The sequence below is a fragment of the Helianthus annuus genome, chromosome 1 (assembly GCF_002127325.2).
Source record: "Helianthus annuus cultivar XRQ/B chromosome 1, HanXRQr2.0-SUNRISE, whole genome shotgun sequence".
NCBI classification, from domain to species: Eukaryota; Viridiplantae; Streptophyta; class Magnoliopsida; order Asterales; family Asteraceae; genus Helianthus; species Helianthus annuus.
In genome coordinates, this window is record NC_035433.2 from 30,090,068 (window position 1) to 30,162,156 (window position 72,089).

The window sequence follows — 72,089 nt, forward strand, 5'->3', positions numbered from 1 at the left end:
TAGACAGGGAGTCGTAGACCACAACCGTCGTGTTATCTTATTGGACAACAGGTTTAGCCCGCAGGCACTTCATCACTAACGGATGTTTATAATATGATCATCTTATAGGATGACTTAAGCCATGATTTCTAATTACTAGGCCAGACAAGAGAATTGGAGGAGTCCAATATAAGGATGACTGTTGTGACTTTTCGAATCACATTTGTCAAGAGTGTTAACACGTTCTTAGGTGTTAACAAGGATCTGAATCCCTGAGTAGGTTTCACCATCTTGGCCGTGTAGGCTAGGTCTTACCTTTAAGATCCTTTTTAAACTGCATACTGGCAGAGAAGGAAAGATATTTATTTTATTCAGGATTTTTTTTCATAAATCCTAATTTATAAGTTAATAATAGCACAAATGGCCTAGTCGCGTAGACAAGTTTAATTTATAAGCCATGATCGTCTGGGATCGAGGCATTTAGTAATAGCACAAAAGGCTTAGTCACGTGGACAAGTTTAATTTATAAGCCGTGATCGTCTAGGATCGAGGCATTTAGGTGTGAATCAAAGTTCATTACCTTTTCTTGACAGGGAGTCATAGACCACCACTGCCTTTTGTCTTATATGACAATTAGTATGGCCCGTAGGCGCTACATCACTATTGGATGTTTAATAAGTTTGGCCCGTAGGCACTACATCACTAATGGATGGCTATTTTACTTGCAGAGAATTTTAAATAAATCCCAATTTTCAAATTTATTACCCGTAGGCACTTCATCCTTAATGGATGGCTATTTTACTTGCAGGGAATTTTAAATAAATCCCAATTTTCAAATTTATTACCCGTAGGCACTTCATCCTTAATGGATGGCTATTTTACTTGCAGGGAATTTTAAATAAATCCCAATTTTCAAATTTATTACCCGTAGGCATCAAGTCATTATCAGACTTGTATACAGATATAATCTGTAGATAATTTATAAAAAGAGTGGCTTGTGTGATTTTACAGGTCACGCTTAGCCAGGAGTGTTAACATGTTTACAGATGTTAACAGAGATTTGAATCTTTTCAACCAGGTTTTACCATATTGGCCAGGCCTTTTATTAAGACATTCAAGCTAGGTTTTACCTTACTAAGATTCTTGTTAAATGGCAAATCAAATAAAAATTGATATTTTCCATTTATTTAATATCTCTTATTTAGAATGAAAGTCCAAACGTAATCATTCCATTATATAAAAGTAAAGGTATAAAGTTTCCCTAAGCGGGACTTGAAAGGAATAATGTTGTCCTCGTAGGGACTGAAAGATAAATATGTCCTTATAAGGACTAATAAGGAAACGATCTTCAGTAAAAGGAGTTTCCTCTTCATCTTATTTATGAATGCCTTCTCCTTGGATGTTCGTTTCATTTTGGCCGCAGTACGAAGCTCAGCATCTCGGGCTCCGGTGTGGAAAACTCCTATTACGGCCTCTTCGCTTGGCGACGTATCCAATATAAAAATATTTGGAAGCAGTAAATTCCGGATTAGAATCGGGAGTATTCCTATGTTAAGTCTAGACTCAAGTATGTGCAATTGTGTCACTGAGATTAAACACATTAGGATAGTGTTTAATTCACTCAGCGTTGGCTCTGATACCAACCTGTCACACCCCGATCTCCACGTGTCACCGGTGGGCCCGGTGTGGGGTACAGTGACGTGGTTGGCATCGTCATAGACAAACAACACAAAATAATAATGCACAGGGAAGCAGAATAGATACATTTCAACTTTAATTAAAATGACATAATAAACATCATAAGTAGTTGAAACGGATCCACAGGCGGATCAAATAAAAGTAAGAATAAATTGTTCAACAGTTATTTGTCGTCCGAGCTTGCGAGACTATAGTGGACGCTCTTAGGAAACAGCCAGCCTATTTCGTATAGTACCTGCACTTAACCTTTTGGGAAAAATACGTCAGTTTACACTGGTAAATACAAATCGACTGACTCATTTTGAAAATGATTGAAAATTGATTTAAATGCACAAGGCATAAATATTTTTATTAACTTGGGATATTTATGCAATATAAACTTGTGAACGATTTACATGTACCCGTACTTATGGTGGCCCGGGATCTGCTGTCCGGGCTAAAGGTTAAATGACACACCACATTAAAGAGTTATACACGCCGAGTGTACGCCTACACCCCGTGCTCTGGTCGTGGCCATCTCGTAAGATAATGCCAAGGATATCCGGGACACGGTCAATAACCCCCCAAAGCCTAAAGTAAGACAAGACTGTTTAAACGAGTCGCACAAGCTATTCAAGACTGTACACCCATAAGGTGCAGGACTTGTGCGCCCGATCAAGCGGTATTTTAAATACCGTACCCCAAGCCCGTATAGGGAAAATAAGTCAAAATGTATTTACCAGAGCTAAATATAAATTCAATCCCCAGCCGTATACCATCAAGCAAGTACAGATATCTTTTACTGGTTCTCCTATTCTGGAACAGAGGTTTATAATAACCTATTAGATTCCTAACGGGTCTTTTAATTAAGCCTAAGCTTTGACCGGTTAGTTTTAAGGACGATACGGTACAAGCGCACGATTAAGCGAAAGACCGGATAGAATGTGATTTGGACCCGACAAGTTTGAATACTTGTATAATATGGGTATACCAAATACATTCTGGATTTTGAGATAAAAATGATAACGTTTGACCCGTTTCGGTCAATTTACGCAAACTAGTTACGTAAACCGAACCGAACGCTAAAAGGGCGTTACGGGTAGCCAAAAGAGTCAAATGCAAGTTTCCTGAGATAATACGCTTTAAATATGATATAATATCAGTAAGTTATGTTCTATATTGCCCGGAATAATTTTAAACTCAATTTATGCCTTAGAAGGGCATTTTGGTCATTTAAAAGATTATAAAAGAGTCATATTAGAAATCTGAGTTTCGGGTCTGGTTTATACAGTAAATATACTTCATTTAACATATTACAACAGTAGGGTATGACCCATATACCAAACTTAACATTTAAAAATCAAACTTTGCACCGTAGGGGTATTTTAGTAATTTCACAAGGGCTAAAACTGCCAAAACTGGAAATCTGAGTTATAACATTTATACTTACTGTTATTATATGAAAATATACTAAATACATCAGTAGGTATGAGTCTTATATGTTTAAAATGAGTATAACGCTTACTATGCGTTAAAAACGCTTAAAATACGATTTAGAGCCGTTTCCGGGTTTTAATAAGAAAGCTGAGATTTTTACATTTCCAGAAGGCTCAAAATAATTTATTTAACATACAAAATCAGTAGAAAAAGGTTTCGGGTCAAAAGAATGTATAAAACTCATTTTATGGCTTAAACGGTCAAAACCGGCATTAACCGAATCGACTAAGCGATCTAAGATACGTCCAGCCAAAAATCAAATAAAAATCATCAAAAATCCCAAAATATTATATAACATCAGTGGGTAAAAAGTTTTGTATCAAAACGTGTCCTGAAATAGGTTATACGCGAAATGCGCCGTTTATGTAACTTTAAGATATAGTTTTACGATATCGGCCATAACTCAAAATCTAGACCACTAACTGATCTCAAATTTTCGGTGCAAGTTTATATATTAGAAATAAAGATTTCTACTCTTTTACTTTTCCAAAAATCACGTTTTATATCAAAAAGGGCAAAATAGTCAACTTTAAGCATAAATCGGAAACATGCAAATGAATCGGCTAAACATAGACTCAACCAATAAAAATTCCAGAAAGTTTAACCAAAATAAAAATGGTCAAAAATACTCTCTAATACAGATCTCAAACATGCATGTACGAATCCGAATCGATAGTCTACGAAAAAGTCGTTTTACAAGACTTTCGGTTCCGATTCGTATTTATACTAAAGATTGTCGAGTTGATGATGATAAAACACATTCTTATATCCATTATAAGTTATTTATGATGATCAAACTGATTGCATGTCATCTACATTACCATTTAAGCTTATTTTTGCAAAAACAACTTCTGTTGACTTTTTAAGAGCAACTTTGACTCGACAATTAGCATGCATAAAGTGGGAATCAGATAATACCCTTTTGAGGGTTTGTTTCCCACATAAATACCAACATATTTGTGGTTTCAATTTGAGAAATGACTGAGTAAAACTCGTTTAATCGAAAAGTCAAAGTATAAGAACAACAGTTTGACTTTTAGCAATTAATCTATGCTAGAACGAATTAGAGGTTGATATAACGGATTACCAAGGTCCTAATGAAGCTTAGCTAACGCTTGGAGGTGGCCTTGTCGTTCAGATTTGCTCCAGAAAGTCTTGAGAGTGTTCTTGAGAGTTGAGAGCTTCTTGATCACAATGCAAATGCCCAAGAAATGATCTTTGATCTGATTTAAAGAGGAAATCAGAGGTTGAGGATAGGTTACTGTTGCCATAGGCATGCAAGGATGTTTATTGGAGCTTTTGGAGGTGCCATGAGCTGTTATGCACTTCAAATTCGGACCCAAAATGCAATTTTCGCGAATTCTGGACCTGGGCAGGCCTCGCGTCACGCCTAGGGTCCTAGGTGTGACACCTAGCCCCATCTGATCCTCAAATCTCTTTAATATTGAAGTTTTGGTCCTTGGTCTTCGTATACGAGGTTTCGGCTAGTTATTTTGACTCGTAAACCCCCAAACTTGGTTTTTAAGAACCTTGGGACATTTACCAACATGGTAATGTCCTCGGATAACTTTGCGCTCAACCGAAAAGCCATGAAATTCGACGTTGACGCTTTTAGTCCTTCAAGTACGGTTTTGGCCATAACTTTCTCATACGTTAACGAAACTTCACGAAATTTTTACCACACATTCTAATGAGTATATTTTAGCATTAAAAAGCTTCGGGTCTGCCAAAAGTTCACTCAGAGGTATAAATTCAACATGTTGACACTTTTGGCCCCTATAGTTTGTAATTCCTCACTTTTGTGCAATTTCCGCGTCGTATGATCCATGAACCATCCGTTTATGGTTATAAACATTATGTAGGGTTATTATAGAGTCTATTTATCCATTGTTGACACTTTGGACCCTTACGTTCCATAGTTTTCACTGTTTGTCACTTTTAGTCCCTCTAAAGTATACTTTCACATACCGGAACCTTATGACACGTGTCAAGACATTATTGGACGAAATTTTTCGAGGTGTTACACTTTTCAACCTCAATAGTCTTTTCAACTTCAACAAGTTTCTCGATTTCAACAATTTTTTCTATTTCGACAATCTTCTCCACTTCGACAACTTTTTCAACTTCAACTATTTTCTCTACCACTTTCTCCACTTCAACAATTTTTTCTATTGCATTCTTAGTCACCGCTTCAACTTTTGTTTCTCCAGCTTCTGTCTTTGCCTTTTCATCAGCGAGTAACTTTGCTGCTTCTAACTCTCTCTTCAATCTGTCAATCTTCTTTTGATTCAGCATCTCAACTTTATCTGCATAGAAAAAATTAAAACTGTCAGGATCAATGCTTTTTCTACATTTGTTAAGATAATCTTCCTCATCATCAGTATCAACATCACTTCCTAGATCTGGAAAAATTGGGATTCGTTTCTGATTAGCCTCATCTTCATTCAGAATTTTAGCAACAAGAGCTGAACCAGGTATGTATTTGTCCCAACTAAAACCCTCGGCAACTTTTTCATCATCTTGATGAATAATCAAAGCTTTCTTCTTTCCATCGTCCATGGCACGAGATGATGATGGTTGTTGCTCAATCTGATGAAAAATTGATTTCTGATAATAATTGTTCTTATCTTGATTCCCAGTTGCTTCTTGGTTTTTACACTCTCGTTTAAAGTGTCCTTTTCCTTTGCAACGGAAACAGATAACTTTAGACTTGTCAAAACCTAATGGAGAAGTAGCCAGTCCCCGAAACTCATCTATGCCTGTGATTTGCTGGAATTTTTCAGCTCTTCTAACAGCATTGGCCATGCACCATTTCACATCCATCAATTCAAGTTCTTTTGCATCAACCTGATCATAATCTTCTTTTGTAAGCATCGGATTACCAATTCTTCCTGCGACTAGGCTTTCATACGACTCTAACATGGCGACAAGAGATGCCATGTGTTGCTTAGCCATTTCAGGAGACAGATTTTGACCATTCTGAATATTCAAAGTCACATTGCATTGAAGATTTGTAGAATTCTGCTGTTGAGGACTTGATGTTGTGTTGTTTTAATCAAAGCTTGAAAATGATGAAGAATATCCACCACTATGAGTTGTAGTGCTAACATTAGGACTAGATGATCCATCAACACTAAAACCAGTTTGGATTTTTGGACTGGGACTGGGGGTAGCCTCAAACTTGTTCCCTCGGTAATACAAACTGGCATCCTGTTTAGCATTTGGATTTGTCATGATCGCTGTTTTCTGAATATCCAATTCCTGCTCTTCAATTTTCTGAATGAATTGTGCCAAATTCATACTTTCGGACTTCCTCATGAGTTTCACAATCATCAAATAAGTTCCCCACTTATGCTGTGGTAAGGCCTCAGCTAGTTTATCGACCCACTCATCATCCTCTTTCTTAATGTCCAATCTTCCCATTTCCAATACCAGATGACAATACCTATCAATGGTCTGCTTTGTTGTTTCATGATCAAAAGCTGAAAACATATCAAACGATTTCTTTAATAAAGCCTTTTTGTTTTTTATCATATCTGCACTTCCTCTGAATTTCTGAATCAGTGCCTCCCAAATTAATCTAGCTGTACCATTATGTTGAAGCAAAACAAAGATATCTTCTTTTATCGCTTGTTGAAGAATACTGATCATCATTTTTTCACTTGTAAATTTTAATTTTTCACTCTCTGAATAGTCAACAATAGCTTTTTCAATCCCGTGTTCGTTCGTTGGTCTTTCGTAATCTTTCAACAATGAACACCATGCATCAAATTTGTAAGCTTGCACCCAGTTCTCGAGACGATTTTTCCAACCTTGAAAATCTTCAATATACATGAGCTTTGGCGGTTTTTGATAAGTTCCTGTCTCATTCTCATTGTACACAATTTTAGCAGCAGTAACCGGAGCAACCGGTGTCGCGAACGCATTGTAGAATTCCTCAGCCATGTTTTCGGTAACACGTTTTTCAATAACAGACAGTCTCAAGCGGAATAACAAGTTCAAATTCAAGTGGAATCTCCAGAAATAATGTTTTCAAGCGGAATCCCAACTAATTGTTTCAAGCGGAATAGGTCAATTATCAGTTTGGAGCGGAATCAGTTGAATTTGGAGCGGAATCAGTTGAATTTGGAGCGGAATCACTAATTTGGAGCGGAGTCACTGCAAATATTGAAGCGGAATCACAGTTTTTGAGCGGAATCACAGTTTTTGAGCGGAATCACTTGCAATTTGAAGCGGAATCACAAGATACTCGTTCAAGCGGAATAAGAACTAAGGTCCATTTTTACCATTTTTAAACCGTATTTTGCTGTGAAACTCTCAAGGATTTGTTAATATGCAGTTTTACACAATATATGTGAAATTGAGCCGATTTTAACCGTAAAAACTTGTTCAAATTCAAAAAGAAGGTGTAGAAGACAGAAAATAAGGTTGTTTTGGCAAGAACTCTTCTTCCTGAGCTCTAATACCACTTGTAGGATCGGTTCGAGACCCAAACGAGTCAATCAGAAGAGCTCTTTATCTGTTTCAGAGGCGGAAACTAAGAAACAGATGTAGAAACAGCTTGAATTCACTATAAAATGCCTTGTATATTGATTTCACACTGATTATAATCAAACGGCACTTCGGCAGCACTTAGGTACCGGAAAATCGGAATCCTACAAATGATTTCGCTTGGGGCATATGTATAGGCGGCTGATTCCGCTTGAAAGTAACATATGACAGTTCAAGCGGAAGCACTTATGTTCTGATTTCGCTTGAAAGTGTCACATGTCACTTTCAAGCGGAATCACATGCTCAAGCGGAATCAGATCAAATTCACCCTAAATCAATCTATTTTCTCGTACAAAGCGCCCTGATCTAACAATTCTAATACTAGACTCGATACAAGACGAAGTCGACAAACGTATGCACCAACAAACATAACAACCACGTTTGAAAGCAAATTCAGAAGATGAGAGGCCATCACGCCATTGTTTAGATACTGACTTGAAACGATGTATTGATTTCGTATCGATCTTGATTAAAATGTGGAAAAGTATCAAGTGAAAAGGAAGCTCAACCATTGTATCAATAATACCTAAAACATTATAATGAATGATTTGTAAGAAGGATGATGATGTTATATATAACAATCAAGATATTTAATTTTAAAATGGATCATGTGTATAATGTTTTACATTATAATGAGATTTAAAAAATGTTATTAACTTAATATCATAATATGTATACTTTTTTAAATATTATGTAGGTATAAAATAATGTAAAACAATAAAGTTTTCAAAATATATAATTTATTGTTTCAGAATTTTTCGTCCATTATTTGGAGATTTAAAAAAATAAATTAATAAAAACAACATTCAGTTGTGATATGAGTTTAATATAGTATGTTATTTAAATTAAATCATTTTATGAAATTTAAATATAGTATTTTCGGTTCACATATAGTTTTTTTATTAATATTTTGTAAATTGTTATTTTTAGAAGATTTAGTAAGGTCAAACATCATTTATTACATAAAAATGGAAACAATTACATAAAATGAATCTACACTAACATTTAAAATAGAATTACAATATTTGAATTTGAATTCGGTTTTTTTGGTTTGCTCGATTAGGCACAAGTTGATATTATTAATATAATTAGATCATTTTTTGAAAAGGTCCCCGATTTTTTTTGTTAAAAAATATAAGTTTTCGGTTATAAAACTTTAAAAACGAAAGATAATCATACCAATTTAAGTGTTTACTAAATCTTAAAAGAGTTTAGGGGTTTTCAAAAAAACAAAATTATATTTTATAAATTAATGGGGATTCAAAAAAATATACTTTTAAAATCTATATAAATATTTTAGAAATTAAATTAAATTAAATTAGAGAATTAGAATATTGAAGTCTTTATTTGCAAGTTAAATATTAGAAAAAAACATTAAGAGTTTAAAAATTTGTAATTACAAAAAAAATAAACAAATGTTTTAGGAAACATTTTATAGATGCAAAATAATAAAACAAAGATAAAGATAAAGGTTAAAAGAGTATAGGTAATACAAAATATTCCAAACCAACAATTAAAACCAACAAACCATATGTTTCAAATAAAAAAAACAACCAGCCATATATTTAAAAAAAAACCATCCAACCATCACAAATCAATACAAACCAATCAAACACACAAACCAAACCAAAACAGCAATATTCGAAAAAAGATAAATTGTTTTTGTTAAAAATACTTCAACCATGAATCACTTTGGTTCCTCAGCACCGTCTTCAGATTCCTCAATGACAAATGTTGTCTCCACCTTCCGATTGCACTCATCACAACCAAAGTAGTACCAATCATCTTTATCATCCACACTCATGATCATACCATGAACTATGAGCTGACATGGCTGAAATTAAATGTAAGAAAATAGATTTATAAATATAAATATTATAAACAATTTTGTTTAATGTATTTATTTCTACTTATAAAAAGTAGACACACACCTTATCCAACGGCGTAATATCAAGGAAATTGTAAAAAGGATGCTTGAATAAAAAGTCATCCGCAAGACTGATGTTTTCAGATGAACCAATAGATTTCTGACCATTAGACGATGTTTTACATATCTTCTCAACATACCTGGTTAAAATAATATAAGCAAAAAAATGTTATAAAACATCAATAAGTAGTTCCTATTTATTTTATAAACTGTTTACTTTGTTCTAAATGACCGAATCTCCTTGATGTCAGCATTGATAAGCAGCCTGGTTATTTGGAAAGCATTAGATAGCATTATCTTCGCTGTGTAAAAAAATTCAGATAAGAAATTAACATATTCAATTTAGTAAATCTTATAAATATTTATATAAAATACACAACGTTTATAAACAATAAATACCTTTATACTTGTTGAAACTACCAACCTGCACAAGCAGAACAACATCAACTTCTTCTTTATGGCTCTGAATGTAACCAAACATCTGATCGCAATACTCATCCCATAAAGTGCACTTTAACTTGATTCCCCTACATAAATATAAATTAAACACATATAAGGATATCATGTAAAAAACATATATCATACTAAAATTGTAATGAAATTAAATTAGCATTTAATAAACAGACTCTTCATCCAGCAATTACATGTTCATGTATTTGCTATCTTTTCCCATCTTCATTTTGGTCACTTCTGGTTCAGACCACTCATCTACATACCCAATAAAATCTGGAAAAAAAAATTAATTAAAAACAAATGTAATCAGCACAAAAAAACATAAATTAAAACATATGTAATCTATATTTATATATTTTTTAATTTATGATGTAGTTGTTATATATTATGAAGTACAAACCAAGTCGATACTTGACATCGACATCACTAGCTTTTATGGACTCAAACGATGCTAGCCGAATACCATATACACTTCCATAAAAATTCTCACACTTTTTAACCGATGTATCGAAGTTTAAGCTAATAGCATGTTCCTTCTCAAAGTGTTTCAAATTTGACTTAATGGCAGAAAGTTGAGATTTATATATGTAATAACACTCATGTTCATTAAGCAAAATTTCATGTTTTTTTATAAACTTGCTCCAAACAGTAGTCTGCATCCGGGTCCCCTAATCAAAAACACAAATTAAAAGTAGTTACTATAAACAACAATATAAAAATTAACCTACATTTTAGAATAGCAAATGAGATTCAAACATACCTGCTCATCCATGACCACCATCTCAATACCAAGGGTTTCTCCTTCTTTCTTTGGATTCACACGAATCCAAAGTCTTAACACATTGACCTTGATGGTAAACAGCTTGGACCTCCAATCAAGATTGGATTAAGAAAGTAACATTGTTTTCATCCATTGTTTAAGAGATGAATAAAGTTAGAAAATAATTTGTAAGTGAATAAAATGAATAAATTAACAGCTCAGTTGGGAGTTGGGCCGGTTTGTTTGCATGGAGACTCCGGTTCGACTCCCGGGTGTAGCAAAGGTGTGGGGACCAGGCAATGATGGCAAGTGCTTGTTAGCCAATGTTGCGCAAGTACGAGCCTGAGCTGCCCCGGTTTTAATCCGGCCGTTACTCCAGCGAGGTGTCTCGTGTAGAGGCGGTACGGTTTCCGGGCGAACGCCGTAGCCAAGTCTGACCACTCCCAGCGCGGACCCGGTTAAGACAACGTAGACTTGGTTAGGGTCCCCGTCTTAGGGATGTAAATATCTTAAGAAAGTTACCGTTCAAAAAAATATACACAAATTTCGTTTAGTTATTTTTGTCAAGTAGAAAAATCAGATGAGTAATATAAAAAATTGTTACCGAATTAACAACTTAGTATTTTTAGAAATGGATTGACATTTCTAAAACATGCCATATGATTTAGGAAACGGTTGTTTGGTGTTTTTGGTAATAGGTTGTAGTTAATTTCGATTTTTTTAATTAAATTTAATTGACTAATTAAATATGGCATGATTGTAATGGTTTTAAAATCTGTTTTTACTTTCCAAATTTAAATAAAACAACCTTAAGAATGTTTTATTAAAATATAAAAAACGGCCAGAAATATTTTAAAATTTTAAAACTGAAACATTAAAATTAAAAAATCAGTTTGATATACATCATTATTTATACTGTATATTAAAAAACATTTCGATTATATTCTGTTTAAACTTTAATTTAGTTATACTTTCTAATTTATGCAATCAAAAAGTCAATTTATATACATTATATAATACATTCCTAAATAACTGATTTAAGTTACTTATAAATACTAATAAAACAATTTGGTGCAAATTTCAAACATACGTTTAATAAAATTGAATTTTTAATTTCTAAAATTTTTATTTCACTAAACAAACTTTTATTTGTATTCGATAGTAGAGCATTTTGAAACAAACATTTTGTTATCCAGATATTCAATAAAGGTAACAAAAACTTTAAATTGATTTAAATGGAAGGTTTTTCTTAAAAAATTATATATTATCGATTATAGAATTTAAAAAAGGAAAAAAATAATATTAACTTTTATTTTTACATAAATTTTAAAAAAAGTGACGGTTTATTATAAAATTTGATGAAATAATACAGCTGGCACTAACCAAACAAATTACTTAAATGGTGTTTAATATGATGAATACTTTACTTGATTCTTAAACTAAGATACATACAATTTCGAACCACTAATTATTTCACAAAAACATAAAATATTAAGCACAAGCAGGTAGCAAAAACAGTAACATCAATTCTAGTAATCTGTCATCAAATATGTTCAAAAACTAAGTGCTTCGGCCACACATATAAACGGCCCAAAAAAAGGATTAGCAACATCTACCATCACATATGTTCAATGTAACAACCACGCCAAAAAACATACCTTTAAATGTATTCTACCGACCACACCAAAAAAAAAATACTACCAAAACATACCATGTACCTTCACCAAGTCAGTTATAAAGCAACATACCTTTACTTTTAACAAATACCATCTGAAACGAAGAACCATATGCCAACCGTTTGTCTCTAACAAACTCTCTCATACCGGTAACATTGAATCGCGGACAGCCTCGCGAGAACTCCTTACCAATAGCTACATCCCAAGTTTGACCAGCGCTGTCCTTGATGGTCAAATCCATCTTTCGATCCAAGCCATGAGTTTGTGCCCACTTCTTCTTAAGACGCTACAAATCAGAATATGAATGTTAATAATACTTCCAATTAAAACTCGTTTTCCTACAACTAATGATTTCAACTGGATTCACTAAACATACATTAATGGTATGAAGAATTAAATAATAAAAACTTACATAATGATTGTCAACAACAAAAGTAACCGGTACTTCGTCATCAACACTCTATTCAACTCCAGCTGCAGCAACCGCATTAGGCATCTCATCATCAGACACTTCAAACACCTCATCACTTGGTTCCTTTTTGATAACACAAAGTTCAGGCGGGTAAGTTAGAAGGGCAGGCTTACAACTAAAAACACTCAAATCAAACGTATGCTTATCAAGGATTTCAAAAACCAACAAATGATCATCCGTTATCGACATCTCCTCCTTGATTCGACTCCAACCTTTGGTAATATAAATCTCATGGTCTATAATTTCCATCCGAACAACCCATTTACGATTTCCAGCAGAACGAACCAAAACCGGATCTGAAGGACAGATATTCAGCATCGAGTGATGAACAAACAACCTGTTCACATAATAAACAAAGAAGCAAACAATATCAGGATAGATGGTATACACGAAATACAAAAAAATGTATGAATGCAAGGATAAAAAAATTCAAAAATGTATATGTTCAAGTACCATGCAGTCGTCTCGGTCTTTAAAATCATTTTTAGGTTTGTAGTAGAAGTAGTTAGAGCGCTAGAGAAATGTCTTGATAAAAGTGGAATAGCCGGAACAAAGATAAAGCTTCTTCATACTGACAAACAACCCATGAATCGTCAGGTAATTTCAATGACGTGACGACATCAAACCAGCCATTGTAAAAGAAATAGTCGCCTGCAAGGTTGAACACTTTCACTTGAAAGGTCCTCCCATCGAGGGTCCTGATGATTGCATTCTTCTCTGGATAACCAAACTTCTTAATCCATTCACCATAACCAGCAGGAAGTTTCTGTAAAATGATAATGCAAACTCGTTAATGGCAATTATAATATGGGTTAATCTATAAATGCTTTTAATGACTATACTAACCAACGATTTTTGTCGCTCTTCCACACACGGGCAGCAAATCCGTACACCATCTCGCCTACAAAAGATGTATGGTAATTGATAAAATAAAATTTGAGATAACAATCCATATGAATATACTTTTCAAATAAGATTCCAACTGTAAACAAAAAACAACATAATTCGAGGTTTAATTGTCAACAATAACTTCAAACAGGGGCTGTGTTAATCAAAAGTTGTATCAAAAAACATTAAATCAAACCAAACGATTTTTTTGTGAAAAAAAACAATGCCAAACAAACAACATAAATTGAATATTTAACTAAAATTTAATCATTAAATTAATATTTAACCCTAATATCGTCAATTAACAACATAGCCATGCGTCACAAAACATTTAAAAATTACTAGCTCAAATATGATCAATGATATAGAATGTGTAGTATAATAATCAAATCACAAATTTAGCAATCCGATATGAAAAGAAATAATGTACATACATTGATCAATATACATTCATCAGTTATGAAGTGCTGGAATCATATAAGAAATTCAACATCAAATTGAACATGAATAGAGCTGATGGTAACCAACCAATTACAGTAGATGAAAACAGTAATTGTAACCCTAATACACAAAAAGATTCAAACATAGAATAACATAATCACTAAAATAACAGTATATCACAGTTTTTCAAGAACATAATCACTAAAGTAATACATCAAACTGCATCGAATAAATTTTAAAACATACAAAACGGTTACTTATTAACAGATTTTATAATCTTGGTAATATGAGGATCAGATCTCAAAATTCAACATATACAACTGGAAATCCTTAATACACAAAAGATACATACACGAACTTCAAAAATGTCAATTATAAACCCTAATAAACAAACGGTAAAGCAAATCAAATATCAATATCAATAGGCTACCATAATCCAACCAACAGAGATTAAAACAAAACATACATCAAACTGCATCGAATAAAACTTCAAACATACAAAACAGTTACTTATTAACAGCTTATAATCTCTTGTAAATCTCAAGATCCCTAATATACAAACCTTATATACACGAGTTTCAAAAAACGCCAATTATAAACCCTAACAAAGAAACGGTAAACAAAAACAACATCAAATAGGCAACAATAATCCAACAAACAGAGATTAAAACAAAACAACGAAATCCGAAACAATAAATCAAACAAAAAGGAAAACGCATGTAAAGGAAGAACAATCGATCAATAGAATGATTAAAAAACTGTATATGATTAACTGAATATAGTTCGAAAATTACCGTCGATGATGAATTTTGTGTATTGAAGAATGATTGTACCTCTTGCTAAATGATCGATTCAAACAGTGAGGAAAGGAATCACCGGATCTTGCTAAGATTGAAAATCGCCGTTTAGGGTTTTTCCCAAATCGCTATACGGTTATTTTGTGAGAATGGAGAGAGAGAGAGATGAGAGTGCGTATGATTGAAGCCAAGTGAATTCCCATTCGAGAGATATGCCACTTGTCAATTTTTTTGAGTTTTGCCACATCATTGCTTATGTGGATGCTTAGGTGGCTTGCACCATTGGGTGACATGTGTCCCCCAATGGTTTGCTTTATTAGAGATATAGATATGTAATTCAATAGCTTCGGGTTAATTACCCGATTATACATTGGTTGATACATGTTATATTTTGCTACAAACATCAATAAAATCTATAACTAGAGAGGTCCCACTGTTTGAGCCATTGGTTTACCATTTTCTCACAATTTAACTTTGTATCATTTAAAAATAAGAGTAAATTACAAGTTTTTTCCTTTATTTATATACCAAATTTCAGGCGGCGTCCTTTGGCATTAAAATTGACGAGTTTTGTACTTAATGTTTGAAAATCTTTCACGTTACGTCTTTTGGTCTTAACCTAGTTAATTTTTTTGGTTAAATCTTATCAAGGGTATTTTAGTCTTTTTACCTATTTATTTATTACTTTTTTAAAAACAAAACAAAATATCATTAAAAATTAAAAAGCAAAACAAAATATCATTAAAATTTTAAAAACAAAACAAAATATCATTAAAAATGTTATAATTATTTTTTAAACTTCCAAGATCCCACCACCACCTCAGCCACCCGCCCACGCACCTGCACCACCGCCCCTAACACCACCTCCATCGCCACCCCTAACACCACAACCACCCACCCAGCTTCAATCTAATCCACCACCAATCCCGTCACCATGTCGCCACCAACAACCACTTACAGAGAGGGAAGGTAACTTCTGATCACAAGAAATCTGTTTTGGCTCCCTCTAAAAAGTTCATAATAATAAGAAAATTCAAATTTCATTAAAGCAACAATAACTATATTCTAATGTGAACATGTAACTATCACAATATTAAGAAAAACGAACAGTATTGGCGTGGAATACTAAAATTAAGTTTAGTGGAAGATCCTTTGGAAAATCCTTGAAAACTAAAATTAATGAATCTAAACGTACATATATATAAAGTTTTTATTTCAAATAAGAGAATAGTGAAACAGTGCTGGTGGAGTTATTGTGAGATAATTTGTGGGTTGACCTTAGTTACCTGGATAACGAACACCAGGAAAGACGTAACTCGAAGTCCAACGACCTAAGAAAATGGAATCATGAAAGGTTTGTTGTAGGTTTCTTTTAACTTGTGACCTCTCCTTCAATCTCCACCACCAACCCCGTCACCATCTCACTACCTACAACCACCATCAACCATCCACCATCTTCTTCTACCACCCACTTCCACCGTCGCCCCTAACACACCACCCACCTACCTTCAATCTAATCCATCATCAATCCCGTCACCATCCCACCAGAAACAACCACAACCCTCCCCCATCTCCTGCAACCACCCATCAACTACCAAAAACCATCACCAACCATAGATCTGCAACCACCGTCACTGATTAGAGAGAGAAGAGATAGGGGTGGGGAGTTTAGAGAGAGAGATGGATAAAGCATAGTTTCTTTTCAAGAGTAAACTGCCATTTTGGTCCTCGTGGTTTGGGCAGTTTTGCCATTTTAGTCTAAATCTCAAACTTTTTAAATCTGGGTCCCTGTGGTTTGCATTTTGTTACCATTTTAGTCTAAAACTCAAAAAGTCTCATTTTTTACTGTTCTAGCATGGCTTTTTTGTCTTTTTGTGCAGCGGTAGTTTTGTCCATTTAATTTTCATTAAAACAATTTCTTAATTAAAAAACAAAATAAATACCCTCCCTATTAATTGTGGGTTCCCCATTTACATCATCTTTAACCTTATCTCCGATCATCTCCCCCCCCCTCCAAAAATCATCGTCGACGATCTGCAATCTTGCCAAGACGCTTCCGATGGACGACGATGGGGATGATTTAGCTGTTGTGTTCGAAAACAAGGCGTCAATTTTAATCCAGAAGTAAAATACGGTACGTATTTTTCGTTGATAAGCTGGATTTGAAAACCCTTTTTCTGATTGAAACTTTTTTTCTTATTTCACAGCAAATCATCCCGAATTATTCACCTTGAAAGTGCACCATGGTTGTGAGTTCACTGACGAGGATGATTTTGAATACGGCGGGGGTAAGGTAGACTATGATGATAATGTGAATTCTGATATGTTTTCATTGATAGTGATGAATGATATGTTGTTAGCATTTGGTTATTTAGAAGAGGATGTTGTTGTTTACCATTTTAGGGTTCCAGTGGAAGCTTTATGTTTGGTTTAAGGCCTCTAGGCACTGATAGTGATGTATTGAGAATGATAAGCTATGTTGAAAAAAACAAGGTGCTAGATGTGTATATTCAACATGTTAGCAGGTTTTCAAAAAAGGATATTGAAAAGGAACCTGAATATGTAGACCTTAGTGACATGTAAGGGAGGCTCCGTGACATGTAAAATCTGAAAGGGTGTGGGGCATAACAAGAGAACTTGTGGCAAGTCTAGAAGGAATTGGGGAACAAGCACAGGCAGGGGCACAAGGTCAGGGGGGCCATAGGCTTAGGTTGAATGTTCAAGCACAGGCTTAGGTTGACAACAATTGACATTTTTGCAGTTTGTGTCAAACTGTGATGTTTACAGTCTGTGTCAAACTGTTTTGGTACATTTGTTCATGTCAAACTGCTTAACTTTTAGTGTTAATGGTTGTTTGGTACTTATATTTTGGTAGGATGAAAGTGTTTATGTATGTTTGGTATTGATGGTCATTTGTAATGTTAAAGACTGCACTTTGCAGATCTGTTTTGGTATGTTAAATGCTGCATATTTGGTATTTGGCTGCACATTTCTTATGTTAAATTGTTATTTGATATTTGGCTGCATATTTGGTACACATTTGGTGCACATTTGGCTGCACATTTGGCTCATATATGTTAAACTGCATATTTGGTATTTGGCTGCATATTTGGTACAAATTTGGTGCACATTTGGCTGCACATTTGGTATATCAAACTGTTAGTGTCATAAGACATTAGATGCACAACACATTATATAACTTTTAGCATCTTCTTCTCCTGTGCCAATTTTTTAGCTTCTTCTTCAAGCTTCATGTTCCGAGCAAACATCTGTCTTGCATTCTCTTCATGCCGCTTGATGGTGTCCAACAGTGCAGGAATCATCACAGTCGGGTTCTCAATCTTCGGTGGCTCAGCCCAAGCAACGAATCCACAGCTTGATGATTTGTTGCACCGGTGAAAACGACGACCTGGGTTTTGTGTTGTCCATGAGGTTCTCAGTGAGGTTGATGCTCCACATGTGCAAACCACCATTTGTCACACCCCGAAATTATCAGAGCTGGCGTGACTGGACTGGTATCTTCATTGCACAGCGGAAGCAAATAAGCTAAGACCTTTAGAAAATGAACGCCACTAAGTACTCGTCTCCACATGGTTCTCCTATTCCAATCGTGCCATAATTTTTGATATGCAACCTGAGAAAGAAACATGCGAAAAAATCAACATAATGTTGAGCGAGTTCATAGTTTGTTTGTAAAAGATTTGAAATAAATCTTTTGAATAGCCGGTTTGTGAAATAATATTGAGAAAACGAATTTAGAAATCATTTTCTTACCAAGTTATATGGAAACTTTGTATTTGTAACGCATTATGTTCGTAAAACCATGTATTTATAAACTCTCGTATTTGTAATGTTCGTATAACCGTCAAGCCCACCCTGACTTTGACTCCACGCCCGCATAAATCCTATGCTTTGAATTTGTATAAAAACATGGTATTTAATTTGTATAAATCAAGTATTTCTGTAAATATGTATGTCCCTGGTAAGTAGCAATAAGGAAAATAAAGAGATCACCAATGGTTTGCAAGGTCATTGATATGTGTGAAGTGATGTAGGAAGACTTAAACCTAGCAAATTTATACCGGGCCTCGGCTGTAAGACACAGTCACCACTATGGGCCGCCCCGGCCTCATGGGTGTGGGCCCGCTACACTCAAATAGATCTATCACTCATGTCCCTCGGTCCTACGATGAGGATTAATGGCCTTTAGTAGCCGCCTACCCACTCACATGATCTAACGGAGTATGAAAGTCCCTCCTTAAGCTAACCATACCATGTATAAAAATGTCTGTAAAGTTGTAACATGTATTTTACCCCAACCTCTAAGGCTGAACCTCCCCAGCCTCTAAGGCTGAACCTCCCCAGCCTCTAAGGCTAACTCCCCAGTCTCTCTATATTATCACCAGACGATCCAACTCCAGTCATGAAAATCATTCACATTTCGATAATACGCATTTGTTTTGTAAAAACCGGTATATTTAGTATAATCCATTCGTAAACCATTTGAGTTCCTCGAAATCCACTCGTAATATGGTTTAGAAATGAGTTTTCGTTTATCGAGAAATTGTTTACTTTTGCAAAACTTGCATGTCTTTCCACCCCAAAAACATTTATAAAAATGTAAAACCATAAAAAGGTGGGGTTATGAACTCACATGAATTGCCTTGTGCAAAGCTAGCTAATTATAACTTCGTGATGTCGTTTCCAAGATGAGACTCGCTAGCGTGCATTCTACAATATTCCTAACACGGAATATCTTATAAGTTTCTAAATAAGCGCAGTAACTAAACTACGTGTCATCGAGCTTTACCGAATCGTTAATCGAACGATTCAACGGTAAGTAGTTAACTTATCGGAAATGATTAAGTCATATTTGATAAGTATCATTTATTGTCGATAATAACCAATAAGCCTTGAAAAGACTCGATCCTTGAGAGATTTAAAATAAATAAATATTTATATAAAAATATATAAATATATCGTTAAGATCGCTTGTCATCCCGAGAAGTCGTACGTGTATAAAAGAATATTTATATGAAAATAATATATGACAAACTCTTATATCGTGTTTCGTATGATCTGTGTCAAAATATTCGTATATGCCGTTTAGGCGTATAAAATAAATATGAAAAGTTATATTTGTTTTATAAAAGAATCGTCGTTGGAAGTTTGAAATAAATATATAAACTATATTTATTTTATAAATGAATACGAGTCGTTTGATGTTTGCAATAAATATAAAAGTTATATTTGTTTTGCAAAAGAATCGTGGTGAAACAAATACGTAACTGTATTTATTTTTATAAAAGTATTCGTATTGTTTAATACTTGAAATAAATATACAAACTATATTTATTTTGTAAAAATGAATTCATGTTGTTCGACATTTGAAATAAATATATAAAACTATATTTTTTTTATAAAGCGAAGATGTGTTCGGCGTTTAAAACAATATAATTAATTATATTGATTTCATAAAAGACTTGTCGGATTTTTGGAGTTTAAAATAAATATAATAACTATATTTATTTGTCGTAAATAATTTTCGAACCGTTGTTTTCATGCGTTGTAAAGTGTCGTAGAAGTAACTATGTATTTTTAGGAAAAATAACATTCCGATTTGTTTTGTGTTATAATAAAACGTAATTATTTTACGGATTTTCTCGAAAAACGGGCAGAGTTTCCCCTGTTTTGGACCACCCCGACAACACAAGTTGTCGTTATTTTAACAAGATTCAATCAAGATTCAATAATCAGCATAAATAAGTTTGTAAAAGCGACAACATATAAATTAAACACTAATATGTTCAGTTTAAGCTCGATATCGCGTATTCAATTAAAAACTATATAAAAAGAACATATTCATCGTTAAAACTTTACCATCTTCTCGTGTCGAACGCTAACGAAGTTGACCGAGTCAACTCACTTGTTGACCTGAGTTGGACCGGGTTGAACTGAGTTGACTCGGTTTGACCGAGTCAACCCGAAGCACGAATCGCGAAACACCCGAAATAAAACCCGAACCGTCCCGTGACTGAGCCGTGACCCAAACCGCCACGACGCTGCTGATTTTGACTATCTTTGACCAGCTTTGACCGAACCAAATCTGAAGTATCTTGAGCCGAGACTCGAACCCGCTAGCCCGAACAGAGCCGTTGACCCGAGCTGTTGACCGACTGGCCTGTTAACCCGAACCTGCAACTCGAACCTGCAACTCGAACCTGTAACACCCCGTGTTACCGAAAGTCAAAGTCAAAGGCAAGATTGACTCCTTTGACCGTAGTTAGTCTATTTTATGTTTTTACGTTAGTTGTATTATGTGGAGTAATTAATTACAATAGAATTAATCGAAGTTTATTTATCGACGCGAACCGCTTTACGACTGTGAATGATAGGAAGTAACAATGCGATAAAGTCAATTAATCAATAATCGAGCTAATCTAATCATCATCGAACTCGAGGCTCGAATTATGCAAATTTTGGTGTTAATATACGTGTGTGTACCTTATGTGTTACTTGTGCATGTTTATTTATGTTATATGTGGTGATCAATCGAATCGAAACTTGAAGCTCAATCGAGCTCAATCGAAATCGAATCATGAATTGGTAGAAAAGAGATAGCGCGAGAGATAGATGATTGTATGTTAGATATGGTGGTTGGGATTAAAAGTAATTTGAATAGGAAACTCTATCGTATTCTCATCGATCGCAATCGAGATCGAAATATCAAAAATCGTCGCACCGAACACTCGAATCAGGCAGCTGAACGATCAGGCTCTCAGCCGATCTAACAGCCCAGCCGATCGGACTGCTGTCCGATCGGGATGCCTGGCCGATCGGCCAGACCTTTCCTCTTTTGGAAGCCTATAAATACCTCTGTCATTGTCATACTTACCACTTTTGGAAAGCTCTGACCAACCAACTCGTGCTCTCATCCTTTTCTTAGATTTCTCTCGATTCCGGTAAGATTTCATCCTAAATCTTGTACTTCCTTGATCTATACACACTCCTACACCTTTCTATCTTTCAAATCTTGATTTCTAACTGTGAAATCATCAAGATTCAAGTGTTCTAGGATGATGTCATCATGGTGTTCTTGAAGAACTTCATGCTTTGGCTTCAATCCATCAAGAATAACTTGGATCTAGCTGATTTCCACATAAACAAACAAGGATCTTTCATAGATCTAAACATTTACACGGTGAAAAATGATTGAAAGATGGTTTTACAACTTTCTTTCAAATCTTTTACACTCAATGCCTTCAAAACTGATAGAAACAGGACTTGTGCCGACTTGCAAATCATTCCGGTGGTTGCATGACTCAAGATCCGGATTCTATCCATGAGGTTCACCGATCTCGGGTTAAACGTTAAACTCTGTTCTGAACAGTTCACCGGCCGGATTTGGGTGATTCCTGTCCGATCGGGAGGAACAAGTAAGAACGAGGGTTCTATTGTTCAACTTGTGGTCAAAACACCTCGATATAACGACAAGCAATCAGAACTGCCAAGTGTTAGACGAACAGGCTGATCATGTCAGGATGCTGACCGATCGGACTGCTGTCCGAACGGACAAGCCAGCCGATCGGACAGTCAGCCGATCGACCAGGCCAGCCGATCGGCTAGCACGTGGTCCCTCACTTGGACAATTTCATGAAGTCTAGTATTGAACGAACTGCTGATTCGATCGGTCAAGCCGTCCGATTTGAATTACTCTTCGGATCATGAGATACTATGCTTCAACACTTAGTCGATTTTCAACGTGTTCAATGCACTAGGAGTGCCACTAGATCGAACAGCCGTCCGATCAGGTGACACCCTGCTAAGAACTTGTCTGCTGAAGTACCTAACCGATCGGTTAGCCGGCCAATCGAACAACCGTCCGATCGACAGACCTGAAAGGTAAAGATACTTCAATGTTTTCAAATGCTACAACGAAAACTTCAAAAGTCAAAATCATCATACGCAAACACATCCTTCTCAAAGGAAGGAACAACCCACTCGAACAGCCATCCGATCTGTTAGTGCACTACGTCTATTGACTTCGTCTTGTATCATGTAATAGATTAGGATATGATAGAATATTCTGTGCACGAGGTTCGAGAAACGAAATGTGGTGAATTAGCATTGAGGTCCGCTTATATGGACAGTGTACATATAAGCGAACCACATCATTCACACAGGTTCGCTTTTAGGACAGTCCACATAAGCGAATCTTCACCACTATATATAGTGCATGTGTTAGTTCATTTGGCACGGACCTGATTGTGTAACGAAGTGCTGCCAAATTGCTTCTAGGTTGTAAACATTATCAAGATCAATAAAGTGAAGCATTATATTTAGTTTGAGCGTCTGATTCACTGATTCCGCCTTTGAATTAGATAAACGACTCTTCTGATCGACTCATTCAGGGTCAACAACGATCCAACAAGTGGTATCAAAGCTCAGGAGGAAGAGTTCAGCTCAAATTTGATCTGTTTTCTGTCTTCTACACCTTCTTTTTCTATTCGGACAAGTTTCCACGGTTAAAATCAGACAAATTTTTCACAGATTGTGTATTAGTGGACAATAACAAACCCTTGAAAATTTCAGACTAAAATTCGAACTAAAAATGGACAAAGCAGTCTTCGGATGTAGGTTCGTTTTTCCAGACAGTAGATAGGTTCGCTCTAGTGTACATAAGTTGACAGGTCCGCTTGTAATTCATTGATAGGTTCGCTCGAAATACAACTGGTTCGCTCGAAATAACCTGTCAGGTTCGCTTATTGGGCCACATTCTAGCTAGGTTCGCTCAAAAATACATTGCTGGTCCGCTTTTAAGAACTGTTTCTGGTCCGCTTGAACAAACAACTTTAGGTTCGCTCGAAAGAACAAACCAGGTCCGCTCATTTAGACATACCTGGTTGGCTTATTTGGTCCAACAAGGGTTCGCTTATTGGTAACTGGTTTGGTCCGTTCATTTGTCAAATAGTTGGTTCGCTCATTCAGTCAAGTTGATGGTCCGCTTATCTGTCCAGTAGGAGTTCCGCTTATTAGTCAAATAGGGGATTCGCTTATTTGTCAAGTCTGAGTTTCGTTCATTCGTTCAATCTGATTTCGTCTAAGTGTCAAGATCATTTCACGACAATCGAGTGTTAGTGTATTTCAAATTACTTGATATTGTTTAAACTGATTAAGTTTGTTTGTGTGATCCAGGTTATTCAAGAATTTCACATTATGGCTTGTGATCATGATAAATGGTGGAGAAATGACTACGCAAGATGGGAAATCGAAAAATTCATGGAACCTTTCAAAGAAGCCCAGAGAGCCAAACGTTGGAATGAAGAATTGGAATGTTACATGGATCCACAGGGTAATCCAGTTGTTGACCCATCAAAAGTGGATTTTGAAGCTGTAACAAATTTGCTTCCAAGACAGGCTACTTTCAACACACAAAGGTTATCAGATAAAGAGTATTTGCCGAATTTGGAGAAAAAGATAAGAGAAGTCTGTTTAGCAAGTCTACCGAAGGTGGTAGAATTCAAAAAGAGAATAGAAGAAATGGTGAAAAAGATGGTTGAAGATATAAAAAAGGAAGCTTTTGGAGAAGTCAAAGCTGATGCAGATAAAACTGAAAAGAGTTTGGAAGTTAAATTTGAAAAAGATGAAAAAGTTTCAGAAGATGTTTCAGAAAGAGCTCCAGTTTTCGATCATTCATGCTCATCGGATGAAGAGTGTGATGATGGTAGCAAAAAGACTGATAATGAACAGATTCTGGAGTTACGCCTGAGTTGTGATAAGCTGAAATCTGAAAATGATAAACTGTTAAATGATTTGAACAGTTTATCATCAGAAAACAAAATTTTGAAAGAAAAAGAAAAAGATTTTGAAAGCAAAAAGAAATCTTCAGAAAGTGAAGATTTCTGGATAAAAATGGAAAACAAGAATTTGAAAGAAAATGAAACAAAATTTCATGAACTGATAAAATTGTTGGAAAATGAGAAGTCTGTTCTTGAAAATGTTAAAATTGAAAATGAAAAAGCAATCAAGTCACATCTTGAGAGAATATCTCGGCTTGAAAACGAAGCTGAGAATTCAAGAATCAAGATTGATGAACTTGAAAAGAAGTTGAAAGGTTTTGTGACTTCATCAGATAGGTTGAATTTTCCCTGTCCAAAACCAATCAACTCTGTTCCAATAAGTGACAAGGTCACAAACTTTGACAATGTCAAAGTTGAAGATTGTGATGACAAATCTGATGATGAAAAAGAAAAGGAAGAAAAAAGAAAAACATTTTTGAAATTGAATGAAATGTTTAAAAATACTGTTTTACACTCTACTGAGAAAGGTGAATGCTCAACGCAAAAACCTGTAAAGAAGAGTGTGGAACAGAAACAAAAAGAAAATAATAATTTGAAAAATTCTAAAAAAGAAAATAAAAGCTCATCAGATAAGTCATCCAATCATTTTCAAAAATCAAAAAAATTTAAAAATGAAAACTCACAAAATGTTGGTAATAAGTGGTGCAGGTTTGACCACAGTGCTTCAAAGCCAAATCCAGCTTTTCGGAGGAGTGATGACTACCACAAAGCCAGACAATGTTATGATCTGAGCGTTTGGTGTGATGGTGGTACATGGTATGATAACAGGGTGTGTTACAACTGTGGTTATCAAGGACACATCGCTGTTAACTGCCAAAGATGGAATTATGAGATGAGAAGATGCTTTAACTGTCAAATCAGAGGCCACATTGCTAGAGATTGCCCAAGGAGATCGATGGGAAGATCGAGGGTTGAATCTCGGAGAATGGTGAAGAAATCAGTCAACGTCAAGCCCAAAGAACAGAAGGTTCAACAACCTAAAGTTCAGGAAACAAAAGTAAAACTTTCTCAGGGGCAAAAAGACAGACTGAGGAAAAAGAGAAAGAAAGCACGAGAGTATTTGGAAAGAATTTTGTCCTCGGGTTCTTTGGTTGGTAAGAATAAGAGTTATGATGAATCGACTTCCTTGATTGCAAAGTCAAGCAAGACGGTTTCATTAGATACAAATTTGAGGACAAAAGAGAAAAAGGAGAAAAAGAAAAGTGTTGGCGATGAATCTAACAGATCAAAGTCAGACAAGCCACACTCGGGCAATGAATCTGATTCCACAAAATCAGAAGAGCCACAACTTGAGGTAAAAAAGGAAGAAACAATTCCTTTAATGAATGATAAGGATTTTCCACCATTACAAGCCGCGAACCGAAAACCCAAAGGTGTGGATACTGGAAAAATGTTTAATAGCAATGTTAAACATATTTTTAGTAAGATGGCTGATGGTAAGGAAAAAGGAGTAAAAGAATTTTGTGAAGAAAAGAGAAAAGATCAAAATACGCCTAAGACTGGTCAGGCTTGGGTGTCAAAATTGGTTGGTTGAATTTTTGACTTGCCGGAGCTTCCAGGTTGGTAAGTGTGAAGCAGGTATCGGCATCATTTTTCTTGAGAAATTCACAGGATGGTAACTGTGATATTTCGATTTACTAGTGGCTAATCAAGGACATTAAATTGTACTTGATTTCCTACAAGTGTTTGTGGAAATTGATCTTATATTGTTAAAATTACTAGATGATGATGTGAACCCCTAACCTTCAAATGGTTGGAAAGCAAACTATTTTTCCAGAAAAACCATTTTGATTAAAACAAACTTAAGTGTTTTGAAATCATAATGGGGAAATAGTTTGTTGTAAGGGGGTGTGTTGATGGACTACGCCGAAACCCTCACGGCTGAACAAGCATGATTACTGTTAAAGATTGAGAAACGGTTTTCTAACTGTCAAAATCAATGGGTTTAAATCATGGGGGTACGTTATATTTTCTGCTTAAAGTGTTATATTTTCTGCAAAACAGAGCATGAGATGCAGAAAATGGATGGCGAGACAAAGCTATCAGTATCGGTTTGTCAAATTTCTTTAATGATTTTGCATTTTAGGGGGAGAAAAATTGTTAGAAAATAAAAAAACATTAGAAAATTTGAAAAATACAAAAACATGATAAAATTCAAAAATTTTGAGTTTTGCGTAAAAAGAGGAAATGATAGTACATCAGTAGACAGTTACAGTATGCTAAAGAATTGTAATGATTAAATAGCGTTAAACAGTCTCACTGATGATATGTCGATAGGTTTTTATACACTTAGTAAACTTTTTCGGGATATAAACCTAAAGCCAAACACTTGCTTATTTCGTGGGGAACACTACTTGGATATATAGGTAACCCCTGAAATCTCGTTTGAAAGGTCCCATATTCTGAGATACTAGGTCTTTATACTCAGTGATATATGGGGTATTATTCCGGGACTTCTGCTGTATGGAAGTACTGACCTAGTCCCCGAATAATACTTTCTGCAAAATGCTTGAAACACAGCATCGCCCTCAGCAAGCTGATGAAACAATAAAATTGATAGTCGCTGCTGTTGTAATTAAAAGATCCTCTAAAGGGGATACACCAAAAGTCGAGCCGTCATCTCTCTGCTGAACGGAAGTTCTGACCTGAGCTCTCACGGTTTCGCATCTAACCCCTTACAGATATCATCTGTGGTATACTCACCTGTAAGACTGAATATCTGGGATTTGGATACGGGAGTATATTCAAGAGGTGGGACACATGAATAAGTGTAAGTTCATAAGACATCTAAATCGTATCCTGAATCAGTTGAAATTTGTATGAAAATTTAAGTGGATCAGTATATCGACAATCTAAGTGAATTGTTTAATTCTTAATGTGTAACTAAGCTCAACGGTACTTGTGACTTGTCAAAAACTGATATGATCCTCTGACGCATACTCAAACAAAAAATATTATTTGTAAATATGTTTGTACATATTTCTTTACTGCTTTATATTTTCAGAAAATACAAAAAGATTTTGATTTCTGCTTTATTTTCGACAACCGATATCTGAGTTGCTGAGTTTTAAAATCTAAGTAAGCTGATTGTGTTTCTGAAAATAAAACAAGTTCATTAATTTGAAACTTGAAATTTCTAGAAAAACTTCAAAAACAGTTTGTGAATATCTTCAAGGTCATTAATTTGAACTTGAATGATTAACTGAGAGGGATTTGGATGTGTAGATTGTTAAAATCTTTGTAATAGAGATAGTTTACGATCCGGTTTGTTAATATTGTCAAAACTATGAAGTTTGTTGACAGGGGGAGTGTATTAGAGAACATGTTTAATGATTTCGAAAATATTGTTACTTATGAATGTTTGAGGATTACAGGAAAGATCCAGACTACGATCCTAAGAGCTGAGTCTAAGGGGGAGTCTGAAGACAAGCTGAAAGTGAGGAAGAGCTTGTAGCCGGGAAGCTAGGTGTCGATCCCTAAAAGCACGGAAGCTTGACGAGAGGGGGAGCCAGCTGACTATGAAGATCAAAGAGAAAAATTGAAGGATACTTACATTGTTACAATCTGAACAAGATGGCAAGATGATCAAGACTGAAGAGGTGGCATAACAGAGAATGGTCACTAAAGACTTCGTCAATATCCGAGGGGGAGTCTGTTAGTGCACTACGTCTATTGACTTTGTCTTGTATCATGTAATAGATTAGGATAGGATAGAATATTCTGTGCACGAGGTTCGAGAAACAAAATGTGGTGAATTAGCATTGAGGTCCGCTTATATGGACAGTGTACATATAAGCGAACCACATCATTCACATAGGTTCGCTTTTAGGACAGTCCACATAAGCGAATCTTCACCACTATATATAGTGCATGTGTTAGTTCATTTGGCACGGACCTGATTGTGTAACGAAGTGCTGCCAAATTGCTTCTAGGTTGTAAACATTATCAAGATCAATAAAGTGAAGCATTATATTTAGTTTGAGCGTCTGATTCACTGATTCCGCCTTTGAATTAGATAAACGACTCTTCTGATCGACTCATTCAGGGTCAACGACGATCCAACACGATCGGCCTACCGACCGACCGGACAGGCTGTCCGAACGGAATGCCAATCCGAACGGTCAAGCCGTTCGATCGAACAACCGTCTGATCGACCAGCTATCCGACCCTCTAACACTTGTTTTCCGTTTTTACGCGTTGCTTATCGTTATGTTATCGAACTATTCAGGCTAACCCTACTCTCAAGTGCTCCCTTCAATCCATCAATCACTGTGAGTATACTCGAACCCTTTTTGCTTTAGCACTTTTGGGTGTTACATACGTTACTTATTCTAAATCACAATCAAACACACTACTCAATTACTTTAGACGCTAACCGTTACCGCATGTATTACGTGACTAAATGAATGCTTGTTGTTATGTTTACACGTGGAATGTTGTCTACCTGCCTTAACGACGATAGTACTATAGTTTGGACTCAGCACCCGTTCACACGGAGGTTGTTAAGGACAATTACTTGCATGGATTACGGTGGTAATCATGTATTGCGAACTGCCTCGGGCAGTCAACCCGCAGTCATTGGTATCGATAGATCCATGTCGATAATTAACATGCTTCGTTTTCCTCTGTGTACGTGCTGGTTATGCGTAAACTATTTCGAACTCTATTATGCTATTATCAAACTTGTATGCTCACCTTTACATTTTATGTAATGACTTTATTTTAACGTATGTGACAGGTGTTTAAGATGCTTATCTGCTAGGAAGGCGAAACTAGAATAAGAGTTTAGAGCATAGTTGTCTGTAGATCTTGCAGATCGAGTCTCTAGACATAGATAAACAATTTTTATATTTAAATCTGAGTTGTCGGAACAGAATATTTGACTAGATGTTATCTGTAATAATTTGTTTGCTCTATCAGGTATGGTATGGGACGTATTATATAAATTGAATGGTAATGATAGTTGTTATGGAAACTTCTGGACAATCTGTTTCGCTCAGTGACATGCCCCGATGATTCCGCCATCGGTTGGGGTGTGACAGAACCGAACCAAAATTTTAAACCAACACACGAACCGGCTGAGCCAAATCCCAAACCCGTTAACATGAGCCCGAAACTGAAATGAGACCGAGTCACTTACCGGAGGTTGAAACCCGTCGCCAGGACTCATCTGCCGCTGCCGGAGCCTTCACCGACTCACCAGCATCATCATCACACCATCGCCCTCATCGTCTCATCATCTCCACCGCCGCCGCCGCCGTTGTGAGCGGCGGTGCCGCTCCTATCTCCGGCTTTCTCTATCTCATCTCTCTCTCTCTCTTCCCGAGTCTCTCTCTCTCCTCCCTGATTGTAGCCACTGCACCACCACCGGACAGTGGTGGTGGTGCTCCGATTGTGAATCGAAGAAGAAAAGGGGTGTGGGGTGTTGTCGGAACCAGAAAGATCGAAGAGAGGGGGTGCCGCTGAACCGTCATGAGAAATCAACTTCGACGCCGCTTACGGCGGCGCCGTCACCGGAGCTCACTCGTCGGAGTGAAATTGAGAGGGAGAAAAATGAGGGCTCTGTGTTGTTGTTTGTGATTGAGTTTTGAAGTAGAATTTCTATTTTCATTTCTGTGTATTGTGGGTTTAGGTGATGAGGGGAGGTGTTTGTTTGAGTCTGATGTACAGACCGAGAGAGAGAGAGAGAGAGAGAGAGAGAGAGAGAGAGAGAGAGAGAGAGAGAGGAAAGTCATTTCCTTTTATGTGTGTATATAGTTGTGAGTTGTATTGAGTGAGGAGAGTGAAAGTGTTGTTGGGTTTTATAGAGATGTTGTAAGATTTTGCCAATCTTGTAAGGATTTTCTAAATCTAGTATAGATTTTAGTAGATTTTGTAAAGATTTCTCAGAGATTGCATAGGATTTGTAGAGATTTTAAAGGTCTAATATATTATTAATATATTATGTGCAGGCTTAGGCTTGTGGGTTTTGGGCTTGGACCTAGGGCCCACAAGCCCATCTCGTGTGTAAGTGGCCCGTAATTCCTACGAGACCCGTTGTCAAGACCCGGACTTCGTAGCCTAGTAAAATAATATTACAGAGTTAAAATGTGTAAAAACTAAGGTCGGTATCCGTCGTAGTCGCGTTCGTGCGTTGATAACGGTAATAATCGCGAAAAGAAAATTGTATCGTTGTCGTCTTTAATCCGTTTTTCGATCCGGTTTCAACTGCAGTCACTAAAATTTAATTACGAAGCTAAAATATATCGTAAAAATTTAATATTTGTCGGCGTTGTCGGTATTTTGTACGGCATCAGTTCGTTGTAGCTTAATATTCACCGGATCTTTCCGTAAATCACCATACGCGCACTGTACAGCCGAATAAACGTTCCTAGGCACTCCAAGGGCCTAACTGAATTAATCTACGTCTTAAACAATATTTATTATCACGTTAATCGCCTGTTAATCACGTAATTAAGAGCCGTAAATCACCGGTTGTCACACCATTATCGTTGCTTCGATCTCCTGTGGGTTAGGGTTTTAGTTGAGGAAGATGATGTGCCGATCTACTGTGGGTTAGGGTTTTTTTTTTGGGTTGATCTCTGGTTAGGGTTTTATTTGGGAGGTTGAAGATGATGTAAATGGGGAATGAGAACTGATAAGGAGGGTATTTATTTGGGTTTTTTAATTAAGAAATTGTTTTAATGAAAAGTAAATGGACAAAACTACCCTTGCACAAAAAGACAAAAAAGGCATGTTGGAACAGTAAAAAATGAGACTTTTTGAGTTTTGGACTAAAATGGCAACAAAATGCAAACCACAGGGACCCAGATTTAAAAAGTTTGAGATTTGGACTAAAATGGCAAAACTGCCCAAAACACAGGGACCAAAATGGCAGTTTACTCTCTTTTTTATTATAAACCCTTTTATTTTTTACCCAATAGTCCCTTAGTATAAGTTATTTTAGATAATAGTCCTTGGGGAGGTGAAATGAAAAGAATTCCGTCATGTGCAAGACACATGACCATACTTAACCAAAAAATTAACTAGGTTAGGCCCAAAGGACATACCGTACAAGATTTTGAGAATAAAGTACAGAACTGGTCAACTTTTACGTAAAAGGACACCACCTGAAAAATAATATATAGATAAAGAACAAAACTTGTAATTTACTCTAAAAATAATAGAAGTATGTATATAAAATGTGATTAATATGAGCTAGAGATAAATAATGAAGGTAAAAAGGAAAGTCAGACCTCTAAAAAGTAGTGGTAATTAGAGGTGCACGAATTAGGTTCTGAGCCCAAACTAGTTCAGGTTTCGAGCCGACTGGTTTCTAAACCCATTACAAACTGATTCCTAAAGACTATATTTTATCTAGTTTCTACCTTGTGATTTGGTTAAGGTCCAAATCGCTTTCTAAAGCGGTTTCCTGTTTGGGTAAAAAACCGATTCCGGTTTCCAAGTACTGGTTATAGACCTTTAGGATGGTAACCATTTATTAAAAGACTTTTTACCAAGTACCGGTTAACTCGGAAAAAATTGAAAAGTATGAAAGTAACAGGTTAATTAACCACATATAATAGGTTATTAATGGAATCAGTTAAAATGAATAACCAAACCAGTTAAAATAATAACCAGTTAAAGCAAAAAAAAAAAATAAGAATAACCAGTTAAAACAAAATTTTAAAAATAACCGTCTAACCGGTTAATCAAACCAATTAGGAAAATTTACCGATTTATACACCTCTAGTTTATATATGGATGTAGTGGTTACTTATCTCTTTTCTTAAAAGAGCAAAGAATTAGCCCAAAACGTAGCAAGGGCCCAAACGTTTCACCAAACAAAAGCAATCCAACAAGCATAAGGTCATAAACGTAATTACACATTCCCTTGTTGAGACATAAAACGAGTTCCAGACGAAACCCAAGTTCTCGGATCAAAACGACGAAGACGATGGCAACGACGTCGTTTCGCCCATACGCCGTCGTTTCGCTTCTCATCATCTTCTTCATCCAACCGTCGATCTCAATCTACTGCGACGAAGATGATTGCTACGATCTACTAGGGTTAGCAACATTTTAATCACCTCTGCTTTCAAATCACCACAATTTTATTCTAACTTTTTAACTCAATTTCTCTCGATTTACATCTCTAGGGTTTCGCAAAATGCGAATTCATCTGAAATCAAGCGAGCGTACTACAAGCTCTCGTTAAAGCAGTAAGTTTCTTGTTGATTAATTAATGTTACATACAGTGAGATTTGTTTGTTGTTTGATTTGAATTGAAAGATATTTGTTTGTTTTTGTAGTCATCCTGATAAAAATCCAGATCCTGAATCGAAAAAATTGTTTGTTAAGATTGCGAATGCTTATGAGGTATCCGATTTTGTTCATTTTTTCTTTTTTTATTATGCATAATACTAGAAATGTAATAGTTTTTTGTTTTATATCGAAACATTTTTTAGTAGACAACTGTTAGAAACTTGTGTATATATTACATTTGCCTCTGAATGGTTAAGCATCATACCTACTGAGTCTAAATGGTTTTGACCTCTAATCTGAATTGGTAAGACATTTTGATGCGGGAGCATCTTGAGTCATTTATAATCTTTTATTATTTGAATGTTAATGTTTTTATTTAGTTTCCTGTTTTGTGGGGATTTGAACTTCCTAGTTTATCTATTTTATTCATTATAAATTAGGAGCTAGGGTTTATTGTTTAGTTAGTTTATGTTGATTATTGAGTAAAAAGAACAATGTTCTTGAACCTTTGTGCTTCTTTTTATCGTCATTGATTACTAATCGTTCTTGAGCCATTTGATTGCACGCGAAACTGCATCACATTTGCCTCTGAACGGTTAAGCATAACTGTTAAGCATTATACTGGCTCTTAATGGTTCAAACCTCTTACTGGTTCAGCACTTAATGATTCAGACCTCTTACTTACTGGTTCAACACTTAACCATTCAAAGTTGTCAAACAACCCCTTAGACTGTGGTACATAAGGCGGTAATGTAGATGTACAATCTATCATTTTAGTGTCATTTTAAGTAGAGAACTGCTGGAATCGCATAAACTCGTTACTTTGACTAATATACATAAGGTTATTTTTGTAACCTTTAAGTAGATAACCGCTAGAATTGCATAAACATATGTACCCTCTACCGTTTAACTGTGATAGATAAGGTGGTTATGTAACCTTGTAATCCATTGTCTTTCTCTATGTGTGGCCCACACTACGTACAAGTGATTATCTGTTCTCGTGATTCTCTACTTAAAATTGAGTGCACCTTCAAACTGCAAAATGACATGCTTCTAAACGTTTATGTCGCTTACTTGTCACCTTTCATAGATATTAAAAGATGAAGTAACAAGAGGGCAGTATGATTATGCAATTGAGCATCCAGAGGAGGTAAGTTACCATTTGGATGGTTCAAATCTGGTTGACATATGTTTACAATGCTTAAACAATATATTCATCTAATTATGCATCAATAATATTAGTGTCTTCTTCGTTCCCAATTTTAGGTATTCTACAATACAGCTCGCTATTATCATGCTTACTATGGTCACAAAACTGTGAGTTTAAAGATTGTAACAAAGCTTTAGCACGTTCTTATTAATTGTTGACAATAAATCAATAATAATTTACAATGTTTTCATTGGATAGGATCCTCGTGCTGTTTTAGTGGGACTTCTTCTAGTCCTCTCGGGAATTCAATATCTGAATCAATGGACAAGGTATCATCAGGTAAATGATTTGCTGATAGAATTTTAATTTTGTGTTCTACGGTTCCTAGCTTTTTTTGCACCCAAAATAAACATTGACCTGTTTAAAATTATAAGGAAATGATATGATATTTGATATATGAAACACTCATTATTGCTTAAGACTTTGAAAATTAATATCCTTTTACATAGTAGTTTTGTTGTATATATCATCATTTTATAGGCTATTGACATGGTTAAGAGAACGCCAGCTTATAAAAATAAGTTGAAGGCATTGGAACTGGAACGCACGGGGGCAATTTCAAGCAAAAAGAAGGGTGGTTACAAGATCGACAAGTATGAAACTGTTGTTACGGAATAAATGATAGTAGTTATATTTTCGTAAATTCTGAAAAAATAATAAGAATAATATTTTTTATGACAGGAAAATGCAGGAAGATATTAGCAAGGAACTTGAACTGCAGATAAAAGGTGCTGAAAAGCCATCGGTGTGGGGACTTCTTGGTGTTCGTTTTATACTCTTGCCATATACTCTTGGAAAGGTTGTTTGATATTTCTTATCATTTTTAATTATCTAATTTAAGTTTAGATATAAAAGGCAGTTGACTTATTAAAGTTTTATGTTACTGCAGTTACTTTTATGGCATGGATGTTGGTACTGGAGGTACAAGATAAACAAAACTTCGTATTCCTTGGAAGACGCCTCTTATTTGACCAGACGCGCTCTCGGGGCATCTCGTGATTCATGGGAATATCTTGGTAACACTATTCAGCTCTTTTGCAAGATTAAGTTTTCTATTTTTGACTTCATGAGGCGCATGTCAAATTGCATGTTCGTAGGTAGATTTTGTACATTAGTAGGTTGTACACATGGCTTTTTGGGTTGTACACAAAGGTTATTTAAATATTAAGTCGCATATATAGCCATATAGGTTATTTATGTCTAATTTTGGGTATGTGGTGATAGATACCTATCGGAAATATAATAGATATTATACAAGTACCTTGTACCTCGTGTGCTAGATGTGTTCGCCTATGCCACAACTTATTTTTTTTTTCTTTTAATGTTTGTTATCCAAATTAACATGGAGTTTGCAATTGTTAGATGAATCAACCAAGAAAGATCTCATCGACCGACGGTTATGGGTGAAGTCCAACTTAGAGAACTACCTTTTGGAGATGCGAAAAGAGTCAAAGCGAAGAAGATAAACAAACTTTAAGTCAAAGGTTTGACTTCTGATATCACAAACTGGAATTATATTATAGAAGACTAAAGATTAGATCCCATCATTTTACTTTACAATTTTTTAATCAAGAAATACCATGGAACTTACTAAGCAAACTCTAGTCTAATATGCTTTTATAGCTACTCTTTTTGTAAGTTTATACCAATATCGCAGTGCCTCGATCCCAAATTTGAGTTTTTTTATTGTTCTAGATTATCCATTATTGAAATAAACAAATGTTAAGAGAAATAAGCTTCTAAGTTGTTTAAACGTATTTTTATGGAAACTTGTGTTCTCTGTTGTAAATTTGGAATTTAGAACATGGGTTGTGTTTGTGTTTACTCGTATACATGCGAGATGTGTTCGTGCGTCTAACACAGTTTTTGGGTTCGACCTGCCAACCCATGATCACTAAGTACTTAACACATAACTTAGGCATTGTTAACTGAGCTAGTGTATAGTTCAGGCTATAGTTCGGTCAGTTTTGACAACTTTTTTTGGGTTGAACTGGTAAGGTTTTTCGGTAAAGGTAAATCATATTTGCTTGGGTTGGTTGGATTGACCAAACCGGACAAAACAGTTTGTCAAAACAGTTTAGGATTTAGCTGTATGATTTAGGGTTTACAATTTAGATTTATGGATTTAGGTTTATGGTTTTTGGTTAGGGTTCAACTACTCGGTTCCAACGCAGCTGTAACGAGTTCAATCGAAGTTCGTTTGAGTCGGTTTTCTACTTTTTTGGAGTTCCTCAATCAGCCCGCCCCTACGTTTATTAGGATTTCAGAGTAAAAAGAAGAAACAATGTGTATGACAAAATATCGGCAGATAACCCTATTAGGATATCCAAGAAAGTATAAAAAAAAACCATGTGTATGAAAGAAAAATGACGGTACACCAAGGGAAATGATTCATATAAGATTTTTATTTGTCATCCAAGTAAGTATATGCAACATGTAAAAAGCTGTTAAAAAATACACTGCAAATTTGCTTGGCATAATTGTTGAATATGTGCAAGTAAGAATACGCCAATCGTTAGGAGTAATGTTCCATGCACATCAAACCAAATAGAAGCCATATTTGATGGAAATTTTATCCACATAAGGTTTGTGTTAAAATAGGTTACAATTGGTTTAAAGTAGAATATTAATCCTCAAACAAGCAATATATTTATTTACGTTGTGTTGTCTGTCCTTTTACAACCTTATACAAGCAATCCTAACAAACCATATGGGCATGTTCATGTAACAACCAGATATTGAGACAAATAAATCGTTTATCTAGTTTAAGCATGTCCACCACAGGTAGGATATGACATCATCAAAATGTTAGGATTTGTAAATTTGACAGTGGTGGCAATAAAGAATATACAATGCTTTTAATCCGTATCAACTCTCACAAGGATCCATTTATAAAAACTTGAGAAAATAAAAACAATCATAGGATGTTCGGAAATTACAATCTTTGGTCAGATGAGTTGTAGTGAGAAACTTAATGCTTCACTCTACAAGTATCCAAGCTAAGCACGGTTTAAATGTTGCTACATATCAAGCATTGTTCAACTACAAATCACTGAGAAATTATTATATGCTACCAAAGTTCTTTTTCACCAACAACCTGTAGAAACTGAAAATCATTGTACCAAGCTTGTTATCATCCCAAAGCTTGTTATCATCCCAAGTTGTAATCTTTGTTTGCTTAATATAGTTAGTGATCGATAGTTTCCATCACCCGAGATATTTTATGCCGGAGATCATTCATTGATCAAAGGCTTTTTTCTCATACAAGGTTAGATGCTTGGTTAATTGGACAAACGTATGAACAACAAATGAATGAAATGAATTATGAACACAAGGATTTATACGAGGAAAAAGCCCTTGATCAATGAATGATCTCCGACATAAAAAACCTCGGGTGATGGATGTCACACCCCCAAAATACCACCTAGGGAATGTCCCTACTAGGCGTGTGACGTACCAACAACGAGCCACTAATCACATTGAACTCATTCAAGTTTATAAATAAAATCCTCAATTATTAATGAAAAATACCATTAACGAGTTTAAATGAAAACCAACATGTTCAGCGGAAACAAATAGTAAACCAATGTTAAACTGTTTCAAAAACCAATGTATCATATCAATAACTCAATCACATGAATCCCTCCAGTCGACCATGACCACTCCAGCTACTCCAGACAGCAAGTTCCCAAATCCAAGATATCTAACGACCTGCAAGCATGCAGACAAGTGTGTCAGACGACGCTGGTGAGTTCAAAGTTTTGTTAACGCGTTTAGTTACCAGGTATGTGTATAAAACAGTTCAACAGTTCAATAGTTCAATAGTTCAATAATTTGATTTTGATGTTGTTATTAACTCGATTACCGCAGATGGCTACAAGATGTATTTGCCCAACCCCAATGTCTCTATCAAAACATTGGTCATGCTTTAAGGAAATTAGTTCACGCCCGTCCTCCCCGGTACGGTGTGAGGGTGCCAAACCTAATAACGCTATCAACTAATAACCTCGTTGCCTCCCCGGCAACTGTCGGTAGATGTAAGGGGTCTTATGTGATAGAAACTGAGTGTAATAACAAACATCTCATTAACCTGACATTCCTCCCCGGAACGTTACCCGATATCCCTCCCCGGGATGCATGCTTGGAAAAGAGCAGTGGACTCACCTTAGATTGCTCGGTATGTTATGTTATATTACCCGTTCCAAGTTGGTCAACCATGCCCTACCGTGGTTACCAAAGACAGTCAGTTTCATGTACACATAAATCATGTATTCGTCATACATGTTTCACAACGTGCATACAAGCAAAACATACATCGTTATGTGATGTGGTCTAAAATACTCATATTTTTATATCAATATTTTCTACACTTTTGAGTAGATTTAGGGTTGTTTTTAGTTGAAGTATACTCGTAAATGGCATGTATATAAAATTTGATAATATTGAGTGAAAATGAGTTAAATGCTTTGAGTTTAAAAGATATTAATTACTAGTGGGAAACCCGCGCGTTGCTGCGAAGTCGACAATTGTAAAGCGCTAACAGTTCATGGATCGGTTGATGAAATGCATTAACTATAAATAGATTAACCCTCTTTATTCCATTTATGAAGATGCATTCCTCATTGTTACTCCTCTTTGCAGCAGACTATTATATAGTTATGATTTTAAGACTCTATTACAAAGATGTGTGTATATTGCTGATGTAACTTTGCTAGAGGCAGTAAAAGCAACTTGGTGAGTCATGCGTTAAAACAGAACCGGATCAAATGAGCATTTTTTGGTAAGAAACTCATGGTTCAAAACATAAGCGGCATGGTGAGTCATGGGTCAATACGTATGGTTAAATAAACTTTACTAAAAATGAAGCGGGTTAAAATTCCAATGTGACCCGTTGGTATCATAGACCCCATACCAGAGAATCTTATTATAAACAAAATGTTATCGAAATGTTTACAATGACGTCATCTATTAATAGTATGAAAAACAGTTTCACTACCTGTTTCATTAACAAAACCATTCGATTTACAAACCAACAAAAAAAAGCAACAGGCATCTGAACTTCCAGATGAAAACAAACCAGCATGCTCAACACAATGAACACAAACAACCCACACAAACAAAATTAAAAAAAGAGTATCATTGGTCATACATACTTTATATTAGCTCCACCCTTAACCATGTATGCGGTAACAGTTTGAGCAACCCACAAAGCAGAAGCAACGGTAGATGAACTAACGGCAGCCAACATATCATTAGACCCCAACCATGACCTCTATTCCAGACCCTAAAAACGTCCTGAGACAATCATGATCTGCATCAATCGATTACGACAACAGAACACCTCATGACAAACTGGCATCAAGTAAATAAAGTTGGGCTAGTTGTACACCGCAACTTCATCATGTTTGGCTAGTGGCTTCATCAAGCCTTTGCTTGGCTAGAGGATTTGGAATTAAAAGGGCTGAAGTTTCCTTCAAACCTTTTTGATTGAAATTATGAAAGTCAAAAGTAATAGGTAAGTGTTCGTGTAAATTAATCACAGCCAACCGGCCCATTTTCACCCACACCAAAAGTTACTCGATTAGAGCAGACAAACAGTCATCACACAAAGAAAACAATGTACCTGAGTTAGACTGGCGCTACGCGTATGCGGCAGCGGTTGTGCCAGCGCATGTTTCACCCCACGAGCAGCTCTCTTTGGCAAATTAGTCTGAGGTCGTTACCCCTGCATGTGCGCAAGTTATGAGTAGCTCTCTTAGGTCATTACCCCTGCATGTGCGCAAGTAACTCCCCTCATTATTATGCAGCGTTAAGCACTTGTGACTGCATAAAACGCATCACAATCATAAACAGTAATCTTAAGTCTTTAAACAATAGAAGTATTAATTATTAAGAACAAAATCCTAAGGTTTACATGCCGAGATGCTTGCGACATAATCCATTCAAGAACTTCATGTACCTGAGCTCCTTATGCACTGAGCAATGTGTGGACCAATCATAGGTTCAAATTATGTCATCAACATGGCTGCAATGGATATCCCGCCAATGTGAGATCCACACCCGATCATCATAGCCTTATTGTCAAGAGGAAAAGACGCTAGGCACCACCCCCATCATCCCATTAAACATAGTCACACCGAGAACTGATCCACACCCGGTATCCATTCGTGCACCCCGAAACCATGAACTCGATCACTAATCGTCTTGATCAGTCGTACTAACAATTAAAAAACATATTAGATGTGAGGAAGATTACCTGAATTCGATTGATTGACATAATGACATCATAACATAAGTACCGTTGTTTATCCTCCCATCAATTTGCTCATGCATATACAATCACTAAACCAGATAAAACACACATTACACTTCAGTAATCCAAAAGTGAATACAATTAGCATCACTATGTACTAAATTTCATCTCTACATTGCTCCTATAAATTCCAGGCATGAATTCATACCTCTCAGCATTATTTAATCATCAAATGCACAACATATACCAGTCTAGCAGTAGCACAATGCATACACCCCCTCAATAATTTGATCATTCCTAATAACCATCACCTACTGGAAAAATAGTGCTACCAGTTCCGAATTAAGGCTTTAAAATATAAAAAAAAAAAATAGAGAACAAAAAAGTATAGAATCCGCACCTGAAAAGAAGGATTCCGGTCACCGTTGTGTGGACTCAAGGTAGAATAACCTAATTGTCACTGCCTGAAACACGTTAATCCACAAAACTCCATTAGTTGATTAAAAAAAATCGAGATGCAACTACATTCAAAAGTAAACCAACAAACTTCCAGAAACAAAACCCACACACGATCACAGTCACTAAAATCAAACACAAAAATCACCTACACCTATTTAGAGAAGTCAACTGATTATGATTTATGAAAGGCTTACAGAAGAAGCCTTAGCGTATGGAAGAATATGCTGGAAAACGTCTGCACATTGTTCTTTTGTTTGATAATCTCCGTGGCTTGTATTTTTATGCACGGATACTTACATCAGGCACAACAATAACGGCGTATTAGTCATGAACCACGGTTGCTGAGAAGACGCCCCTAGCTATAGACTCCAACTACCAGCATCCACCCAACAATCAAAATGTAAAAACAGAGAATAAACAGTGAACTGATTGAGAGCTAAAAAATTTGTGACTGAAGACGATGAATTAAATGCGAATCAAACGTGGCCAAGCCTTACAAAAAGGTTGTATATAAAGAAGTTCCCTGGACATAAAGATTCGGGTCGGCAACAAACCGAACCAATAACACGTCACAATCGAGTTAGCCACAAACATTCAAAAAACCCAATTCAAGTTCAGTTTTAAACTGAAAACCCCCTAAATCAATAGTAAATTAAAATCGCAAACAGTAAAAAGAAAGAATCAATTGCTTATGTAAAACTGAAAACTTAAAATAATAAGCGTCGAACATCGTTTTAGCCACCATCGCTGTGATCTCATCATTCCACAAAACCATAAATGTTTATATAAATTCGACAGAGCTTGTATTAGTAAGAACATGTAGAGGGAGATCAGACTCGTCAGAACCTTACCGTAGTTGCCGGAATCTTTGCCGTAGCATGGTTGGAAGGTCGATCCTCCTCTGATAGTTGTCTAATCTTAACACACTCGCCACCGGAACCCGTAACCATCTCCATTTTGTCAGAACCCTAGATCTGAACACCCTGAGTTAGCACAATTGTCCTTGAACCCATACAAATAGAAAAAAGAACAAAGATTGATTAGGTTAAAAATAGATACAATTAGCAAGATGGGATGTAGAGATTGAAAAAATGCAAATTAAACGGAAGTGAAGCCTGCGGCTATGGTGGCCCTAGGATGAGTATCGTCGCTTGAGTGCTATCTCCGTGTATCTCCCATAACCCTCATCTCCTGGCTATAAAATGCTGTTATGTTTCCATTGAAAAGTCGAATTGAACGCAGACGATTCATTTACCAGGAGATGGTAGGGTTTTCTAGAATTTCATGCTGAAATGTCACAATTACCCTTTTAGGCGTCTTAAACTTGGTGGAAATTCCAATTTCTATGGCTTTAAACACTTGTACATGTTGCTTTAAAATTGATACGTATGGCAAAATTACCATCTTGTACATCACTTCTCCTTTTTATAATAGTATAGATTGATGGTCAAAACTCAAGTAACTTATTATAATAATTAATGTCATTTATGGGAAATGCATAAACTCAAATGGCACCATCGTAGGATTGCAAGTATATACACCAAATGACCATTTAGTAATTTAAATGCACTTTAATTTACTAAACACAAATTGCATGGCAATTCTAGGTGACATCAACCAACAATTAATTGAGAAAACTTTGACAAGGCTGCAAAAGTAACTTATGATTTAATTGGAGAGTTCGCATATAATTAAATGCACCAACAATCAATACACAATTAATCCACTACCTTAATTCCACAAACAGTTTCATCTCATCATTCGAAGTCACCCTAATTACAAAAAGCTGACAAATCACGTGAATTGATTTAAAAGCTGACAAACCTTTTTTTTTTTTTTTGAATCTCAAACTAAGATCATTCACATGCAAATATCAATTATTACACTCCACATTATCATCAGACAATTACGTGTAGACTTGGGCAACAACTATATGAATTCTAAATGCTTCTTGGACCTACTCAATACAGTGGATCTGACAAACTCATGGGCCGAGAAATTGTGTTGATCCTCTCAATTTAATTGTTTTATCACTTGAACCTTAATTATAACCGAACCTAGATCCAAAATTAATCTATGCCGATTATTATCTAAATTAACCGTCACCAATGATTGTTTGTCATCAGGAAACCCCTAATTCAAGAACTAAGCAATGCTATTAATTATCAATTTCCCCATACAATTCTCAAATCCATGCATGACATACAACACAATCAATCATAACATCCCTAAATCACAAATAACCATATCCTAGTCTAACATAACAAAGACTCTCATTAGGGTTCTAACATGACTAACCTTACAACTCACGAGATCCAAGCCGAAGGTCACAAGAACGAGAAGGAAAAGTTTTCCTCTTGTTGCCGTCGTCGAGAGAGAGGAGAAGTCAGCTAGGATATGGTAATCTTATGCGTGCTTAGAAAATTATGGGGCAATATCTCATGTAATACGTATTAGATAAGAGGTGCATGTGGGCTTCTAGGGGATGTGGGCCGAGGAGAAGAGAATGTGAGAGAAATGTGGCCTCCGACCCAAGTGGGTGCGTGTGAGTGTTAAGCGAGCCCAATTGTGTCAAGTAACTCGCGGCCCAAATAAGTTAGATTTATAAATTAGCTAAACGACGCATAAAAGCGTTTAACGGTTTCTTGCACAGTTACTAAGTCAAACACACGTAAACATACTCAATCACGTGCTACATTTAGCAAGTATATTACATACACGAGTGTTTAATAATTTTTATCATCGTAAGGAACATGAAAGAGAAATAATAAGAAACAGGATCACGTGACTAAGAGACACTGACCTTGAAAGTTTGGGTTGTCACATCATCCCCAACTTGAAAGAAATTTCCTCCCGAAATTTGACAAGCAGTACAGAGAAGTGAGATGAGAAATCAAGATTGATGTTGGTTTTCCTCAGGTGCCACATCATCCCCAACTTGAAGAGGAATTTCGTCCCGAAATTCACCAGTATTACCCGATTTAGATTGGTCTACAGGAAAAAGTTGAGGATATTTAAGCTTCATCTGATCTTCACGCTCCAACGTGAACTCCAGTCCACGTTTTGAGTTCCAACGAACTCTCACAATTGGAATTCTACTATGCTAACGAATCTTGACGTCCTGGTCTAAGATTTTAGTAGATTCCTCAACAACTGCAACTTGTCATTAACCTCAGACTCTAATAAGGGAACCATAAGCGTTTTATCGGACAAACACTGACATAAATGACATCATGTACGTTACCCAGTTCGTCGGGTAACTCGAGTTTGCAGGCGACGCGACCGATTCTTCCCAGAGTTCTGAGTAACTCAACGTAACGTAAATTAAGCTTGCCACGCTTCCCACGCATACTACACCCTCCCAGGGTGAGATTTTCGACATGATACGATCGCCTACAGCGAACTTCCAGTGTTTCCTAAGCTTATCAACTATCCTGACGGTCACGCGTTGCCGCCAAACGATTTTCTGATCTGATAATCTTCCCAAGAGGTTCGAGTATAAATCCTGGATCTGTGGTAGGGTTGTCACCCACCTTAGTCTAACAAGGAGATTGGCATTATTGTCCATGCAATGCCTCTATAGAGTTGTCTGACTACCAGAATGGCATCTGCTGCAGTAGGACTCTTCCCAAGGTAAGTGTCCTTCCAATCTTTACTAAAGTCAATCACACACATACTCGCAGCATGTCTTCAAGTGTCAGGATGTTTCGTTTATTCTGACCATCTGTCCTATGGTGACAAGTAATGCTCATGTCTAGACGTGAGCCAAGGGTGTTGTGTATTGCCTGTCATAAATCAGATATAGTTCAAAATCAGAGGTAACAGGAGTTGGCACCTCGTGCCCAAAAGCCACCTCTCTCAGAGGAACATTCACAAGCTGTGACGACTCGTCGGTTTCCTTGATTGCAATAAAGTGTGTTGGTTCCATCTCGAGTTATAAGTAGACTAGCGACAAAATCCATGGCAGTCTGTTCTCATTTTCATATGGGTGTTTCTAGTTGTTGATATTCCACCTTTACTTTCCCACAAGTCAAACCTCATTTACATGCTTCGCTATGTAGGCCTTTAAGCTCAGTTGTCAGTACAAGATCCTTCGATCCTAGCATATTCCATCAAAATTCAGATGACTAGGATATCGAGGCTGATGTGCTTCGCTCAACATAAGTTCCCTACGATTGCCGTATAGTGAGATCCACACTCATTCCTGGAGGTAGCGAATATCACCCGACCAGCCAAAGGTGGCTTCTCCATGCTCCGCATGGGTTCAACTTGAAAAACCTCTTCCTTCAGTTCTCCAGTTTGAACAGAGCGAGTCCGATCAGGTAAGTTAGAGTCGACAGTGAGCTGCAAAGCTTGTGCTCATTCAAGTTTCACAGTCGTAATCATCCAAAAGTTCCATCCAGCGATGCCATTAACTGATTTAGCTCTTTCGAAACCAGGGTACACGGGAGGCCATTGTGATCGGTCTAAGTAGTGCATTCGGTACCGTCCAAGTAATGCCTCCAACTTAAATCCAAAGACCACGGTTTCCACCGCAGGCCATGTGTCGTACAGTTCCTCTTTGTAACTCCATTATGTAAGTCATCACTTTCTCATGTTGCGTCGGTGTGTAAACATTACAGAGTTGGGATTCAAAAGCTGAAAAGACGTCCTCCTGTTTTGTCTTTCACGAACACAGCACCCCACTGTGCTAAAGAGATTTAAGCTGCGCGATCTTCGAAAATCCTGTGGCGAATCTGCGATAGAGTCTAGTGTGACCAAGGAATTGCTGCATCCTCGAAGGGATCTTTGGTGCCGAACAATATCTAACGAAATGGGTCTTTAGCGAGATCCACGTGTATTCCCACTTCATTGATCATATGACCAAAAAGGTATCTCTCGAATCCAGAAGTTACCTTTAACAAGACTTCGCGCGGAGTGGCTCCTCCCTCAGGAGCTCTAAAATAAGATACAAATGCCGCCCATAATGTTCCTTCCTCTTGGAAATGATCCAGAACGTCATCCATCAATACGGTCGATTCATGTGGTTCATAAAGTTGCTGGTGTGTGGATTAACTCAATGGTCATGGTGTACAAAGTCGCAATGGCCGTATTGCGTTCGATATGCCGTTTCAGGAACATTCTCCTCTTGGTCTTCCGTCAATACAATGTCAAGGCAAACTGTTCTTGATTGTAACCTTGCTGAGTTCTGGATAATTAGTACACATACGAAAAGGCTTTATCTTCCCGAATATAGCTGGGGCTCCCCAAAGCGAACAAAAACTATGTCCAATAAAACTCCTGTCCAACAGTTCCTGTAGATAGTCCTTGCAACCCTCCTGATTCAAGACGGTATGTAGCACGAGTAATCAAGGCTTCCCCTGTCGTGAGATCAAACTGAGATTCTGCCTAACAGTGGTGGAAGTAAGTCTGAAAGCTCCTCGGATAGCGCACTGAGAGGAATCACGAACAATTGGTGGATCCTTGATCCTCCTTTCCTTAGCCTCATCATCAGTAACGGTTGCTAACGTAGCGGGGTGATCCCTTCGTAGACACTTTTGGGGCTTCATAGTTGAAATGGCGCTAACCTTTGCACTACTCTGTTGCTTTAGAACAAATAACGATTCTCCACACAAAATTTTCTCCTCACAAGGTATGTCTGCGCGATTTCTGAATAACCAATCCACACTAACTACTGCATTGTAACCATCAGGGGTAGTAGAAGGACGGCCGATGTTGAAAACTTGTCCCACAAGGTCGAGTTTGCATCCCAACAAACCTATGAGGCTTCGATTGTCTTGCCCTTAGTCAATTCCACAACAAGTTCGGCTTCAAGAAGCGTCAGGGTTAAACAGAACAGAGACGAAGCGATTTGCTACCCATACTAGCTACCATGTTGCTATTATCCTGGCGTCGCCCACGCCATTCCTAAATGCCCTTCCACAAGCATCGTTCCCAGTGTTTGTTGTTTTCGTTACGAGAATTTCCAGTACTGTCGTCGTTCGCTTGGTTGTGTGTCGTCTTGATTTAACAACGGCCAATCCATGTCGTAGGCACCTTCGTTTTCATACTGTAAGCTAGGATTACGAGCGCCTTAATGTCGCCGTGATTGTTGCCCTTAATGTCGCTGCTTGTAACGGGGTCCTGTGACATTTCACCAACAGGGTACATCCTTCACGTTCCGTGTCACGTACTAAGGCACTACTCACTGCGTGGGAAGTTACACATTCCACTCTATAGTCATTTGTCATCGCTTATGTCCCAATTGATTCGTAGGAGTTGACTTCCATGAGTCGCTGGCTAGGGTTAAGGATCTGATTGAAGTCAATTTGCTGGTGTTCGTTGCTGGTAACCAGGGCCGTTCTAATACCGAGGTCAGTGAGATACTACGCTTATCCTCTTGTCCATTGTTCTTGCAAGTTGACTGGCGTAATACACGGTATGTTGCTAGAGTGTTACGGAAGTGATCGCACTTCGGGATCTAAGGCGCCAATATACTGAGTTCCAACCAAAGAAGAGGAGTGAGAAGGGTATCGACCAAACATTCGACGCTGCGACATCCAACTCAGGGATGTCCGTACAAGCACCTAACATTCTATCCAGTTTGCTAGGCGTTTAGATGGGTGTTCAGGTAATGCTTGATGGCATCGAGATTTGTTAGGATTCAGAGAGGAGTGAAAAGATCACGTTCAAGTAGAAGGCAATTACTACTAGGACTCCTATAGATTTGTTACGTTTCACACTGTTCCAATAACGGAACAGAACCCCTTTTTCACTTGTTAAGCCTCACTGGGACTCACATGCACCCCACATTATTATTATGTGTGCACCCACAATAATATTGTGATTTGCATGCTCATCTCAGTTCCTTCTAACTCATGTCAAATGGTTCCTCAAACTCGAATGCTATACAGAGGTTATCAAAACGATAAGATCACAAGAATCTATGAACTACGACACACCAACTACGCATCATAAAGTAAACAAGCAATTCATGAAATTACGTTATAGTGACGAGTGTGTGTCCGTATGCTACATCATAAACAAGTGTACACTAGTCATGCAATGTATACAACAGGTGAAAAAGACGAACCTTGCAATCTGGAGCTGAGTGTCATGATCGTATTCTCATTTTCAGAACTGTTCGGTTATATTCTGGTTTTATAAAAACATTTTTAAAACCAAGTTCACTATAACCAGTGGCTCTGATACCAAACTGTCACACCCCCAAAATACCACCTAAGGAATGTCCCTACTAGGCGTGTGACGTACCAACAACGAGCCACTAATCACATTGAACTCATTCAAGTTTATAAATAAAATCCTCAATTATTAATGAAAAATACCATTAACGAGTTTAAATGAAAACCAACATGTTCAGCGGAAGCAAATAGTAAACCAATGTTAAACTGTTTCAAAAACCAATGTATGATATCAATAGTTCAAGCACATAAATCCCTCCAGTCGACCATGACCATTCCAGCTACTCCAGACAGCAAGTTCCCAAATCCAAGATATCTAACGACCTGCAAGCATGCAGACAAGTGTGTCAGACGACGCTGGTGAGTTCAAAGTTTTGTTAACGCGTTTAGTTACCAGGTATGTGTATAAAACAGTTCAACACTTCAATAGTTCAATAATTTGATTTTGATGTTGTTATTAACTCGATTACCGCAGATGGCTACAAGATGTATTTGCCCAACCCCAATGTCTCTATCAAAACATTGGTCATGCTTTAAGGAAATTAGTTCACTCCCGTCCTCCCCGGTACGGTGTGAGGGTGCCAAACCTAATAGCGCTATCAACTAATAACCTCGTTGCCACCCCTGCAACTATCGGTAGATGTAAGGGGTCTTATGTGATAGAAACTGAGTGTAATAACAAACATCCCATTAACCTGACGTTCCTCCCCGGAACGTTACCCGATATCCCTCCCCGGGATGCATGCTTGGAAAAGAGCAGTGAACTCACCTTAGATTGCTCGGTATGTTATGTTATATTACCCGTTCCAAGTTGGTCAACCATGCTCTACCGTGGTTACTAAAGACAGTCAGTTTCATGTACACATAAATCATGTATTCGTCATACATGTTTCATAACTTGCATACAAGCAAAACATACTTCGTTATGTGTTGTGGTCTAAAATACTCATATTTTTATATCAATATTTCTACACTTTTGAGTAGATTTAGGGTTGTTTTTAGTTGAAGTATGTATATAAAATTTGATAATATTGAGTGAAAATGAGTTAAATGCTTTGAGTTTAAAAGATATTAGTTATTGATGGTCAAAAATCAAGTAACTTATTATAATAATTAATGTCATTTATGGGAAATGCATAAACTCAAATGGCACCATCGGATATTAACAACACGACATCTAGTCAAATAAGGGGGGCATGGTCTACTCTCATCAGGCGGACTAGAATCGAAGGAGATGAATCGGTGTCAAGGGATTCTGAGCGTTGTCAATCGGTTTTTCAAGGCGTCGATTCTCAGGGTCATTATCTGGGTGATACTGAGGTCCCTAATACAGTCATGCTCAACCAGGAGGATCAAAGGAACTCGACTGATACAGAAGTTCAGGAAACTCTAAATTTTGGGTTAAAAGTGGGTGTTAATATCAGTAACTTCAACGAAGCGGTGAAGGAGCTTGTTCAAGGTGAGGAGACAAATAATAGACAATCATGAATTTTATGTCTATTAATATTAGAGGTGTCGGCGAGGAGAAGAAAGCTAGATAGGTAAAGAGGTTAATGTTATCCCAAAAAATTTCTTTTCTCTCTATACAGGAAACGCAACTCTCAGATGGGTCTAAAATTAGATATGAAGGTTTTTGGGGGTCGGGGCAGTTTGAGAGCATTTTTTTGGATTCGAGTGGGCGCTCAGGAGGTTTGTTATGCTTATGGAATGCTGAAATTTTCTCAGCTTTTAACATTAGGAAAAGCAGATTTTTTATTATTGTTAGTGGTAGATTAAAAGGGGTCGACGGGAATTTTCATGTTGTGAATGTTTATGGTCCCCGTGGGGTGCTGGCTAAGAGGAATCTATGGTCCGAGATTGGGAGTTTTATCTCATCAAATCTGGGTATTTGGATAGTGAAAGGGGATTTCAACGCGGTCAGGTTTCCGGATGAAAGATTGAATTCGAATTTTGACCCAGTTAGCGCTCGTGATCTAAACGACTTTCTCACTTCAACGGGGTTGTTTGAATTTGCAATGTCTGGTTCAAAGTTTACTTTTTGCAAAAGCAAAGGGAGGAAAATGAGCAAAATTGATAGATTGTTTGTGAACCAGGGGTTTATAGACCGGTGGTCGGATTCGTGTTTCTCGGCTTTACCAAGGTATCTCTGAGATCATTCTCCTATAATTCCGAGGTCTTCTCCTTTGGATTTTGGCCCGGCTCCGTTTCGTTTTTTCAACTCGTGGTTAGATATTCCTGACTTTGAGAAAACAATATTGGAGTTTGATACTGTTTTCTCGTTCGAGGGTCCACCTGATGCTCGATTAGCTGCAAAATTGAAGTTCCTTAAGGAGAACATAAAACATTGGGTGAAGCTGAAAATTGTCAAGGCTGAAGAAAATTTTAATATGGCCTTGCTTGAGTTTCAACATCTGGATGAAAAACTGGAAATAAGTGAGCTCGAGGAAGAGGAGGAATGGGCAAGGTTGGAATGTTTGAAGGAGCTTGAAGAGATGGAGTTGAAGAAGTCACAAGATCTTCATCAAAAAGCGAGAGCTAGGTGGGCGTCGATGGGCGACGATAATTCGGCATTTTTTTCACCGGATTATTAACCATAAGTCGATGTCTGAAAAGATCCATGGGTTAGAGATCGGGGGTAGATGGATAAGCGCGCCAAACAAGGTTAAAAAGGAGGTTCTCCGTTTCTTTAAAGATAGGTTTACAGAAAGTATTTTGGTTCAGCCAGAGTTGGATGGTTATGGTTTCAAAGTGCTTTCTGAGGCAGAAAAAACTCTCTTATTGCTCCTTTTACGCTAAGCGAGATTAAATTGGCAGTTTGGGAGTGTGGTAGTAATAAAGCCCCGGGACCCGCTGGGTTCAACTTTAATTTTATCAAGAAGTTTTGGCAAATTTTAGAAAAGGATTTTGTCGATGTTCTGAATCGCTTTTATGAAGCAGGGCTAATAACTCAACCTTTATGTTCATCATTTATTGCCCTTGTGCCAAAGGTGATTACGCCATCAACTCTAAATGAGTATAAGCCCATAAACCTTGTTGGTGTCGTGTCAAAGGTTATCTCTAAAGTTCTAGCTAATCGCTTGAATGTGGTCTTAAAGTCTATAATTTCGGAAAATCAATCGGCATTTGTCAAGAATAGATCGATTTTGGATGGGCCTCTTATGGTGAACGAGTACTTGTCTTGGATTGTTGGTGCAGTTATCTATCGACTTCATCTTCGTTCGAGTCTTAGTGTAGGGCTGATTGTACGGTGCACGGAAATCGAGATAGTATGAGTTAGTGTTGATTTCGCTCAAAATGACACTTTGTCATTTGGAGCGAAATCACATGAATATCTTAATTTCGCTCATGATGTTTGTTGCTGATTTCGCTCCTAAACATATTGTCTGATTTCGCTCCTAATGCAGTTGCATGTTCGAGCGAAATCCCAAGCCTATAAATAGGCAGTTATGAGTGAAATCAAAGAGTAGTTCGGTTAAGGTCTTGTATGTGACGGCGAAGCCCTGCCAAATCGTCTCTGTGATTGTAAACTGTTACCAGATATATAATAGAGACAGCTAATAGTGAATCCAAGCTAAACAAAGACAGAATCAATGAATTCCGCCTCTGATTCTGTCTGAGCACTCTTCTGATCGACTCGTTAGGTCGTCTCGCGATCCTACAAGTGGTATCAGAGCTCAGGAGGAAGAGTTCTTACCGTTTAGCTCGTTTTCGCTGAAATATTCTGATTTCTACATCTTCTTTCATCATTTCAGAAAGTTTTAACGGTCAAAACTGGTTCAAAATTTCACAGAATGTTTAAAACTGAACATAGACAAACCCTTGAAAGTATCATGGCTAAAATCGGACTAAAAATGGACAAAAATGCCATTCGAACTGATTTCGCTCGAACGGATATTCTTTGATTTCGCTCAAACAAGTCTGATTTCGCTCCTGCCAAAGTTCTGATTTCGCTCCAGATAGTCCAACAAGAGATTTCGCTCCTGAAACTTGCATCTAATTTCGCTCCTGGGATACAAAGGTTGAGGTTTCGCTCCTACTGTGGTGATAATTTCGCTCCAAACTGACAAACCAGTAGTTTCGCTCTTGTGCAAATTTGGATTTCGTTCCAAGGGTGCTTAATTTGTGATTTCGCTCGAGATTGTAAACTTGTGATTTCGCTTCAAAGGCCGTATTTCGCTTGAAATATCATTTGTGTAAGAATTTTGTCGGGACAGTTTAAAAGATGGCAATGATCTTTGATGAAAAAGAAAACAATGATCTTGAAAGGTTAAATGATTGGTATCGAGGATATTTCAGTAGTCATTATCATGATTTGCCCAAAAATGTTTGGAGTATCCGGTTCGAATGTTTTCTGTGTAAGAAAGATGAAAAATTGGATGATTTGGAGAAGCGATTTGATCGTTTGATTGATTATTTGAAAGAAAATCAGATAATAATATTAGAAGCTGAAATGGTATCAAAGTTTGCTAATGGATTACCAGCTGATTGGGATGGTTTTTTGAAAAACCTAAGAGAAAATTCTAGTTTTTCAAAATTATCTTTGAGTAAATTCATCAGTAAACTTAAAAATCACAATTATGAAATTTATAAAAAGAAGAGAGATTTGATGGATAAAGTAAAAATGAATTTAGATGATATGAATTTAGACGTGTTAGATGAAATAAACAAAAGAATCAATATATGTTGGGCAGCAAAAAGAAATTTAAAATACGATATGAAGAGGGGTTGTTATATTGATGAAAATTTAAATCCTCTTGATTTTGTTAAAGTTTTTTGTGCAGGAACATACAAGACAGAGACAAGGGAGATTTCAAAGAATGAAGAATCTGTGAAGAATGAATCTTAAAATTCTGAATCAGTGTGCTCCAAATGTGACAACTTTAAGACTGATAATGACAAACTCTTGAAGGATGCGGAAAGTTTGAAATCGGAAGTCAAGAAGTTGAAAGATGAGAAGCAAACTAATGTAAAACAGATTCTGGATTTACAGGGAAATTGTGAGAAGCTAAAAGCTGAAAATGACAAACTATTAAGTAATTTGAACAGTTTGACATCAGAAAAGAAGGTTTTGAAAGAGAAAGAAAAAGACTTTGAAAGCAAAAAGAAATCTTCAGAAAATGAAGATTTCTGGATAAAGCTGGAAAACAAGAATTTGAAAGCAAATGAAACAAAATTTCAAGAACAGTTAAAAGTTTTGGAAAATGAAAAATCTGTTCTTGAAAACATTGAGATTGAGAATGAAAAATCAATCAAGTCTTATCTTGAAAGAATATCTCAGCTTGAAAATGAAGCTGAGAATTCAAGAGCTAAAATTGATGAGCTTGAAAAGAAATTGAAAGGTTTTGTGACTTCTTCTGGTTTCCCTTGTCCAAAACCGATCAATTCTGTTCCAATAAGTGACAATCTCACAAACTTTGACAATGTCAAAGTTGAGGATTGTGATGAAAGAGCTGATGATGAAAATGAAAAACAAAAAATAATTTTGAAATTAAAAGAAAAATTTCAAGAAACTGTTCTATAATCAACTGAAAAGGGTGAATGTTCTACACAAAAACTCTTGAAGAAGACTGTAGAACAAAAGCAAAAAGTTAAAAATTTGAAAAATTCCCAAAAAGATAATAAAAGTTCATCAGTTCAGTCATCCAATCATATTAAAAAATCACAAAAATCAGAAAATAAAAACTCAAAAATAGTTGGTGAAAAGTGGTGCAGGTTGGACCACAGTGTTCAAATGCAAAATCCAGCTCAAAGGAGAAGAAGGAATGGGAATTCACCCAAGACTAATCATTTCAATGATAGCAAATTGAGAAATGACCAGTACTACAAATCAAATCAATGCTATGATTTGAGTATTTGGGTTGAAAATGAAGAACGGTACGACAACAGAGTGTGTTACAATTGTGGATATCAAGGACACATCGCTGTTGACTGTCAGAGAAGGAATTTTGAGATGAGAAGATGCTTTGAATGCAACATCAAAGGTCATATTGCCAGAGATTGCCAAGGAGATCAAATGACAGATTAAGGGCTAATTCTCAAAAATTGGCAAAGATTTCAGTCAATGTCAAGCCCAAAGAACAGAAGGTTCAAAAATCTAAAGTTCAAGAACAGACAATTCACGAAAAGAAAGTTAAACTTTCTCAAGGGCAGAAAGACAGACTGAGGAAGAAGAGGAAGAAAGCAAGAGAGTATTTGGAGAAGATTTTGTCCTCGGATACATCTGGAAAAGTAGATAAAAGTTCTGATAAATCGTCTTGCTCTCCAAAGAACGACAAATCAAGCAAAACGAATTCATCAGATACAAATCTGAGGACAGAAGAGGGAAAAAGAAAGATAAAATGGTCGGCGATGAATCTAACATATCGAAGTCAGACAAGCCACCTTCAGGCGATGAATCTGATAGGCCAAAGTCAGACAAGCCATATGCAGGCAATGATTCTGGTTCGTCAAAGCCAGAGGAGCCATTGGTTGAGGTAAAAATGGAGAATTCAGGTTTAACAATGAATGATGCAAACTTTCCACCATTGTTGAACAAGAATTCAAAATCACCCAAGGATCATCAGGCTTGGGTGAATCTGTTTAAATAGAAAAACTTGACTTGCCGGAGCTCCCAGGTTGGTAAGCGTGGAACCTGAATCGGCACATTTCTTGAGAAATTTCACTCTGGTGATTTTTCGCCTTACATGTGGTAAATCAGGGACATTAAGTTGTACTTGATTTTCTACAAGTGGTTTTTATGGTAAAATCCGGAAATGATAAATCTTTCATGTGATTAAGAAAAACAAAGTGATGAAGTGACCTCGAACCTACAAGTGGTTGATAAACAAACTAATTTTTCAGGAAAAACCATTTTGATTAAAATAAACTTAAGTGTTTTGAGATCATAATGGGAAAATAGTTTGTTGTGAGGGGGAGTTCTGATTGTTTACGCCAGGTGGATGGAGAATTGAAGTGATTCTCATCAAGTTGTCAAGTTTGTACAGTTTGTTTCAAATTTTCCCAGAAAATCAAAATTGAAACATATTTTGATTTTAGGGGGAGTAAAAATTTTAAAAAAATTAGAAAATTTGAAAATGTCAAAAACATAAAAATCCAAAAACGAGTTTTGTTGTATAAAAGAGGAAATGATAGTACATCAGTGGACTGTCACAACATGCTAAAGAATTGGAATGATAAAAATGTGATAAACGATCTCACTGTAGATATGTCAGTAGGTTTTTGCACACTTAGTAACCCCTGAAATCTTGTTTGAAAGGTCCCTTATTCTGTGGGTAACAACTTCTTGGATATATAGGCAACCCCTGAAATCTTGTTTGAAAGGTCCCTTATTCTGAGATACTAGGTCTTTATGCTCAGTGATATCTGGGGTATTATCCCGGAACTTCTGCTGTATGGAAATACTGACCAAGTCCCCGGATAATGCTTTCTGCAAATGCTTTGAAATATAAGCTCGCCCTCAGCAAGTTGATGAAACAATAAAATTAATAGTCACTGCTGTTGAAAACAAAAGATCCTCTAAAGGGGACACACCAAAAGTCGAAGCCGTCATCTCTTTGCGTATACGGAAGTATCGACCTGAGCTCTCACGGCCCTCGCAATTAATCCCCTGAACAGACATCATCTGTGGTATACTCACCTGTAAGACTGAATATTGGGATCTGGATACGGAAGTATATTCAAGTAGTGGGACACGTAGATAAGTTTAAGTCATTAAGACATTAACATCGTATCTCGGATCAGTTGAACTTTGTGTGAAAATTTAAGTGGACAAATATACTGACAATCTAGGTGAATTATTTAGAACTTAAAATGAAATGAAGCTTAATGGTGTTAGTGACCAGTTTCAAAACTGATATGATCCTCTTTTGCAAACTCACAAAAATAGTGTTTGTACATATTTCGTTTCTACATTTAAATTCTGTTTTTGCTTTATGTTTCATGCCCTGAAAATTCCAAAAATATTTTCGACAACTGATGTTGAAAAGCTGTTTTTCAAAATTCCAAAGGCTAAACATGATGAACAGTTGGGTTGGATAATTAATTTTGAAATGATTAAAATGATTCATTAAGTTGAATCAGAATTTAGAATGTTTCAAATTGTGGAAATATCTTTAATGAGTATATTCTCAAATGTTTAGATGATTCATTAATTTGAATCACAATATTGTTTGATATATGTTTGAAAGTTTGAGTTGTGTAGGTTTCTGATCCTGTTGCTACGGAAAGCCAGGAGATACATCAGAACCTGCAAAGAGCTTAATCAGAAAAAGCCAGGATGTAATTTCAAAGGCGATAACAAATACCAGACGGCGATCCCAGCTTGGTGAAAGGGGGAGTCTGACGAGAGTTAGAGCCAGAGAAAGATCCGGGTACATGATTCCAGGAGAGATTCCTGAAGAAGACCGATCAAGATTGAAGAGTTGTCATGATTGAAGACTCTTACTGAAGATTCCATCAACATTTGTTAGTGCACTACATCTGTTGATTCCGTCTAGGTGTCTAGGATCAGGTCTTATGTCGTATTGTATAGTATAGGGCACGGAATACGAGAAAACGAGAGTCTGTATAGGTTTTAGAAGTCTGGGTCGCTCATAGGGTCATAGATGTCTTGGATCGCTTTTATGGCACATGTGGGTCGCTTATGTGGGCTGACCTGGACCGCTCATATGAACATGTCCATATGAGCGATTCTAAAACTCTATATATAGGTGTGTCAAGAGCGATCCTCAGTAGTGATTGATTGTATTCCACGCCGAAGCTCTGCCGGTGTGACGTTTGAGCTGTAAAACGTTTCTAATCAATACAACAAGCAGTTAGGAAGAAGAACAAGCTATATCTACTTGCTTTTCTTATTATTCCGCATCGGAATTGCAAGAGTTAACCTCTGAACGACTCGTTTGGGTCAGCATTTGAAGTTTAGAATTTTTATTGTCAAAGGCAGATTTGAATGATGAAACATTTGAAGTTGTTTACACTTTGAATGGTTCGGACAAATTATACTACAATAAAGAGTTTCCAATAATGAGTATTAAAACGGATCTAATAAACAAAACTTTCAAACTGATAGAAATTAATATTCCAGAATTAAAAGTTTTGAAAAATTTTGAAAAACCTAAAAAATATACTTCTAGAGTTCAACAACGTTTAACAAGAAAAAAAGTTACAATTCTGGTCCTGGTTTTCAAAAGAAACCTAACCAAAATCGTAGCTACAAAAAGAAAGGTCTTGGTTTTATTCCACCAGAAAATGATAAAAATATGAAAAATCTAAAACAAAATCTGAATTTGTGTCAGGTGGAAGCTCAGATGAAGAACAGAAGAAACCGTTTTGGAGACAGTCAAACCAGGAGTTTCTTGCTGAAAAGAAAAGAAATGGAGGTCAAATGTTTTATCAACGAGAGACTCGTACCTGTTACAGATGCAATGAAGTTGGTCATATTGCATGGAACTGTGCACAGAATGCCAAAGCAAAACAGGGAGTTACTCAGAAGTTGAAAGAGAAAGTTGTTGATGTTGAACAACCGACTGAAAAACTTAGAATTTTTGAGAATTCAAAATTCGAGGTTGGTGAGTGTTCACAAAAGAGTAAGTATGAGAAGAAAGGAAAAGACAACCAGATCTGGGTTGAAAAGACAGATGATGTGATTGTCGGCGATGAATCTGGTTCCACAAAGCCAGAAGAGCCACAGGTTGAGAAGAAAATTTTAGTGAATGATGAGAAATTTCCATCATTGAAGTTTGAGGAAGTAAAGAAGAAAGTGGGAAAAACTGAGATTTCTAATCAGTTTTATAAAGAAAAGGATGAATTTGATGTCGAGAAAACATTCAACGGGAATGTTAAAAAGATTTTTGGGAAAATGTTGAGCGGGAGAGCTAAGGGGGTAAAAGAATTTTATGCAACTAAAAAGGCAACATACAACCCTACAGCTCAGGAACTAAAAGCCATCAAGTCTAAAAAGACTTGGATGGAAGTCTGCTTCCCATGATTGTCGAAGGACTACGCCGGAGATCCCAAGTTTATATCGTGGATCAGGAATCGGCATCTTTCTAGTGTTTGAAAATTTTGTTTAAAAGAATTTTAAATAGTGTTTTGGATTTTGCAGGTGAAAGGACTATGCCGGAGCTTCCAGGTTGGTAATTGCGAAGCAGGAATCGGCATCCTGATTGGTAAAATGGTGATGTAGACGTAACATTCCTACAAGTGGTAATCTTGATCCCACAAGTGGTATTTGTGGTTAAATTTTGAGATGTTTGTATATTTTGAAGAGGTTACATTTACAAGTGGTACAGAAGGTTCTTGAATGAAAAAGATAAATCAGGGACATTAAATTGTACTTGATTTACTATCCATGGCAAAAGATAGACAAGATGATGAACCACATCCCCGTTTTTAAAAGATAGACCTACAAGTGGTTGTTATCAACACAAATTCATTTTCCGAAAAAGTCATTTTGATTAAAACAAACTTAAGTGTTTTGAAATCTAAATGAGAAAATGATTTGTGATAAGGGGAGTTCAGATTGTTTATGCCTAGTGAATGGTGATTTGATGTGATTCAGTGTCAGTTGTCAAGTTTCTGTACAGTTTGTTTTGCATTTTATGTTTCTAGTAGGTTAAGAGTCTAGAAGTTTTCAAATTTTCTTTAAAATGTGTTTGCATTTTAGGGGGAGTAGGGAAATTTCAGAAAATCCAAAAACATTTGAAAATTTGAAAAAGCCAAAAACATGATAAAATCCAAAAATGAGTTCGTTGTGAAAAAGAGGAAATGATAGTACATCAGTAGACTATCACGGCACGCTAAAGAAATGTAAAGTTAAAAAGTGTTAAACAATCTTACTGCTGATGTGTCAGTAGATTTTCGCACATTTAGTAAATTGAAACGAGATATAAACCTAATTCAAACTTGCTTGATTCGTGGGTAACTATTCTTGAATATATGGGTAACCCCCGAAATCTTGGTTGAAAGGTCCCATATTCTGAGATACTAGGTCTTTATACTCAGTGATATCTGGGGTATTATCCCGGGACTTCTGCTGTATGGAAGTACTGACCTAGTCCCCGGATAATACTTTATGCAAATGCTTGAAACATAAGCTTCGCCCTCAGCATGCTGATGAAACAATAAAATTGATAGTCGCTGCTGTTGAAATGCAAAAAGATCCTCTAAAGGGGACCCACCAAAAGTCGAGCCGTCATCTCTCTGCTGAACGGAAGTTCTGACCTGAGCTCTCACGGTTTCGCACCTAACCCCTTTACAGATATCAGCTGTGGTATACTCACCTGTAAGACTGAATATTTGGGATCTGGATACAGGAGTATATTCAAGTGGAGTGATACACAATTAAGTTTAAGTCTCTAAAACATTAATATCGTATCTCGAATCGATTGAAATTTGTGTTGAGAATTTAAGAGGACAAACATACTGACAATCTAGGTAAATTGTTTAAAGCTTAAAATGAAATCAAGCTTAACAGTGTTGGTGATTTGTCTCATAAACTGATATGATCCTCTTGCACGAACTCACAAAAATATTGATTGTAAATATTACATTTCTGTATGTTTTTGTGTTTACTAGGAGTGTCAGGTAATATCTCTCAGAAAATCCAAAAACATTTTGTGTGTGTTTTAGCATAATTTTTGAAAAAATCAAAAAGATTTTAGACAACTGATGTTGAAAAACTGATTTTCAAAATTCCGAGTGCTAAACATGATGAGCAGAATTTGAGGGGGAGTGTTTGTGAAAATCTAAATGTTTGTATTAATCTAACCTTCTTCAAGTGGTTCATCATAGAGTGTTTTGAGGGGAGTCATATGTTGGTGCATAGGTATTTGATAGATGATAAAATTAGAAAATTTATTTCTAGGTTAAGATTGTGCAGGTAATCAGGTTTTGGTTTCTAAAGATTAGAGGAGAGCCAGGTTGATCAATTATGATTCTAACGATCATGTCAACTGTTGATGCTGATGAACTTTAGGAATCAAGAGATCTGATCAAGAGAATTAGAGTGTTTGAACGCCAGACAACGATCCTGAAGATTTTACTGAAGAACAAAAGAATGCCAGTAAATCGAGAGGGGGAGTCTGTAGATTGAAAGAAGAGAAAGCCCAGAGACTGATCCAGCTTAAAGATGCGAAGACACAACTTTGAAGTCAAGGTGTGTTGGCGACTCCATCAACATCTGAGGGGGAGTCTGTTAGTGCACTACATCTGTTGATTCCGTCTAGGTGTCTAGGATCAGGTCTTACGTCGTATTGTATAGTATAGGGCACGAAATACGAGAAAACGAGAGTCTGTATAGGTTTTAGAAGTCTGGGTCGCTCATAGGGTCATAGATGTCTTGGATCGCTTTTATGGCACATGTGGGTTGCTTATGTGGGCTGACCTGGACCGCTCATATGAACATGTCCATATGAGCGATTCCAAAACTCTATATATAGGTGTGTCAAGAGCGATCCTCAGTAGTGATTGATTGTATTCCACGCCGAAGCTCTGCCGGTGTGACGTTTGAGCTGTAAAACGTTTCTAATCAATACAGCAAGCAGTTAGGAAGAAGAACAAGCTATATCTACTTGCTTTTCTTATTATTCCGCATCTGAATTGCAAGAGTTAACCTCTGAACGACTCGTTTGGGTCAGCAAACGATCCTACAACATTCAAGGGGGAGTCTGTTGGTGCAGTTGTCTGTCGACTTCATCTTCGTTCGAGTCTTAGTGTAGGGCTGATTGTACGGTGCACGGAAATCGAGATAGTATGAGTTAGTGTTGATTTCGCTCAAAATGACACTTTGTCATTTGGAGCGAAATCACATGAATATCTTAATTTCGCTCATGATGTTTGTTGCTGATTTCGCTCCTAAACATATTGTCTGATTTCGCTCCTAATGCAGTTGCATGTTCGAGCGAAATCCCAAGCCTATAAATAGGCAGTTATGAGCGAAATCAAAGAGTAGTTCGGTGAAGCCCTGCCAAACCGTCTCTGTGATTGTAAACTGATACCAGATATATAATAGAGACAGTTAATAGTGAATCCAAGCTAAACAAAGACAGAATCAATGAATTCCGCCTCTGATTCTGTCTGAGCACTCTTCTGATCGACTCGTTAGGTCGTCTCGCGATCCTACATGGATGAAGAAAAAAAAGAAGAAAGGTATGATCTTTAAAATTGACTTCGAGAAGGCGTACGATAACTTGAATTGGAGGTTTTGGATTCGGTTATGGAGAAGATGTGCTTTCCCGACAAATGGCGTAAATGGATTATGGGTGTGATATCCACAGCTAGATCTTCCGTTTTGGTTAACGGGTCGCCGACTTTTGAATTTAAGTATTCGAAGGGTATTCGTCAAGGTGACCCCATCTCACCATTTTTATTCCTAATCGGTATGGAGGCGCTTACGGTCCTTTTCAATAGGGCGGTGGAAGGTGGTATGTTTAAGGGGTTCGAGACGCCTAACGGTGGTCCTTATTTATCGAGCCTCTTATTTGCGGATGATGCTCTTATTATAGGAGAATGGTCGGATGCGAATGCCACTAATATGATAAGATTATTAAGATGTTTTCATTTAATATCAGGTCTTAAAATCAATCTTTTAAAGTCAAATCTGATCGGAGTAGGCGTGAATGAAGTCGAGGTTACAAGAATGGGGAACCGTATTAATTGTAGGGCTGGAAAAACTCCTTTCGTATATCTTGGGCTCCTTGTTGGAGCTAATATGAACTTAATTAAAAATTGGCAGCCAGTTTTAGACATTTTTGACTCAAGATTATCGGGGTGGAAGGCAAAGATGTAGGATCGCGTGCTGACCCGAACGAGTCAATCGGAGGTGTTCTAATCCGTTTCAGGTGCGGAAAACAAGAAACGAACTTGAAAAACAGTTTGTTCTACTAAATATTGCCTTGTATATTGATTTCACAGCTATTACAAGTCAAACGGCACTTCGGCAGCAGTTTGGTACCAGAAAGAAGACCTCTACAAATGATTTCGCTTATCAGCTATTTATAGGGAAGGGGGTTTCGCTCCAAATGTCATCAGACCATTTGGAGCGAAATCAGCTACATGCTGATTTCCCACGAAATGTCCAAACTCTGATTTCCCACGAAATGGCCAATCTTCTGATTTCCCACGAAATGGCCAACTTCTGATTTCCCACGAAATGACATGTCCATTTCATGTGAAATCACCTTTCGTGTGAAATTAACTTTCGTGTGAAATCAACTACGACTCTATATTCTCGTACAATGTGCCCTGAACTAACATTTTAAGACTAAGACTCAATACAAGACGAAGTCGACAAATGTATGCACCAACAGACTCCCCCTCAGATGTTGACGAGTCTTAAGTGTCGAGTCTTCGCATCTTCAGTCTTGATCAGTCTTCGGGCATCCAGAGTCTCTATCTATCTCTTGCATCTTCAAATTCTTTCTCTAACAGACTCCCCCTCAAAACATACTGGGATCAAAGTTTGACTTTTACAGCATCAGAATGGCAACATGGCTTTACATAGTCCTCAGGTATTGGAACCTGTCTCTCATTCAGCTCAGAAAATCCTGCACATTCTCTACCCAAAACATAAGATTCACAAGAATAAGATATTTAACAAATTATCAAATTTCATGCACCAACACAGACTCCTCTACAATCAATATACAATCAGATATTTACATTGATCATTTAATAAATTTCTTTTTTTTAAAAAACTTTTCAATCAAATTCTCCCAAACCTGTTCATCATGTTTAGCACTCGAAATTTTGAAAATCAGTTCTTCAATATCAGTTGTCGAAAATCTTTTTGGATTTTTCAAAATTTTATGCTAAAACACACTGAAAATCTTTTTGGAATTTTGTGAAATAATCGAAATGAAATGCAGTAAAGAAATATTTACACACAATATTTTTCCGAGTTTGTGTAAGAGGATCATATCAGTTTATGAGACAAATCAACAACACCGTTAAGCTTTAAACATTTTAAGATTTAAACGATTCACTTAGATTGTCAGTATACTGGTCCACTTAAATTTTCACACAGAGTTCAACTGTCTCGAGATACAAGTTTAATATTTTAAACACTTAAACTTATCCGCGTGTCCCACCTCAGAATATACTCCTGTATCCAGATCCCAATATTCAGTCTTACAGGTGAGTATACCTAGATGATATCTGTAAGGGATTAGGTGCGAAACCGTGAGAGCTCAGGTCAGAACTTCCGTTCAGCAGAGAGACGACGACTCGACTTTTGGTGGGTCCCCTTTAGAGGATCTTTTTTACAACAGCAGTGACTATCAATTTTATTGTTTCATCAACTTGCTCAGGGCGGCGCTGTATTTCAAGCATTTGCAGAAAGTATTATCCGGGGACTAGGTCAGTATTTCCATACAGCAGAAGTTCTGGGATAATACCCTAGATATCACTAAGCATAAAAACCTAGTATCTCAGAATAAGGGACCTTTCAAACAAGATTTCGGGGGTTACCCATATATCCGAGAGATGTTACCCACAAATTAAGCAAGTTTGAAATTTAGGTTTATATCTCGTCACAGTTTATTAAATGTGCAAAAACCTACTGACACATCATTAGTGAGACCGTTTATCACTAATTAACTTTCCAATTCTTTAGCATGCTGTGATCGTCCACTGATGTACTATCATTTCCTCTTTTATACAACAAAACTCATTTTTTATTTTATCATGTTTTTGGCTTTTTCAAATTTTTCTAATGTTTTTGGATTTTCTGAAATTTTTACTCCCCCTAAAATGCAAACACATTTAAAAATTTGTAAACTATTTAAACTCTTGACCCACTTGAAGAAACAGAAACAAAAACAAACTGTACAAATAAAGTGACAACTGATATCAAATCACTTCAAATCGCCATCCACTTGGCATAAACAATCAGAACTCCCCCTTACAACAAACCATTTTCTCATTTACATTTCAAAACACTTAAGTTTGTGTTAATCAAAATGATTTTTCCAGAAAATGAGTTTGTTTTTACCACTTGTAGATTTACCACTTGTTAAGTACGGGGATATGGTTCATCATCTTGTTCATCTATTTATCATGTATAGTAAATCAAGTACAATTTAATGTCCCTGATTTACCATTTGCAATTAAACAACCTTTGTACCACCTGAAGAAAACACACTACCAATTGTAGGAATATCACATCTACACAACCATTTTACCAATCAGGATGCCGATTCCTGCTTCGCACTTACCAACCTGGAAGCTCCGGCATAGTCCTTCAACCTGTAAAAATAAACTCATTTAAAGTCTTTTAAACAACCTATCAAAAACTAGAATGATGCCGATTCCTGATCCACGATTACCAACTAGGGATCTCCGGCAAGTCAGGTGTTTAATCAAACATAACATCCACCCAAGCCTGACCAGCCTTGGGTGATTTTGGAACACATCTGTCCCACCAACACTTTGATTTATAAAACTCTTTAGCACCCTTAACCTTTCTATCAACCATCTTCCCGAAAATGTGCTTGACTTTTCCGTTGAAAGCTTTCTCAACATCAAATTCTCCCTTATCAGCGAAGAATTGATTTGAGATCTCTACTTTTCCCACTTTCTTCATCAAATTTTCCTTTGACAATGGAGGAAAATTTTCATCGTTCACCTCTGGAACGGAAACCACAATCTTCTTATCAACCAATGACTCCTCTGATTTTATGGAATCAGATTCATTGTCAGAACTACTTTCTGTTTTTACAATCCATTTTTGTTTACTCAAATCACCTCTTCTTTTGTAAAAACGTTTCGAACTTTCACCTTTTTCAGAACTTGAATTTTCAAACAAATTACCATTTTTCACCAATTGTTCTTTTTTATCAACATAAGTCTTTTTCAAGTTAGAATTAGAAGAAACTCCCTGCTTTGTATAGTTGGTCTTGGAGCAGTTCCAAGCTATGTGACCAACTTCTTGGCATTTGAAATAGGTTCTTCTGTCAACTTTTTCAGCAAACCTTTTCACATTCTTCTTCACTTCAGCAAGAAATTCTTGATTTGACTGCTTCCAGAATGGTTTCTTCTGTTCATCCTTTGAGCTTCCTCCTGAAACAAATTTTGTTTTTGGCTTATGAGTTTTCTGATTTTTATAATTTTCTGATGAACTAAAACCAAGACCTTTCTTTTTGAGATTACCATTATGGTTTGGTTTCTTTTGGAAATTATAACCACAACCGTAACCCATTTTCTTGTTTACTCTTTGTTGAATTCTTGAAGTGTAAGGTTTAGGTTTTGCAGAAAGATTTAAATCTTTTATTTCAGAAATATTAATTTCTGTTAATTTGAAAACCTGTTTGATCATTTCAGTTTTTACACTTCTTATTGGGAATTCCTCATCAGAATATAATTTGTCTGAATCAAACAAAGTATATGCCACTTTGATTGACCCGTCATTCAAATTAGATTTTGATAATAGGAATTCTTTATTATAAACCCTTTTAACTTGTGAACTCGGACTCTTCTCAGATGAACTTGAACTATCCGACTTAGAATCCGACTTTGACTCTTCATCCATATCCAACACCTGATCGACAACTCTCTTAACTAACTCAGACTCATGATCAGTGTCAGATGCTGTGAATGTAACATCAATATTGTCTGGTAATTCATCAGTGTTTTCAGACTTTAATTTGATGTTTAGAGCCTTGTCTACTTGTTCCTCGTTTGGTTTCCTGGGGGAATAACTCTCAAAGATAGGAGGCGGACATCTGTTATACTTGACACTTTTTGGCTTACCAGTATCCTCTTCTTTTTCTTTCTTCTTGAACGCTTGAAGACCTGCAACAGTAGGATAAACCCGATCAATCAGATAATCACATGTAGTATAACTCAAAAGTAATCGGTTAATCCTTTCACTCTCAATTTTCTCAAGTTCCAGCTCCCTTTTCAGCTTAGCACAATCCTCGATGTAATCATTAATGACACTTTGCTTTGTCATCAAAGTTGCACTCATGTTGTCATTTGCTTTTTCAATTTCTGCATTCGTTCTTTTCAAACTGTCAATTGTCCTGTTCAATACGCCGTATGACTCTTTCACATACTTCACATCAGACAGTAGATCTTCTTTCATTTTCTCTAACTCAGCAATCTTCTTGTCTTTTCCTTCACAATCTTTGCAAGATTCTGAACATTTACCACAAGGCTTCGTAACTTCAACTATCTTTTCAATTTCTACAGTCTTTTCAACTTCTACAAGTTTCTCGACCTCAACAATCTTTTCGACAATCTTTTCTACTTCGACCACTCTTTAAACTTCAACTATTTCTCAACTTCCATGAGTTTCTCGACTTCGATAATTTTCTCCACTACTTTCTCTACTTCAACAATCTTTTCTATTGCAATCTTAGCTGTTGCTTCATCTTTTGTTTCTACAGCTTCAGTCTTCGCCTTTTCATCAGCGAGTAGCTTTGCTGCTTCTAGCTCTCTCTGCAATCGAGCAATCTTCTTCTGATTCAGCATCTCAACTTTATCTGCATAGAAAAAATTAAAACTGTCAGGATCAATGCTTTTTCGACATTTATTAAGATATTCTTCCTCATCATCCGTATCAACATCACTTCCAAGATCTGGAAATGTTGGAATCCTTTTCTGACAATCCTCATTTTGACCCAGAATCCTGGTAACAAGTGCCACATCAGGTTTAGTTCCATTAGGTATATACTTGTCCCAGCTAAACCCCTATGCCACAACCTCATCACTTTGGTCTATTATCCCATAATAAGCTTTCCTATTAGCTTCTTCAATCATCTTTCCATGAGCAGTTTTCTGATCTTTTTGCTGAGGTTGTTGATCGATCTGATGAAAAATAGACTTTTGATAATAATTGCTTTTATCTTGACCCCCCGTTGATTCTTGATTTTTACACTCCCGTTTAAAATGGCCTTTGCCTTTACACCAAAAACAGGTAACCTTTGACTTGTCAAAACCAAGTGGAGAAGTAGCCATCCCTCGAAATTCATCTCTACCAGTAATCTGTTGAAATTTTTCAGCTCTACTGCAGGCACTAGCTAAACACCACTTCACATCTATCAGTTCAAGCTCTTCTGCATCGATTTGGTCGTAATCTTCTTTTGTGAGCATTGGATTACGAATTCTTCCAGCAATCAAACTTTCATACGACTCTAACATGGCGACAAGAGATGCCATGTGTTGCTTTGCCACTTCAGGAGAAAAATGTTAACCATTCTGAATGTTCAAAGTCACATTACACTGCAGGTTTGTAGAGTTTTGCTTCTGAGGGCTAGGTGTGTTACTGTTTGGATCAAAGCTTGAGAATGATGAAGTATATCCACCACTTTGAGTTGTAGTACTTGCATTTGGACTTGCAGAACCATCAGCACTGAATGCAGTACTAATCTTTGGACTTTGACTTGGAGTGGTCTCAAACTTGTTCCCTCTATAGTACAAACTGACATCCTGTTTTGCATTTGGATTTGTCATGATAGCTGTCTTTTGAATATCCAGCTCCTGTTCTTCAATCTTCTGGATAAACTGAGCCAAGTTCATACTTTCAGACTTCCTCATGAGTTTCACAACCATCAGATATGTTCCCCATTTGTGCTGTGGTAAGACCTCGGCTAACTTATCAACCCACTCATCATCTTCTTTCTGAATATCCAATCTACCCATTTCTAGAACCAGATGACAGTATCTATCTATGGTTTGCTTCGTGGTTTCATGATCAAATGCAGTAAACATGTCAAACGACTTCTTCAACAAGGCCTTTTTGTTTTTGATCATATCAGCACTCCTTTTGAATTTCTGAATTAAAGCCTCCCAGATTGATCTAACTGTTCCGTTATGTTGAAGTAAGAGAAAGATGTCTTCTTTAACTGCTTGCTGAAGAATGCTGATCATCATTTTTTCACTTGTGTATTTCAATTTGTTAGCTTCTGTAAAATCATTAAAACCCTTTTCGAGCCCACGTTCATTTTTTGGTCTTTAGTAATCTTTTAGCAATGAACACCATGCATCAAATTTGTAGGCTTGAACCCAGTTCTCAAATCGACTTTTCCATCCCTGAAAATCCTCAATGTACATCAGCTTCGGTGGTTTCTGATGTGTTCCTGTCTCATTCTCACTGTACACAGTTTCAGCAGCAGTAACTGGAGCAACCGGTGTCGCGAATGCATTGTAAAACTCCTCAGCCATGTTTCAATAATCAGGTGATACTTCACAAGAAATACCTACAAACAAACAAACAAACAAACGATCAGTTTAAACGGACTTATCAATTAACTGAATCAAACTAATACTCGAACTGATGAATATTTTGTGCTGACTGAAGATTGACAAACTGTGCGGACTGCTATGACCCGGATCAAAATCAAACGACCTTTTCCAATGACCTGGCTAAAACACACGACCTTGAACGAGTTTGAATTCAAACGGACTGAACCACCTCTCTTGTGAACTGATTTAATACGATCTTTCAATTGAACTTTTGATGTGAACTGAGCAATTTATTGAACTCACTTTACGACAAAAATGATTTGATTACCACAAACTTGTTGATTGGACTGAGAATTTTGAATCACATGCTCAACTCAAGCAACCTTAACCGACAAAATATATGCGATCTGATTGGACCTCTTCAAATGATGTGACTTGAATCACAATGACATACAAACAATTCAATTAGTCAATGTTATCATGGATATCTTGTTTTAATCAATTTATTATCACATGCAAGATAATGTTCGACAATTCTTAAAGTAACTAAAATCTCATTGGGCCAACATTAAACACATGATAGACACTTTATAATCACAAGACACTTTAATTTTGGGTTGATTTCTTTAATAGACCTGTTATACAATTAATTGCATGCCGACAACATTTTTATCAAAACATGCAAATTCTTTTGATCTTTACAAATGGTGGCCTGACAAACTTTAATTCATTTTCACATGCACTTAACTCATGACAATTTATGACATCCACCTATGAGATTTCATGCAATTTGAAAATGGCCGACAACAATCTTTCACTACAAAATCCTATTGGGCCGATGACACTGATCACGTGATGACATAAAAGCCCGACAACTATTTAATTGTCCAACATAAACTTATATTTCAAAACTGATTGGGCCAAACAATTCACGTGAACACAAACTATTGGACCTCTAACTAAAAGTGGGCGACATATACTTTGATTCTTGGGCCAAAAGTCTTCTCATGCAAAGTCTAATGAGCCGACATCTATTTAATTATCCAACACAAAATTAGACCACTAGAAAACCCTAATTAAGACACCCAAGCATGTCAATCAAGCAAGTAGGTAGGCATGTCAATCAAGCAAGTAGGTAGGCATGTCAATCAAGCAGGTAGGTAGGCATGTCAATCAAGCAAGTAGGTAGGCATGTCAAGAAGGTAGGTAGGCATGTCAAGCAGGTAGGTAGGCATGTCAATCAAGCAGGTAGTTAGGCATGTCAAGCAGGTAGGTAGGCATGTCAAGCAGGTAGGTAAGCATGTCCAAAAAATTAGTATAAATAGAGGACATTGGGACTTGATCTGGGAAGTTGAAACGACGCTCATAACTTCTGTGTACGTCGAGTTATAGTTAAATCAGTCCACAACACACACTAATTCACGAAGTGCTGCCACAATCAGGGTAATAACTCGATCGCTATTACGATTCATTTTCCGACTGATCAATATATCCAATGGATGTTTAAGTGCCGCCCACATTAGGGTTATACTTTGTCGTTTGTCGTTAATTCGATGGATGAGTTTAAGTATCGTACTTTGTCGTTCATCGTTAATTCGATGGATGAGTTTAAGTATCGTACTTTGTCGTTCGTCGTTAATTCGATGGATGAGCTTAAGTATCGTACTTTGTCGTTCGTCGTTAATTTGATGGATGTTTAAGTATCGCACTTTGTCGTTCGTTGTGAGAATTTGATCTCGTGAGTTATCGTAAATGCTGTATTAAGTTACTAACCTAGTTTGTGTGCATGTTATTTAAATTAGGTTAAAAGATTAATCAGTAGTCTAAACTCTGCCCATATAAATCTAAAAGATTAGCACAAGGTAGCTTCACTGTGGAGTTATTAAGGTACGGATCCTTACCCCACTCTTTATTGCTTCATATTCAAATTGTTATAAACCACTAAGTTACTATATCTTTTAAAAAACTCCTCACGTCTTTGATTATCGATTCATTTGACAGTCCGTTCGATTCCTATCCTAAACATTTGATTTAACTTTCATGTCATGCGATAGTATTATGTTGTTATACTCATTATCGCATGTTCCAATATATGTTCCGTTTTGTTATGAAAATAAGTTTTATAAGTTATGTGAATAAGACCATTTGTACTCTGATACCCTAAGTATCGCTTCTCGTGGAGTGTCCCACGAGCATGTTGTTGTGGCATCAACATCATGTGCTCCATCCGTGACGGAGAGATCAGTTCACGGCGTCTCTTAAGTACAAGTGTGGTACATAAGGCTATTAGGAGGCGTATGGATCGATCCTAGAATTTAAGTATAAGGAGGTGGATAACGGGTATGCCAATTCGCCATCTCATGTGATAATTATGCAGGAGTAGCTACCTGTGTATTGTCACGTTTTAAGTTTGCTCATGGGTACATCCGTAAGATATGATTATGAAATTTTGTTCTTGCATCGTATCATTTTCGCCTAAAGTTCCATCCGGATAAGATTTCATATGAAGCATTATTTGTTATTTGAGCCTAAAATTCCGTACTGAGCATTCGGCTCATTCCGTAAACTTTTTGTATATACAGGTCCACAGGTTACTTTGGGAGGAGAAAAGAGAGAAAGAATAAAGTCTAGGAATAAATCTGAAGATGTTAGTTAATTAAGATGAATGTCTCCGCTTGTATATTAATCTTAATTTTAATAGTCGTGTGGTTGTATCCTTATCAAATAAATAAATGGAATTATGACTTTTGTTTATGTTACCGTTATTGTGACACGTCAGCCCTTCCGGGTTGGGGTGTTACAGCTATGGTATCAGAGCAAAGGCTCTAGCCTGTAGAAAACTTGAAGATAGTAATTAAGACCTGTGAGGAATGGGTAGATATCTATGATAGGATTCAACTTGATCTCTTATTTGGTTTAACTCCTATGTCTATTCTTATAGATGCCTCCTCATCGTCCGCCACGTAGGAAATATCAGTACTAATAGTCACTCTAAGTATCCGTAAGTCTCTATTGACTTTTCGTACGGTAAGATATTTTATTAAGATACGTTATAAAAGGACCATTAGGGCACATATATAAGGTAATTGACAAGTATAGTCATGACCTTAGTTATGAATTTCAGATACACATGTGTGGTTAGGAGATTCTGGTTATATAAGTTAGTAACTCTGCTATAAAAGTTTCGTTTCTGTTACTTATGCAATAGGTTATATTCTTATTTGAAAAATTTCGAGGACGAAATTTCTTTTAAGGGGGTAATAGTTGTAATGCCCATAAATTTAAAATCATTATTCTAGAAATAAAAAGAATAATAGTAAATATAAACCACTAGAAAACCCTAATTAAGACACCCAAGCATGTCAATCAAGCAAGTAGGTAGGCATGTCAATCAAGCAAGTAGGTAGGCATGTCAATCAAGCAGGTAGGTAGGCATGTCAATCAAGCAAGTAGGTAGGCATGTCAAGAAGGTAGGTAGGCATGTCAAGCAGGTAGGTAGGCATGTCAATCAAGCAGGTAGGTAGGCATGTCAAGCAGGTAGGTAGGCATGTCAAGCAGGTAGGTAAGCATGTCCCAAAAATTA

General features: G+C 36.7%; 2 protein-coding genes and 1 long non-coding RNA gene across 3 annotated transcripts; 2 read left to right on the plus strand and 1 right to left on the minus strand.

The window, feature by feature from the left end:
• Positions 1-32,863: 32,863 nt before the first annotated feature.
• Positions 32,864-36,164, plus strand: LOC110943424 (chaperone protein dnaJ 50). Its single transcript, XM_022185177.2, has 10 exons — positions 32,864-33,027; positions 33,117-33,179; positions 33,270-33,336; positions 34,313-34,372; positions 34,489-34,539; positions 34,631-34,711; positions 34,913-35,025; positions 35,114-35,231; positions 35,322-35,448; positions 35,795-36,164. Exons 1-10 carry the CDS (start codon positions 32,915-32,917, stop codon positions 35,896-35,898), a joined length of 897 nt encoding a protein of 298 aa, XP_022040869.1. The 5' UTR covers positions 32,864-32,914; the 3' UTR covers positions 35,899-36,164.
• A 5,648-nt stretch (positions 36,165-41,812) lies between these two features.
• On the minus strand, positions 41,813-42,341 carry LOC118492346. Its single transcript, XR_004893286.1, has 2 exons — positions 42,068-42,341; positions 41,813-42,010 (listed from the first exon to the last, which is right to left on the minus strand). It is a non-coding gene; the product is annotated as an uncharacterized LOC118492346 (long non-coding RNA).
• A 19,197-nt stretch (positions 42,342-61,538) lies between these two features.
• LOC110915971 (uncharacterized mitochondrial protein AtMg01250-like) lies at positions 61,539-62,111 on the plus strand. Its single transcript, XM_022161004.1, has one exon. It carries the CDS (start codon positions 61,539-61,541, stop codon positions 62,109-62,111), a length of 573 nt encoding a protein of 190 aa, XP_022016696.1.
• The last annotated feature ends 9,978 nt before the right edge of the window (positions 62,112-72,089 follow it).

Excerpts from the sequence above, each read along its gene's own strand:
- LOC110943424 (XM_022185177.2), top strand. The coding sequence starts at position 32,915 with ATGGCAACGACGTCGTTTCGCCCATACGCCGTCGTTTCGCTTCTCATC. Across the intron at positions 34,712-34,912 it reads AATGGACAAGGTATCATCAG|GCTATTGACATGGTTAAGAG; the intron begins GTAAATGATTTG and ends ATCATTTTATAG. Across the intron at positions 35,232-35,321 it reads TGCCATATACTCTTGGAAAG|TTACTTTTATGGCATGGATG; the intron begins GTTGTTTGATAT and ends ATGTTACTGCAG.
- LOC110915971 (XM_022161004.1), top strand. The coding sequence starts at position 61,539 with ATGGAGAAGATGTGCTTTCCCGACAAATGGCGTAAATGGATTATGGGT.